The sequence below is a fragment of the Ovis canadensis genome, chromosome 13 (assembly GCF_042477335.2).
Source record: "Ovis canadensis isolate MfBH-ARS-UI-01 breed Bighorn chromosome 13, ARS-UI_OviCan_v2, whole genome shotgun sequence".
NCBI classification, from domain to species: Eukaryota; Metazoa; Chordata; class Mammalia; order Artiodactyla; family Bovidae; genus Ovis; species Ovis canadensis.
The window spans coordinates 77,781,581-77,853,085 of record NC_091257.1 but is presented as its reverse complement, the minus strand read 5'-3'; the positions used below and the strand labels follow the sequence as shown (position 1 = coordinate 77,853,085).

The following is a 71,505-nucleotide window of genomic DNA, read 5'->3' as shown; positions in this document are numbered from 1 at the left end:
GATGGCCCAATGAACTGCGTCTGTGGCTATTTTCTAGAACTGCCTCCAGGACCCTGACACTGTTACTCACCCCATTTCTGTTGCCCCCCAGCAATCCCAGCCTTGCCAGAGACCCAGGTCAAGACGAGCTTCTGGGGTGTGGAGGTAAAGCCACACTCCTAATAAAAAGTGAAAGGTAAGGGGTGGTTTTGATGAACAATGCCTACTGGATATTAAGCTCTTTCTGCTTTTCTTTAAATCCACTCATTAGCTTGGCAGCGTTTATGATCTCCTTTCACTTGGGAGAAACCTGAAGCTCAGAGAGGTGGACCATTTGACCCTCACCCAACAGTTGCTAAGAGAACATCCAGGATTCGAACCCAGATCTGACCCATCCTGTTTGTCACATTATTCTGGGCAGCAGGTCCTGCCAGTGTGACAAAGGAGGGCAGTAGAAGCTCTCAGAGGCCCACAGAGGCCATCAGTCTGCAGGGACCCCCTGGCTACACTTACCTGACTTGTTCACAAGGAAGGGTCTGCAGCTTCTCCAGGGTCCCATGACCAGACCTGCCGGTGCGTCAGGCATAGAGCTGTGTGCCTTCCCCTGTGAGGATGCATAGGATGCCCCTCACCATTTCCCCAAGCTGTAGCTTACTGATGCCGTGTTTAACATAAGCCACGTCCAAGGTTTCAAGGAAACTGCGGAGTAGTGGGCACAGCTGAAGGTCACAATGAGCCAGGGAAAGAGAGAGAGAGAGAGAGAGAGAAAAATGCAGGGAGGGACAGAAAGAAAGAGGCTCAGAGGTGAGGAGGGAGAGGAGAGATGGGAGAAGGGAGAGGACTTGTTATTATCTGCTGTGAGCACCCTTCCCACCGCCCAGAGATGCTCAGTATGGGGGCCCTCAGAACCTTTACCCTTAAGGTTCTGGAACAGTGGAAACCATGAAAGCCCAAATCTGAGAACCAGAGGACACTAGCATCCTAAAACTTTGAACATTAGAATCCTAGAACCTTGAAGAACCTAGACTTTTAACATTCAAAACACTCTACCCTTAGAAATTTGGTGTGCTGTTCTGCCCAGCAATGATGGCAGTCGAACATTTTCTATGTGGGTTCTTTACTGCTGGATTGAATGCTCCCCTGTCTGGAACGTTCCCTCCAGAGACTAAGCTCCATGAGAACAAGCACCTTGCCGGGAGTCACCAGTACTTTCTCTTGAGCTCAGGATGGTGCCTGCCTGTGTGGAGCAGCTGCTACACACATTTTTGGCTGAAGGAATAAATGAAGTAAACATACGATTGAATATTTAATGACAACTTGTGAGAAGTATTGAGAAGGGCAAGAGTAGAGTCTTATGAGAGAGAAGAAGAGGAAGCTTGTTTTAGACCCTAAATGAAGAGACAAACATGGAAATGCGATGCAGGAAAGGTGTCCTAGGGGCCTGAGCAGCCCGTATACAGGTCTTGAGTGGAAGGAGCTTGTCTGAGGGTCAGAGCAAAATCTAGCGGGTCTTGGGCAAGTGGGCAGGGTGTGGATCCACATCAGGTAGAGCCTAGATGACCCTGGGAGGGCCTGAGATTGCACCCAAGTGGAGAGAAAAGTCCCCAGAGGGTTTGGAGCAGCAGAGTGGAATGCCATTTCATAGATACGGACACTGAGACCTGGAAGGCAGGATGGTTTCCCTGGCGCTACAGTCTAGGCAGTGTCCAGTAGGGCTCAGGCATTTGGACTTACATCTCAGCCTTTCCGTGTGCTGGTAGGCTGCAGACCTATCCTATCTTTCATTTTGGGGGTCTTTAGGCAAAGCTGTGATCACATACCGTGTTGGGGAGGATGAACTGACCTCTGCACGACTCAACCTTGTTCCTTTCCAAGGCCACCCTGCCCCAGCCTTCAGCTTCCAGACTAATTCTCTCCCAGCCAGCACCAGGATCAGCCCGTCTCCTTCCACCCTCTTCGTGGGACTAATCATCCTTTTTTAAGCACACAGTTTATGATGTAGATTTGTTGGGCTACTGGAGATCAGTGATTTAAATGGAGAGGACACGGTTTTCAAGATGTCATTTTTGGGAATTTTCCAGGGGGAGGAGGATGATTTAGGGACAATCTGAAACTAGAGCCCATAGTAGGCATTTACTATTCCTCTTGCCCGCTGCTAACAAGAGGCAGGAAGATAAACACAGTGGATTATTATTATTATTATTGAGGGACACTATGTAATATGAGACTGGCCAGTTCCTCAAGTAGACATAACAATGCTAAATGTGCATGCCTCTAACAACAGAACTTCAAAAACCATGAAGCTAAAGCAGATAAAGCTGAAAGGTGAAATACAGCAATTCACAGTCATGGTTGGAGAGATCAACACTCCTATCTCAGTAAGGGGAAGAACAAAGAGACGAAATTCAGCATGGATATCATTATTACTGAGAGCTTAGTAAGTGCCAGGTGTATGGTAAACACTTCCATTTTCTCATTTGGCTAACACAGCAGCCTATGAGGTAGGTGTTCTTACCATCTTTTTTTTTTTTACAGATGTGGAAACTGAAGCATCTAGAGGCTAAATTGATTACAAAATCACAAGTTTTCTAAAATCTAACCTCTTTTTTTCATTCTCTGCTCCCTCCCAGGTAAGGAATAGGGCTGAAATTATGAGTCCCAACCCCTCTGTCATCCCCGCTCTGTGGAGATGTGTGTGCCTGACCTGCCCAGCACTCTGAGAGGGATGCTGTGTTGATTGTTCCATGACCACCTTGCAGTCACTGGTGCCATCAGTTTCAACACTGACACTAAACTGGAGGACCAAGTTGAGGGCCAATTCGACAATCTCCCGCAACACAGGCCTGCAGGGAAATAGGTTCACAGTGAACAGAGGTGGAGAAGTGTCTTCACATTGCCCATGTTAGTCTCTCTCTTGTGTGGACATTATATGGGGTGTCTATTGACAAGGACAGGCCTGGTGTGCTGCGGTCCATGGGAGTCACAAAGAGTTGGATAGGACTTAGTGGCTGAACAACAAATGGACAATATCAATACTGTCTGTTTTCTTTATGGAATTTACATTCTTACATTAGGAATTTCTTCTCCTGGCCTCAAGGATTTGGCATTTGTGACATTTCTATAGAGTGTCACTCCATTGATTAAAACAAAAATAAGAGTTAATATTTCCCAAGAGAATACTATGTTATGTATTTCCAAAATGGTATTTTACCTGGATTAATCCATTTACTCTCTATAGCAATACCATTTGAAAACAGTACTACCATTATCTCTGTTTTCAGAATGAGGAAACGCGGTGTAGAGAAGGTAAGTAACTATCTCAGGATCGCATAGCTAATAAATGATGAAGCCATAGTGCACTTTAATCTATAAAGACTCCTACACGTCTTCATTTCCTATCTCTCTGTATCTTTAAAGTGATTAAAAGACCTAAAAATTATATTTTCCATATAATTTTTACACGCTCTTCATTACATGCTGTTCACTGCTATATGGCCCATACTGGTCACTGCCGTTAAAAGAGAATCTTGAGAGACAAAATGATGCTGGGGTAAACTTTGCCAAAGAGCTATAAGTGATCATGTCTTCTCAATTCTCAAGTTTTAGAATTAGAAAAGTTTTAAGATTTTGGAAATATATTTCATGAAGGGATTTTTTAAAAAAGACATTTGATTGTAGGGAAAGTTTCTTAGAACATTTTAAAGGTCAGGATTCTAGACTTGCAAGGACCTCCTTCTTTTACTGGTTGAGAGACTAAAGTAGCAGGGTGAAAAAGTGTCTGATTTCAGTTGGAGATCTATCGGCCATACTGCGCTGCATCTCCCAAACATCAAATTCCAAGACATACTCACAGGTTCACGTTGACTTCAGCAGTGATGGGGATTTTTACTATAGCACCTTTGCCATCAGAAGTCTCTTCAAATGTGGTATCCAGGTTGTGCAGGTTACTGAGATTCACCTTGTGCAAAAACCACAATTCACCCTTGTCATTCCTCTTGACAGCTTTTGTCTTTGCCAGCATCGTGCTGAGCATTTGAGCCTCATAGACCTTGCCTTTGGTCCCACGCGAGTCCTGCTCAGGGATTGGATAATCTCCCCTGGATGGCATGGCAGACTGACGATCAGACAGGTGTGATTTCCCTCAAGATGCCAAGGGTGAATATGTGTCAGAGTCAGAATTTGTTCTCTTTTATTAAACTGATATATAGTTGCTTTACAATGTTATGCTATGTTCAGGTGTGGGGCTTCCACGGTGGCTCAGAATCTGCCTGCCATGCAGGAGACCTGGATTTGATCCGTGGTTTGGGAAGATCCCTGGAAAAGGAAATGGCAATCCACTCCAGCATTCTTGCCTAGAGAGTTCATGGACAGAGGAGCCTGGTGGTCTACAGTCTGTGGGGTCACAAAGAGTCCGACATGACTGAGTGACTAACATTTTCACTTTTCATTAGGTTCAGGTGTACAGCAAAGTGATTCAGATATAGATATATATAGATATAGATGTATTTTTTTTCAGATTCTTTTCCCTTGTAAGGTATTACAAATATTGAGTATAGCTCCCTGTGTTATACAGTAGGTCCTTGCTGGTTGTCTATTGTATATACAGTACTGTGTATATATTAACGCAAACTCCTAATTTAGCCTCCGCAGGGTTTCCCTTTTGGTAACTGTGAGTTTTTTAAAAATCATTTTTATGTACATGAGTCTTTTTGTGTAAGTTCTTCCATATCATATTTTAGATTCTATGTATTAGTGGTATCTATGATATTTGTCTTTCTCTCTCTGACCTGGCTTCATTTGGTATGATTATTTCTATATCCATTTGGTTATTTCTGCCAACAGCATTATTTCATTCCTTTTTATGCAGGCCTAGAATTAGAACCCGGGACTGCTTGATTCCCAGACTTCACGTGTGGGCCACCTACATGGTGTGAATTCTAGTTTCCTCTCTCCTGAGACCATTCAGACTTTTATACTCAGTTATATTCAGAGAAGAAAAGTCTTATTCTTGGGGAAGGGGAATTTAGGCACCAGCAAACAGGTAGAGGTAAGGGTGAAGAGAATCTTCATCCTGACCCTGATATCACAGAAGAGAAAGCCTAAACCCATGAGATACCTGGACAACCCCCACAGCCCTCTAATTTTTTAAGCTCTAGTGGAATGGGCCTCAGATCACTACTGCTCTGTAAGAACACACAAAGTTTATTCATCTTCCCAAATGGCTCACTTGGTAGAGAATCTGCCTGGAATGTGGGAGACCTGGGTCCAACCCCTGGGTTGGGAAGAATCCCTGGAGGAGGGCATGGCAACCCCTCCAGTACTCTTGCCTGGAGAATCCTCATAGACAGAGAAGGCTGGCAGGCTATAGGCCATGGGGTTGCAAAAAGTTGACAGGATGAGCAACTAAGCACAGAACAGCACAGCACTCTAAAAGAGCAACCCTTTGTCTACATGAGTGACTCAACCAACTATGGGCTTCCCTGGTGGCTGAGCACATAAAGAATCCTCCTGCAATGCGGGAGATCTGGGTTCAATCCCTGTGTTAGGAAGATCCTCTGGAGAATAGAATGGCAATACACTCCAGTATTCTGGCCTAGAGAGTTCCATGATCTGCGTAGCCAGTCGGGTTACAAAGAGTTGGACATACCTGAGCAATTTCACTGTGTAGATCACAACAAACTGTGGAAAATTCTTGAACAGATGGGAATACTGGACCACCTTACCTGCCTCCTGAGAAATCTGTATGCAGGTCAAGAAGAAACAGTTAGAACCAGACATGGAACAACAGACTGGTTCCAAATTGGGAAAGGAGTACGTCAAGGGTGTATATTGTCACCCTGCGTGTTTAACTCATATGCAGAGTACATTATGAGAAACGCTGGGCTGGGAGAAGCACAAGCTGAAATCAAAATTTCTGGGAGAAATACCTATAACTACAGATATGCACATAAGAGTGCCCTTATGGCAGAAAGCGAAGAAGAACTAAAGAGCTTCTTGATGAAAATGAAAGAAGAAAGTGAAAAAGCTGGCTTAAAACTCAACATTCAAAAAACAAAGTTATGGTAACTGGTCCCATCACTTCATGATAAATAGAAAGGGAAACCATGGAAACAGTGACAGACTTCATTTTTTTTAGCTCCAAAATCACTGCAGATTGTGACGTGCAGCCATGAAATTAAAAGACACTTGCACCTTGGAAGAGAAACTATGACCAACCCAGACAGCATATTAAAAAGCAGAGACATTACTTTGCTGACAAAGGTCCATCTAGTCAAAGCTGTGGCTTTTCCAGTAGTCATGTATGGGTGTGAGAGTTTGACTATAAAGAAAGCTGAGGACTGAAGAACTGATGGTTTTGTACTGTGGTGTTGGAGAAGACTCTTAAGAGTTCCTTGGACTGCAAGAAGATTAAAACATTCCGTCCTAAAGATCAGTCCCGAATATTCATTGGAAGGACTGATGCTGAAGCTGAAACTCCAATACTTTGGCCACATGAGGCAAAGAACTGACTCCGTGGAAAAGACCCTAAGGCTGGTAGATTGAAGGCAGGAGGAAAAGGTGATGACAGGGAATGAAAACGTGGGATGGCATCACTGACTTGATGGACATGAGTTTGAGCAAGTTCCTGGAGTTGGTGAAGGACAGGGAAGCTCTGGTGTGCTGCAGTCCATGGGGTTGCAAAGAGTTGGATATGACTGAGCGACTAAACTGAACTGAGCGACTTCCACTTTCGCTTTTTGTCTTTGATATTAAACTTATGTCCCCAAAGAGACGTATTCTCTTTTCTGGGAACAAAAATCTCCAAATGAAGCATCAACTCACACTGTAAGCCTGTACACTACTTCAAAAATTCCAGAAATGCGTTGTTCCAACAAGTTCTTAGCTTACTCAGCCTTCTCCGGGTCCTCCTCAGCAGTCTTCAATTGCTCCAAGATAGCTGCAAAAACAGTCTCCACTTAACGTGGTACACAACTTATGGAGCGGCTCCTGTGCACCAGCTACTAAATGAGAATATTTGCCTATGTTATTTCATTTAATCTTTGTAACAACTGCATAAAGTAGGTATTACTAATATCTGCACTTTCAGATAGGGAAATAAAATAGCAAAAGTTTTAGAGATTGATCGAAGTCCCACAGCTAGGAGACCTTGCTCTTTTTATGCCACCTTCATGCTAATACATACTCATTATTCATCAACAAAGCAATCAACCCACTGAGCAGGCAATAGGTATTGATTACACATCAGCTTCTAGTAGTGAAGCACTATTGAGCTGCTCACACAAACAAAACAAATGTAGGATAAAATAAGAAATGGAAAATCTAGAATCAAAGAAATTATATGGATTGCCAAATAAGAGTCTAGGAATGACAGCTTTGCATAATGCCTAGAAAAGGGTTGACTAATAAAAGGAATCCAAATTGGAAAAGAAGAAGTAAAACTCTCACTGTTTGCAGATGACATGATCCTCTACATGGAAAACCCTAAAGACTCCACCAGAAAATTACTAGAGCTAATCAATGAATATAGTAAAGTTGCAGGATATAAAATCAACACAAAGAAATCCCTTGCATTCCTATACACTAATAATGAGAAAGTAGAAAAAGAAATGAAGGAAACAATTCCATTCACCATTGCAACGAAAAGAATAAAATACTTAGGAATATATCTACCTAAAGAAACTAAAGACCTATATATAGAAAACTATAAAACACTGATGAAAGAAATCAAAGAGGACACTAATAGATGGAGAAATATACCATGTTCATGGATCGGAAGAATCAATATAGTGAAAATGAGTATACTACCCAAAGCAATTTACAAATTCAATGCAATCCCTATCAAGCTACCAGCCATATTCTTCACAGAACTAGAACAAATAATTTCAAGATTTGTATGGAAATACAAAAAACCTCGAATAGCCAAAGCAATCTTGAGAAAGAAGAATGGAACTGGAGGAATCAACTTGCCTGACTTCAGGCTCTACTACAAAGCCACAGTCATCAAGACACTATGGTACTGGCACAAAGACAGAAATATAGATCAATGGAACAAAATAGAAAGCCCAGAGATAAATCCACACACATATGGACACCTTATCTTTGACAAAGGAGGCAAGAATATACAATGGAGTAAAGACAATCTCTTTAACAAGTGGTGCTGGGAAAACTGGTCAACCACTTGTAAAAGAATGAAACGAGAACACTTTCTAACACCGCACACAAAAATAAACTCAAAATGGATTAAAGATCTAAATGTAAGACCAGAAACTATAAAACTCCTAGAGGAGAACATAGGCAAAACACTCTCAGACATAAATCACAGCAGGATCCTCTATGATCCACATCACAGAACTCTGGAAATAAAAGCAAAAATAAACAAATGGGATCTAATTAAAATTAAAAGCTTCTGCACAACAAAGGAAAATATAAGCAAGGTGAAAAGACAGCCTTCAGAATGGGAGAAAATAATAGCAAATGAAGCAACTGACAAACAACTAATCTCAAAAATATACAAGCAACTCCTGCAGCTCAATTCCAGAAAAATAAACGGCCCAATCAAAAAATGGGCCAAAGAACTAAATAGACATTTCTCCAAAGAAGACATACGGATGGCTAACAAACACATGAAAAGATGCTCAACGTCACTCATATTAGACAAATGCAAATCAAAACCACAATGAGGTACCACTTCACACCAGTCAGAATGGCTGCGATCCAAAAATCTGCAAGCAATAAATGCTGGAGAGGGTGTGGAGAAAAGGGAACCCTCCTACACTGTTGGTGGGAATGCAAACTAGTACAGCCACATGGAGAACAGTGTGGAGATTCCTTAAAAAATTGCAAATAGAACTGCCTTATGACCCAGCAATCCCACTTCTGGGCATACACACTGAGGAAACCAGAATTGAAAGAGACACATGTACCCCAATGTTCATTGCAGCACTGTTTATAATAGCCAGGACATGGAAACAACCTAGATGTCCATCAGCAGATGAATGGATAAGGAAGCTGTGGTCCATATACACAATGGAGTATTACTCAGCCATTAAAAAGAATTCATTTGAATCAGTTCTGATGAGATGGATGAAACTGGAGCCGATTATACAGAGTGAAGTAAGCCAGAAAGAAAAACACCAATACACTATACTAACACATATATATGGAATTGAGAAAGATGGAAATGACGACCCTGTATGCAAGACAGCAAAAAAGACACAGATGTGTATAACGGACTTTTGGACTCAGAGGGAGAGGGAGAGGGTGGGATGATTTGGGAGAATGCCATTCTAACATGTATACTATCATGTAGGAATTGAATCGCCAGTCTATGTCTGACGCAGGATACAGCATGCTTGGCGCTGGTGGATGGGGATGACCCAGAGAGATGTTATGGGGAGGGAGGTAGGAGGGGGGTTCATGTTTGGGAACGCATGTAAGAATTAAAGATTTTAAAATTAAAAAAAAAAACTAAAAAAATAAAAAGAAGAGAACAAGAACAGAGAATCCTAGTGGACAGAGGAAAGAGGGATTTGATAGAGGAAGTGACATGGCAGATGTGGAATGGCACATTTGAAAAGTATTAAGCAACTATGTGTAGAAAATAATTCAAATGAGAAACAACAAGGCAAGCACTAGCTCAAAGAATAAGAAAAGCCTGCAAGAAAAAGTATGTAATCAAAGGAGTGCAACGTGGCTTTGCAGTGGACAGTACCTAGTTATAATGATGCAGCGATGGAAACTACACCTGGTCTTTTAACTCACTAGGTGATTTTAATGCAGACACCTCTGCTTCTGTGTTCAGAAGCATTGCTGTTTTATCAGCAATGAAGGTTGCCTAAGTGCTGGCAAGGTTTGAAGGGCAGTCCTTTACAGAAGTTAGCTTCTCCTACCAAGAATATTTAGCAATGTCCCAGTAATGTTTCCAAAAAGTGAAAAGAAGACCAAGGTGTTTCTAGAAATTAGTATGACAAGGAAACATGATTCACTCGTTCAGTTCAGTTCAGTCGCTCAGTCACGTCCGACTCTTTGCGACCCTATGCACTGCAGCATGCCAGGCCTCCCTGTCCATCACCAGCTCTGGAGTTCACCCAAACTCATGTCCATCTGCCGGGTTCTAGCCCCCGCAGGATCCAGGGGAACCTGAAGGAAAAACGGCATCGGCAGATGATTTAGAGAGAGATAAGGAAAGAATATTGTAGATAAGAAAATAGAGGAGAGAAAGAGGCTGATATTTTTTGCTTCACATAGAAAGCCAATAAAACTTTGAGACAAGAAGTTTGCCCTGTTTACGGAGGCCACAGGTGTCTTTTCGGTCTCCCGAGGGAGTGAAGATGCAGAACGTCTTTTCGTTTAGGTCTTAGAAACCCGGGCAGATAAGTGAACGCAGGGAGCCTCTATGCTCTAAGGGATCAGCCTGAAAAAGAAAGTAAGAGAGAAAAAAAGAGAGAAAAGGAAAACACGGGGTGACCAAGCTTTTTTAAGCAAGGCCCCATAGCTTTATTTTCAAAAGGTACCTTTATACCTTGTCCTATTCATAGAGGGAAATAAAAGATGCAAAGTCATACAGAGTCAGCCCAAACATTATATCTGTTTTGTCTTTATCGAAACCAGGATTGTTTTGCAAACCTTTTTTATAAACAATATTGTGTACATTGTCTTTTGGCCTTGGAGGCCTGTGAACATTTTATGACCCTCCTTTGATAAAAGCTTGTTAACCAGAAAACTTATTTTTCCTTGAAATGTTTTTTCTTATATTTTTAATCTATGTCAACCTCAAAAAGTATTAAACAGAGTTACATTTTCATGAAGCAAAGGTGCAGTGAGTTACAAGAAAGAACCAATTAGCTCAAAAGTCTGATGTGGTTAATTTTAAGGCTACACTTGTTTTTTCTTTTACTTTTCAACTATGTTAACTAATGCACTCTCAGGTGCACAGTGGATAAGAGATATGGGAACTTAGCAACAAGCGTTGGCCCAATATTAAAATCTTGCATTAGCACTACTCTAATAACTTTTAACTCTTTGAAAGGCTCTATGTTTTAGGCTTTTTGTGTTTTTCACAGTTGGGAGGCTGTAAATAATCACATGCGTGGCTGTAAGAGTCTGGATATATCTGCCAAGCAAGCTAAAATGCTAACAGAGGGGTTTTGATTGGAAATATTTTTTCATGTCCAGGACACTTATTAGCTATAGCCCTAAGTTAATTTTTTTCCAGAGAAAGGTGGTCAGGGTTAGCCCCCTGTTAATGTCAGAGGAGTTGGTGAAAGTCATGAAATAGTAAAACAGAGAGATTTTGGTTTTGGTGTAGATGCTCGAGAAAGCCTAGGGAGCCCTTGAGTTCCAAAGCCTTGCTTAACAGTTCTCTTCCACATGACCTTGTCATGGGTGGGATCTCCCGTGGTGGCTCCCGGCATCCATTGAGTTGGTGATGCTATCCAGCCATCTCATCCTCTGTCGTTCCCTTCTCCTCCTGCCCCTAATCCCTCCCAGCATCTGAGTGTTTTCCAGTGAGTCAGCTCTTTGCATGAGGTGGCCAAATTATTGGAATTTCAGCTTTAGCATCATTCTTTCCAAAGAAATCCCAGGGCTGATCTTTAGAATGGATTGGTTGGGTCTCCTTGCAGTCCGAGGGACTCTCAAGAGTCTTCTCCAACACCACAGTTCAAAAGCATCAATTCTTCGGTGCTCAGCTTTCTTCACAGTCCATCTCTCACATCCATGCATGACCACTGGAAAAACCATAGCCTTGGCCAGATGGACCTTTGTTGGCAAAGTAATGTCTCTGCTTTTCATTACACTATCTAGGTTGGTCATAATTTTCCTTCCAAGGAGTAAGCGTCTTTTAATTTCATGGCTGCAGTCACCATCTGCAATGACTTTGGAGTCCAAAAAAATAAAGTGTGACACTGTTTCCCCTGTTTCCCCATCTATTTCCCATGAAGTGATGGGACCAAATGCCATGATCTTTTTTTTTCTGAATGTTGAGCTTTAAACCAACTTTTTCACTCTCCTCTTTCACTTTCTTCCAGAGGCTTTTTATCTATTTTTTATCTTTTAATATAAATTCATTTATTTTACTTGGAGGTTAATTACTTTACAGTGTTGTACTGGTTTTGCCATACATCAACATGAATACACAATGGAGTATCACTTAGCCATTAAAAAGAATATATTTGAATCAGTTCTAATGAGGTGGATGAAACTGGAGCCTATTATACAGAGTGAAGTAAGCCAGAAAGAAAAACACTAATACAGTATACTAACGCATATATATGGAATTTAGAACGGTGGTAATGATAACCCTGTATGTGAGACAGCAAAAGAGGCTTTTTAGTTCCTCTTCACTTTCTGCCATAAGGGTGGTGTCAGCTGCATATCTGAGGTTATTGATATTTCTCCCAGCAATCTTGAATCCAACCTGTGCTTCCTCCAGCCCTGCGTTTCTCATGATGTACTCTGCATAGAATTTAAATAAGCAGGGTGACAATATACAGCCTTGACGTACTCCTGTTCCTACTTGGAACCAGTCTGTTGTTCCATGTCCAGTTCTAAATGTTGCTTCCTGACCTGCATATAGATTTCTCAGGAGGCAGGTCAGGTGGTCTGGTATTCCCATCTCTTTCAGAATTTTCCACAGTTTATTGTGATCAAGGTAGGTAACTTTAAAGCTACCTAGGCTAGGTAGAAATTCTTTTCCAGTTGGTTAATACAAGTTGCTAAGGAAATTGGATGAGCCAACAGAAGAATATGCCTCCAATATAAATTAAATATTGAATTTGCATATATAAATGCCTAATAAATATGAAAAAAATGAGTGAATGCTTTCATAATTATAGAAATGCTGTGATGAATTATAACCTTTCATCTGTGAGACTGGAAAAAATTTCAGTTGTCCAAACCAGTGCTGTCAAGAGAGTAGCAAAAAGATACTCTCACAAATGATTGGAGAAACTATTAATATACAGGATTATTTGTCCATACGTGCCGTAAATTAAAATATGCAAGCCTTTTGACCTTTTGAAATGTCACTTTGAGGATATTACCCTGTGAATATATTAGCAAAGTTTACCGTGATAGAAGATGTAAAGTGATATTCAGCTAAGTATTCCCTGTTTCTAGAAAAAGAATAAACAAATGAATCAGGAACCGGTTGGTCACATCTCTCAGTAAGCCACCCATAAGGAGCTGCCCCTGCTGGCAGCCTTTGGTAATACAGGCTTGGTATTTAGGAAGTAAGCTCCTAGGTGCCACTGATCATCCCTGTTGTGGACTCACTTACAAGTGTACTGTCAAGGTTGTCAAGTCCTTTCTCAAGACCAGATTTCAGCTTCCTCAGAACATCCTTGCCAAGACTGTCAAGAAGAGACGCTGAGGTCCCAGCGAGCAGGCCTCACAAGAGAACAAGAATCCAAAGCTGAAACATCTTGTCCTGACACCTGGACAGTCATGGGAAGAATAGGAGTGAGAATTACCCACAGGGAAATGGCATCGTGGAAGAGCACCTAGGACTCTGACACTCAGCAGTCCTTGAAGATAATGCAGTCATCTCCTGTCTTACAGATGGGCAACCCAGGTCAGAAAGCTAGAGAAACGTGCCCAGAGATAAACAACCAGTGAATGAAGGAGCTACTATTTGAAAAGTCACTGTTGACTCCAGGTCAGCTCTCTTTACTGGAGGTCCTTTGCACATGCTGGCTTCTCTGCATGGAACATTACCCTCTTCTTTTCATTTTTAGCTGTATCACTTCTTGCTGACTTTCCAGCTTCAGTAGGACATCGTGTCCTCTGGAACTCTCCCCAGAGACTAGGTTAGGTGTCATTACTCCACCATCTTGCTGCCTTTATTCACTGTTAAAAGTCCCGGGTCCCAATTAGTGACAGCTCGGCTGCTTTTCCCACCAGGCTGTGAGTTCCTTAGAGGAGGGACTGTGACTTATTTCACAATGAGTTGAATTCCCAACTCATAGTAAAAAACTGCCGCTAGTAAGTACAACAAAAGAAAGTTTGCCAAACAAAAGTATGAACAAGTAAGTGGGCACCACGTCATGATGCTGCATTCACCATCCATTTGACATTTCTCCTAATTGAATCTATTTCTTAGTTTGCTCCATTCAAAGTATTAGCTAACTCAAGTGGACCCACCCCTCTGCCTCTTGTCCTTAGAGACTTAGGAAGGGCTTCCCTGGTGCTTCCTGGTAAAGATTACAATGGATGAGACCCAGATTCGACCTGTGGGTCAGGAAGATCCCATGGAAAAGGAAACGGCAAACCACGGCAGTATTCTTGCTTGGAGAAATCCATGGACAGAGGAGCCTGATAGGTTACAGTCCATGGGGTCGCAAAGAGTCAAACACGACTGAGGGGCTAATTTAATCTCTATGCCTCTTTTCCCCAACGCCTTCTGTAGGCCTCCATGTGGAGTGACATTAAGGGGGAAGCCCACCATTCATGGTTGGAAGAAAAATACAAAGTCCTTGCTCCCCTGTGCAGTCTCCTGGAATTCTGCTGGGTGCTGAGGACCCTTTTACATTGATGGCAATGGGCAGGGAAGCTGTCCCCGGAAACAAGCTCTGCGTCCAGAGCCATCCAAGGAGACTCCAATGAAAATAAGCCCTGTCCAGAGTGAACAGAGACACTTCCAAAGCAAAGGTCAGTCAGGATGCTTGAATTGGATGGCTATGGAGAGGACTTTGTTCCAAGACTAAGAGCAGGTTCTCATAGAGCCTCCAACTACCAACATGGTGGTCATGTGGGTGGGGGGCTGGAGCGAAATCTGTGAATGGATGAATTGGAGAACATTCTGGTAGAAGGATCCATAGTGATCATCTAGCTTAATTTTATCAGCATTTGCAAACTCAGGCTCAGAGAGGGAAAGCAGTCAGCCTGTACGAGAGGGACAGGGATGGGGCTAGGCTTGTGGCCCATAGTAGCATCAGGGTCAGTGAGCAGTGAAGTCGTTCTTCCCAAACCTTCTCTTGTGTCCAAGCGCTCTCCATAACATCCTTCACAGTAGAACCAGCCTCAGGAAAAATATTTGCAACGACAGTTTTCTCAGGACCCACCCTCCCCCATCTGCCCACTCCATTGAGTCAGTAGAGTTTCTCCTGAGAGTGAATATGGTCTGCCTCCGTGTATATCCCCATATATGCAGTATCCCTCTGCACACTTACTCCCAACCCCTCTACTCTCAATGTAGCTGCCAGCAGATGAAGCTCTCACCTTAAACCAAAGTCCCCATCATGGCCCCTGTAACATCTACTCATCACCACCCCAAACGCACCTACCTCTCTCTTCATGGCTCTATTCTCTTCCTTCTCTTCCAGAAACATATCAGCATCATTGCTGCCTTGGCCCTCTGCACAGATTATTCCCTCTTTACGGAACTCTCCTCTTGAAGCCAGTGTGAGTTGGGTCCTGCTGTTCAAACTCACAGTAAGTCCTGACTTAACACATTTATAGATTCACATCAACTCCTCCCTTCAGGTGACAACTCCAGGGTCAACTTACCTTGTTAGAAACATGACAGACATCACAGCCACAGGAGAGCTTAGCACTCAACTGAACCTCCTTGCTGGGAAGCCTGGGGAGCCTATGGTCCAGAGAAGGAGAAGGACTCAGCCAAGGCTAGACGTGAATTGAACCTAACTTATTTTCCTCTTCCATTTCACATGTTTTAGTTCTGTTGAAGTTTTCCGCCTGGGCAATATATTTTTAAAAGAAAAGATTAAATAAAATTATCAAATATGTTTGCTTAAGCAATGGATGCCTGAGCCCCTCTCTAGATACTTAGAGTGAGGGGCTGCAGGGTGGATGACCAGAAGTGGAGGTAACTGGACTAGGGTGGTCAAAAGGTACTTTTGATCTTGAGTTCTAAGAGCTGTGATCCCAACACCATCCTCCGGACCCCACCTCTGCCTAGACATGACTGTGCAAAGCTAGGTGCTTATCTTGCTTCATCTTCTTTTTCATCTCATGAGCAACCAGGCAGGGGTATTACTGCCATTATTTCTTGACCGAGGAAAGTGAGGCTCAGAAGGGAAGGATAACTTGCTCAGGGTGGAACAGATGGGAAGGGGCAGATCCAGAGAGGGCACCCAGTTCTGCACCCGCTCCACTGAGATTGGCTGTTCCCACTCTCAGCCTCTGGGAGCAACAGCAAGTCTCACTCTTTGGCCCCAGTAAGTCCAGGGCAGTACCTGGCCATTCGCTTGGCACTGCAGGACTACTTTCACCACTGGTGCTCAGGACAACTCACTAAATAGGTTTGGAAAGCTCCATTTTCTAGTTGAGGAAACTGAGGTTCAGGGAAGGAAGGTGACTGGCTGAAGTCTCACAAGGACAGGAATCAGCATTTGCGATCTCAGGGAAGGCCCTTTCTCTCAGATCTCATTGAGGCCACCTGGTGGGGCAGGAAAGTCCTTGCACTTGAATACCCTGTTTATTCCTTGACCTCTGCTGTTTGAGTTGGTGGTAATGCCTGGTGCATTGAGCACATGGCAACCTGAAACATTCGATCCAAGGAGCACAGATGAGTGCCCATATGGCATTAGGCTGGCAGATGAGTGCCCATATGGCATTAGGCTGGGAGCACCAGTAGAGCTCCAGATCACTCAGGGTCAGTCTCCTCCGATCATCTACTTGCACCTCAGCAGGAACCTGTAACACTTTGATGTGAACGCAGCCAGATCAAGGTAGGGGTAAGGACCAGAGGCGTGGGTAGCTAGTGTTCCTCTTGCTGAATATGGTCCCGTCATCCAAGCACAGGGCAGGTGCCTAAGCCTGGGGCTGGGACACGGAGGACCCCATCCATCTGAACCTTGGACTGGTCAGCAGACTCACCTCCCAGGCTGTTTGTGCCTAGTTCTGCAAACGTCTAGGCCCTTACTCCCCTGGTTGTAGGCACAGAGCTGAGGGCTGTGCAGGAATCTTGTGAAGAGAGTTTTTCCACCTCAGGAACACAGCCCAAGGGGCCGGTGTGATGTAGTGAGTCCAGACCTGGTGTTGGCCCCAGGCTTCAGCTGCCTCTTGTAAAATGTGAGACAACTCCATGTCTAGTGGCAAGATGGAAACTACAATACTCCAACTCTGGGGTTGGGCAGACTGGATTCGAATCTTCCTTTTGCCTGTTGCTGGCTGTGTGGCCTGGATAAGGAGCTTCATCTCCCCGAGCCTCAGGTCCCCTAAGTGTGAAATGGGACTAACTATGGGCCTCTCCTCCCAGCGGTGCTCCGAGAAGTGGTGAGATAATGTGTGTAGGCCCCTGACAGACAGTTGCTACAGTGATGGTGATGATAAAAATTGTTGCTGGTGTCTGGTCACCACACTCCCCTCCGCCTTCAGTTTCTCATCCGATTATGGAAAATTTTGAAAGAGATGGGAATACCAGACCACCTGACCTGCCTCTTGAGAAAACTATGCAGGTCAGGAAGCAACAGTTAGAACTGGACATGGAACCACAGACTGGTTCCAAATAGGAAAAGGAGTACATCAAGGCTGGATATTGTCAGTATTGACTCTGTTAATAACTTTCTTTGTGACTCTTACCAAGACATTCATTTTCTCCCAGGGTCTCCATTTCCTCTAACTTCAAAATGAACAGTGGTTCTCTGCTAGAACGTTGACACTTCAGGGTTCTGAGAGGTGATCAGGAATATCTGGGGCTACTTGCCACATTCCACCAGATGGCGCACCTGGTGCTCTTGCTTTGCAGGCATCCCTCCTGCTCCTTGGGCACTGTGATAACTGCCTACTCTCTGAGGCCGTGAGGGCCAGGACCACAGGGCATCATCCCCAGGACCTGACACACAGATGCTTAATAATTATTCATTACAGCCTGCAGAGGCATTTTTCATTAACACTGATTAATTAAAGTGTACACATTGAGAAATCCATGCATTTTATTTATAACAGCACAATAAGCTTGCTGAAGAGTCAGCCTTGGGTTATCGCAGACTTTTCCCTTGTTGATTGTGTGACAGCAGGCAAATGCCCTAGCTTATCAGAGCTTTTTTTTTTTTTTTTCTCTTTTAAACATGAAGCCAGAAATGGAATGTCCTAGGATATTGGGTTACCTTAGAAGAGCTGCTCAGGGAACTAATGGAAGGAAATGTCATTAGAGAGCCCTAACCTTGGCTAGATAAGGTGCTCCATGAATAACAGCGACCATTATCATTACTATTACTGCAATAAACACTAGTGAGTGGTGAGCAAAGATACCATTTAGGAGCCCAGGAAAATAGAGAGTGTGACAGGAGGCAGTGTGTGCAGTTTTTGAAAGTGTGATGAGACTGGGTTCAAATCCTAGCACTGCCTTGTGAGCTTTCCCTCTCGTAACTCAGCTAACTCACCTGGAAGGTGGGCAGAGTGGGTGTACCTATTTCACTGAATCAGTCTGAAGGGTACACAAGTTAACATGTATAAACCTGGACACACAGTCCCTAGAAATGTGCTGTCCTTGCTCTTCCACTAGACTGGGAGCTCCATGAGTCAGGGATCGTGTCTGTTTTGTTCCCTGACGTGTCCCCTGTGTCATAACAATGCCTTGTGATCGCAGCTGATGAACACATGCTCTCTGATGTGTTGTTGGTGTTCCTATAGCACCGAGGTCGGGTGCCCACTGATGACTTCCCTGTGGGAGAGCCACGATGCTCTGTTTTCAAGTACTTTCCATGCATGTCTGCCTCTCCCCACTGGGCACTTCTGCTGCATTAGGACCCACCCCTCCCTTCTCTCTGGTCCCTCTCTGTTCAGTTGACCACATGTATGCATAATGCTTTAGAGGGTGGGCCTCGCTGGCCCAAATTTTCTCCGCTATAGGTATTGCTCCAGCTGATGGGAATGTAGCAAGTAGCTCCTTTTTGTTCCTGTTCAGTTCAGTTCAGTCACCCAGTTATGTCCAACTCTTTGTGACCCCATGGACTGCAGAAACCAGGCTTCCCTGTCTATCACCAACTCTTGGAACTTACTCAGATTCAAGTCCATCGAGTTGGTGATGCCATCCAACCATCTCATCCCATGTCATCCCCTTCTCCTCCCGCTTTCAATCTTTCCCAGCATCAGGGTCTTTTCGAATGAGTCAGTTCTTCACATCAGGTGGCCAAAGTATTGGAGTTTCAGCTTCAGCATCAGTCCTTCCAATGAATATTCAGGACTGATTTCCTTTAGGATTCACAGGTTGCATCTCCTTGAAGCCCAAGGGACTCTCAAGAGTCTTCTCCAACACCACAGTTCAAAAGCATCAATGTTCGGTGCTCAGCTTTCTTTATAGTCCAACTCTCACATGCATACAGGACTACTCTGAAAACCATAGCTTTGACTAAATGTACCCTTATTGGCAATCTAATGTCCCTGCTTTTTAATATGCTGTCTAGGTTGGTCATAGCTTTCCTTCCAAGGAGCAAGTGTCTTTTAATTTCATGGCTACAGACACCATCTGCAGTAACTTTGGAGCCCTAGAAAATAAAGTCTCTCACTGTTTCCATAGTTTTCCCATCTATTTGCCATGAAGTGCTGGGGCCAGATGCCTTGATCTTAGTTTTCTAAATGCTTAATTTTAACCCAGCTTTTCCAATCTCCTTTTTCACTTTCATCAAGTGGCTCTCTAGCTCTTCTTCACTTTCTGCTGTACGGTGGTGTCATCTGCATATCTGAGGTTATTGATATTTCTCCCGGCAATCTTCATTCCATCCTGTGCTTGATCCAGCCCAGCATTTCACATAATGTACTCTGCATATAAGTTAAGTAAGCAGGATGACAATATATAGTCTTGACGTACTCCTTTCCCAATTTGGAAAGAATCTGTTTTTCTATGCCCCATTCTAACTGTTGCTTTTTGACATGCATACAGATTTCTCAGGAGGCAGGTCTGCTGGTCTGGTATTCCCATCTGTCTGAGAATTTTCTACCATTTGTTGTGATCCACACAGTGAAAGGCTTTGGTGTAGTCAATAAAGCAGAAGTAGATGTTTTCCTGGAACTCTCTCACTTTTTCAGTGATCCAATGGATGTTGGGGATTTGATCTCTGCTTCCTCTGCTTTTTCTAAATCCATCTTGAACATCTGGAAGTTCTTGGTTCATGTACTGTTGAAACTTCACGTGGAGAATTTTGAGCATTATATTGTTAGTGTGTGAGATGAGTGCAATTGTGCAGTAGTTCGAACATTCTTTGGCATTGCCTTTTCTTGGGATTGGAATGAAAAGTAACCTTTTCCAGTCCTGTGGCCACTGCCGTGTTTTCCAAATTTGACGGCATAATGAGTACAGCACTTCCACAGCATCCTCTTTGAGGATTTGAAATAGCTCAGCTGGAATTCTTGTGTGTGGTGTTAGAAAGTGATCTAGTTTCATTCTTTTACAAGTGGTTGACCAGTTTTCCCAGCACCACTTGTTAACAAGATTGTCTTAATCCATTGTACTTTCTTGGCTCCTTTGTGAAAGATAAGGACTCCATATGTGTTTGGATTTATCTATGGGCTTTCTATTTTATTCCATTGATCTATATTTCTGTCTTTGTGCCAGTACCATACTGTCTTGATGACTGTGGCTTTGTAGTAGAGCCTGAAGTCAGGCAAGTTGATTCCTCCAGTTCCATTCTTCTTTCTCAAAGATTGCTTTGGATATTCGAGGTTTTTTGTATTTCCATACAAATCTTGAAATTACTTGTTCTAGTTCTGTGAAGAATATGGCTGGTAGCTTGATAGGGATTGAATCTGTAGATTGCTTTGGGTAGCATACTCATTTTCACTATATTGATTCTTCCAGTCCATGAACATGGTATATTTCTCCATCTATTGGTGTCCTCTTTGATTTCTTTCATCAGTGTTTTATAGTTTTCTACATATAGGTCTTTAGTTTCTTTAGGTAGATATATTCCTAAGTATTTTATTCTTTTCGTTGCAATGGTGAATGGAATTGTTTCCTTCATTTCTTTTTCTACTTTCTCATTATCAGTGTATAGGAATGCAAGGGATTTCTGTGTGTTGATTTTATATCCTGCAACTTTACTATATTCATTGATTAGCTCTAGTAATTTTCTGGTGGAGTCTTTAGGGTTTTCTATGTAGAGGATCATGTCATCTGCAAACAGTGAGAGTTTTACATCTTCTTTCCAATTTCGATTCCTTTTATCTTTTTTTCTGCTCTGATTGCTGTGACCAAAACTTCCAGAACTATGTTGAATAGTAGTGGTGAAAGTGGGCACCCTTGTCTTGTTCCTGACTTTAGGGGAAATGCTTTCAATTTTTCACCATTGAGGATAATGTTTGTTGTGGGTTTGTCATATATAGCTTTTATTGAGGTATTTTGAGGTATGTTCCTTCTATGCCTGCTTTCTGGAGAGTTTTTATCATAAATGGATGTTGAATTTTGTCAAAGGCCTTCTCTGCATCTATTGAGATAATCATATGGCTTTTATTTTTCAATTTGTTACTGTGGTGTATTACATTCACTGATGTGTGGATATTGAGGAATCCTTGCATCCCTGGGATAAAGCCCACTTGGTCACGGTGTTTGATCTTTTTAATGTGTTGTTGGATTCTGATTGCTAGAATTTTGCTGAGAATTTTTGCATCTATGTTCATCAGAGATATTGGCCTGTAGTTTTCTTTTTTTTGTAGCATCTTTGTCAGGTTTTGGTATTAGGGTGATGGTGGCCTCATAGAATGAGTTTGGAAGTTTACCTTCCTCTGCAATTTTCTGGGAGAGTTTGAGTAGGATAGGTGTTAGCTCTTCTCTAAACCTTTGGTAGAATGCAGCTGTGAAGCCTTCTGGACCTGGGCTTTTGTTTGCTGGGAGATTTCTGATTACAGTTTCAATTTCCATGCTTGTGATGGGTCTGTTATGATTTTCTATTTCTTCCTGGTTTAGTTTTGGAAAGTTGTGCTTTTCTAAGAAGTTGTCCATTTCTTTCACGTTGTCCATTTTTTTGGCATATAATTGCTGATAGTAGTCTCTTATGATCCTTTGTATTTCTGTGTTGTCTGTTGTGATCTCTCCACTTTCATTTCTAATTTTATTGATTTGATTTTTCTCTCTTTGTTCTTAGTGATGCTTCCTAAGGCCCACTTGACTTCGCATTCCAGGATGTCTGGCTCTAGGTGAGTGATCACACCATTGTAGTTATCTGGCTCATGAAGATCTTTTTTGTATCAGTTTAGTTCAGTCACTCAGTTGTGTCTGACTCTTTGTGACCCCATGAATCACAGCATGCCAGGCCTTCCTGTCCATCACCAACTCCCAGAGTTTACTCAGATTCACGTCCATCGAGTCAGTGATGCCATCCAGCCATCTGACCCTTTGTCGTCCCCTTCTCCTCCTGCTCCCAATCCCTCCCAGCATCAGAGTCTTTTCCAATAAGTCAACTCTTCGCATGATGTGGCCAAAGCAGTGGAGTTTCAGCTTCAGCATCATTCCCTCCAAAGAAATCCCAGGGCTGATCTCCTTCAGAATGGACTGGTTGGATCTCCTTGCAGTCCAAGGGACTCTCAAGAGTCTTCTCCAACACCACAGTTCAAAAGCATCAGTTCTTCAGCACTCAGCTTTCTTCACAGTCCAATTCTCATATCCATACACGACCACAGGAAAAACCATACCCTTGACTAGATGGACCTTTGTTGGCAAAGTAATGTCTCTGCTTTTGAATATGCTATCTAGGTTGGTCATAACTTTTCTTCCAAGGAGTAAGTGTCTTTTAATTTCATGGCTACAATCACCATCTGCAGTGATTTTGGAGCCCCCCAAAATAAAGTCTGACACTGTTTCCACTGTTTCCCACCTCTTTCCCATGAAGTGATGGGACCAGATGCCATGATCTTTGTTTTCTGAATGTTGAGCTTTAAGCCAACTTTTTCACTCTCCTCTTTCACTTTCATCAAGAGGTTTTTTAGTTCCTCTTCACTTTCTGCCATAAGGGTGGTGTCATTTGCATATCTGAGGTTATTGATATTTCTCCTGGCAATCTTGATTCCAGCTTGTGCTTCTTCCAGCCCAGCATTTCTTATGATGTACTCTGCATATAAGTTAAATAAGAAGGGTGACAATATACAGCCTTGATGTACTCCTTTCCCTATGTATAGGTCTTCTGTGTTTTCTTGCCACCCATTAAAAATGGGGGAAAAGATTACTTTTAAAAAATGCAACCATAATCATGAGAGCTGACCCTTCTTGCACCCTCTGTCTGTATGGGACAATGATGACAAGGTAGCTTGGGTAGACCTACCAGCTGGAAAAACAGGCTCTTTGTTAGGGCAACACTGAGGAGTGGCCCCCACTTACCAGGAGAGGGCTCCTGTGCAGAGTTGTAGGGCTGAGGAGAATTGAGAAGTTGCAAGGAGGCAAACAATTATTTTCCATGTGGACAGAATTACCTGGACAAATGCTCAGCACTGACCGAAGGGGGCTACTGCTCAAGAGAAGTCCTGAATTGTGAGACCTTGTGTACAGTTGTGGGAGTTGAGATTGTCACAAAAATTAGACAGAGAGGAAAACTCTCATCCTTTTGCTATGGCCAGGAGGGAAGGAAAAATCTCTGGACGAGGCCCACTTCACATGAAACCTAGCTTTGCCTCTGACCAGGTATGTGACCCTGGAGAAGTCATTTCACCTCTCCTCTTGGAGATTCACTTGCCACACATTCCCCAAGAACCATTGACTGCATCACTCAGTAAAAATGAGAATCTCATGAGATACAGTGTCTAAAGATTTAATACGTGGTTTCTCAACACTGTTTGACAGTAATTCCAGAGCCTGACTCGTGTGGAGCCTGACTCGTGCTCACCAGTGTCAGACCCTGGTTAAGCACTTTCCAGTCACTGACTCATTTAAACCTCACACCAGTGTCCTGAGGAAGTTTTGCTGTTCATTCTATTTGGCAGGTGAGAGAACTGTGGTTCTAAGAGTAACTTGCTTGAGATTAAACAGCTAGCAAGAGGTAGAGGCCAAGTAAGTCAAGTTCACCTTTGTCCAACTTTCACCCTATGCCTTGTCGTTAGCCCCAGCATAGCCTGACCTAAGGTCCACTCAGCAGAGCTGATGAGATCTGGCTGAAGGCCCTGGATATAGCCCCAGGGGCTCAAGGGCTCCTTGAAGTGACTTGACCTTGTGAGTCAGCCTTCATCAAGTAGAAAGCCCTTGGGTGAAGTAGCTGCTGGTGCAGGCTTCTGTGTGACCCTGACCTCTCCTCACCTGAGTCTCCAAGGAGGATGACAGTGGTCCTTCCCTTACAGAATGGCACAAAGACTGAGATGGTTCTATGGCACAAAGGACAAAGTTTCTCTGGGTCTATTGTCAGGAAAACCAGATGGTCTTTTGGAAAGAAGAAGCCCGGGGACCCTGACGTGACAGCTCGGGTCAATCCTCTGCACACGTGATGCAGCTGTGAGTAACATGTGCCTTGCTCCCCACTCCAGGGCAAAGGGGAAATGGAAGGCTTCCATGTTAGGGAGGAAGAGTGGACTCGAGACGACCTCATCAGTCCTGCTCAGAAGAGAGCAGGGCCAGGATGATGGGACCTGCTGGGGGCAGGGGAGAGGTGGCTCAGTGCTGAGTACTCAGGGTGTCACCTACCTGAGCAAGTGTTCCCAGGGACATGGGTTAAAATTCTAGCCCTGCCACTTGCCACCCTGTAACCCTGATGAATCACTTGTCTTCTGTGAGCCTCAGTTTCCTCATCCGTACAATCGGGGCAAGAGCCAAGTCTCCTGGCGAGAACGGTGATGTGAGGAGTTCATGAGGTCAGGTGTGCTGGGGAAGGCAGCCCTCCATCATGGCGGTGTTGTAGTGGAATCAGAGTGAGGCTGTCTCTACAATGCCTCAGGTCACTTTCTTGCCCATCCTGGGCCTCAGGTTTTCCCTTTGTAAGACAAGACGTTGCGGCTGGAAAATCCCAAATGTCCCTTCCAGCTTCAGATCCGGGTCTCTGATGCCCTGATTGCCCGTACCTCAACTCCCCCAAAATCCCAATGGAAGGAATGCCACAGGCCACACAGAAGGTGCAGAAATGCCATTTTATTGCTGGGGGTGGAGGGCAAGGAGCATAGGGTGTCCTGACTGTGAGGCGGCGTATCTGAGAGTGTCCTTGACTGGGCTCAGTTGTCACTCTTGGGGGATGATGGCTGCACCAACCGTGCCAGAGGGAGATGGTATAGAGATTCAGTCATGTCCCTGGGAACCAATCTGGAAGGAGACCCCAGAGTGAGGCGTGGACACCCCGGGGCCCTTTCCGGCTCCTGCGTTCAGCAGGAACAGCTGCCAGAGTGCTTCAGCACAAATCCTGTGAGCTCTGAGGCTTATGGGTGGGGGACTGGTAGTTTGGGGTCTTTCTCTGGCACCTGGCCCTGACCCCTCCTCATCCCCTCACCCTCCCAGCGCCCCCCCCCCCCACCTTAGCAGCAATGACCGATGTGAAAAGACTGAACAAGGCTCAGAGGAGCCAGGGCTCAGAGCTCAGCATACGATCAGAATCAGGGATCAGACTGAGATAGACTGTGTGTCTATCTGTGGCCAGTGTCAGGCCTCAGTCAGCAACTTGAGCTAAACTTCAACGTGACTGCACTCCAGGCTCAGTCAAGGACCAGAATCAAGCACAATCTGGGTGTGGCTGAGGGTCAGGAATCAGGCTTTGACCAAGATCAGAGCTCACTCTGCTACTAGAGAAAGAAGAGAGGCCAAGACTTGCTTCTTCTCCACAGGCCCCTGTGGGGAGGCCTCATCCTCCCTTAGCCCAGGGCCCCGAGTTGGGTCCTCACCAGCAGGCGGGCATCATAGTGGTTTTTCTCATCTGTCCTCTTCAGTTCACAATTTGTTGTGTGGTTTCCTGAAGTATATCTGAGGGACAAAATCAGTAGCATTTCTCCAGATCTGGATATAGCTGAATAGAAACTAGATCCCAGTGGCTGCCACCCTCCAGCAGGTCAGACTTGGCAACCAAGGGATCTCTTGCATGTCACTCTGTCTCTCTGAGCCTACGTTTGTTCATCTGTAAAATGGGTATGATAACAGTACCCACTCCACAGTGTTGTTGAAAGAATACAATGAGATGCTGTATACGAAGCACAGAGACATGGCCCAGGTAACTGGGCCTGTGGCTGTTTTCTAGAAGGACCACCTCCAGGACCCTGACACTGTTACTCATCCCATTTCTGTTGCCCCACAGCCTCAGCAACCCCAGTCATGCCAGAGACCCAGATCAAGGAAAGCCCCCAGGGGTTGGGGGTGAAGCCACAACTCCTCATAAGAAGGGAAAGGGAAGGGGCAGTGTTCAGTAGCAATGAGTATGGGATATTAGGCTCTTTCTGTTTCTTCTTTAAATCTGCTCATCAGCTTGGCAGTGTTTACAATCTTTCATTTGTGAGGAACCCAAGGATCAGAGAGGTGGAAACAGTTGACCAAGACCCCACAGCTGCTAAGAGCAAATGCAGAATTTGAACCCAGATCTGGCCTGTCCTTTTTCTTGCATCATTCTGTGCAGCTGGTTCCACAGGTGTAAGAAAGGAGGGCAATAGAAGCCCTCAGTCTGCAGGGACACCATTCCCCCAGCCACACTCTCCTGACTTGCTCAGGACAAAGGATCCTGAACTTCTCCTGGGTCCCCTGACAGTCCTGCCTGTCAAGCAGACGTAAAGCAGTGCGCCTGCCCCTTGGAAGGCTGCAGAGGGAGCACCCACCTCTTCCCCAGGCTGTGACTTACCATTGACGTTCTGAACCAAATTCCCACTCAAGGAGCTGATGACGGTGCGGATTCGTGGGCACAGCTGAGGGTCACAGGACACCAGGGACGATACAGCAAGAGATGGAGAGAGGAGGGCAGGAATGATGTTGGGATGGGGAGGGAGGAGAGGAGAGACAGGAGAGAAAGAGGACCGATCATTATCCACTGGGAGCACCCTGCAAACCACCTGCAGAGGTGCTCCCTACTCGGGACCTCAGAACCTCTGACCCTTAGGAGTCTATAATGATGGAAACCCAGAAGACCTAAATCTGAGAGCCAGAGAATGCTAGAATCCTAAAACTTCAGGTTAAAACCTCGAAATCTAGACTTTTACCACTCCAGAATGCTATGCTCTTAGAAACCTTGACCTTTGGAACACTGGAATTTTAAGTAGTCAAACGAGGCCCTGGGAACCATAGAGAAGTGTTTCCAATGATTTTGTGTGTGTGCAATACACATGGATCTCGTGAAAATGCAAATTATTGAGTCAGCAGATCTGAGGTAGGACCTGAGAGTCTGCATTTCAAACAAGTGTCCAGATGAGGTCAGTGTTGCTATTCTGAGAACCACAGCTTGAGCAGTGGCCCTCCAGTTTAGTAAATCACAGAGCCCTCTGGAGGAATTTTTCCCCCATAAACCGTGATCCCCATCCAAATTCCAGAGTGACTAATTTAGAATCATTTCTGGCACATGGTACATGTGGTTTGCATATGAGGCACAGAATCTTACTTATGGTATATGTACTTTTATATTTAAATAAATTAAATAAAATTGTATTCAATAAAGTATATTGCTAAAAGGCCTACTGGCAGTACATGGGTATGGTATATGATTCAAGTTGGAATCCAGTGATTTCTGCTAATATCAGATCCCTCCTCCCCTTCTCCCCACACAAGAATGAATGAAGGAGGGGAGCAGCAGCTGACAGCCCAAAGGAAGTGGGCACCGCAGAAGGGAAGGTGCCCAAAGAGTACAGCCCACCCAGGGAATGTCACATCTGCCCCCCACCTGGCCTGGCTCTGAGCTGCCAGAAGTGGGGTACTCACCACGTACTGCACTAGGTACGTCTCCACTAGATTCACGAGTGTGGTCACAGTATTTTTGATATCGCTGATCAGTCCAGTGAGGCTGGAGACGGAACTGATAAAGACCAGGAAGTTGGCAGAGCAATGGGAAGAGGGCGGGACATGGTGGAGCACCTTGAAGTCAGGTGACTTGAGCTTCTACTCAGGGGGATCATCACCTAGAGCCACATGACTGACCAGCAGCTCATGAGAGTCCCATCACAAACATGAGCCCTCATCCATCCATCCATCCATCTATCCTTCCATTCATTCATTCAGCACAGATTTATACAGCAACAACCGTATATGCCAGGAACAAAGCCACTCTGGGGACATAGGGATAAACAAAGCACAAGCAGCTCCCAGTCTGGTAACTAAATACAAAGTACATGTAGCTAAGGCTGGCTCCTTCCCAGCATAACTGTCACCTCTTCAGGGCAGCCCTGCATGACTGCTGCCTAAGAGAGGGCTTTGTATCACTGCACCCTGTTCAGTGTGCTACTCTGCCCAGGGATGGTTGCCATCTGACATTTACCTCGTGGGATGTTTATTGTTGGACTGAATGCTTATCTGTTTGTCATTCCCTAAGAGAATACGCTCCAGGAGAGCAACTTCTTTGCCTGAAGTCACCGATACATTTTCCAGAGCTCAGAGTGGTGACTGCCTGGCATGGAGGATGTGCTCAGCACATTTTTGGCTGAGGGAATAAATGAAGTAAACCTAAAATTAAATATATAATGACAACTTGCAGAAAGTATTCAGAAGGGCAAGAGAAGACTCTTACAAGAGCCAAGAGGAGGAACCTTGTTTTAGACCCTGAGTGATGAGATGTACATTGAAATGGGATGGGGGATAAGTGTACTTGGCATCCAGAACAGCCTCTGCACAGGTCTCGAGGTGGAAGGAGTTTGTTTGAGGCTGAGAGCAAAAGCTAGTGTGTCTAGGGCAGAGAGGCAAGGGGGAGAGCACAGTGATATGAGGGTGGGTCCAGATCAGGTAGTCTAGATGGCCCTGAGGAGGGCTTGGGGTTTTACCCAAGGTGGAGAGGAAAGCCCCCAGAGGGTTTGGAGCAGCAGAGTGGAATGCCATTTTCCAGATATGGTCACTGAGACCCAGAAGGCAGGATGATTTCTCTGGCGCTATAGGCTAGGCATTGTCCAGCAGGGCTCAGGCATTTGGACTTACATCTCAGTTTTTCCAAGTGATGGTAGGCTTCAGGGCCTGTTTTCTGTTCTGGGGGTCTTTAGGCAACCTGTGATCAGATCCCTTGTTGAGGCAGTATGGACTGACCGCTGCTCATGGCTCAGCCTGGTTCCTTGCCAAAGCCAGCCTGCCCCAGCTGTTGGCATCCAGACTATTTCTCCTTTCCCAAACATGACCAGGGTCAGCCTTTCTCCCTCCACCTTCTTCCCTGGGTTAAACGTGCTCTTTCAAGCACACAGTATAAGATGCAGATTTGGTGTGTTACCAGAAATCAGTGATTTAAGCAGAGTGTCCAGTTTTCAAGATCATGTTTTGGGAATTTCCCAGTGTGTGGAGGATGATTTGGGGACAATTTGAAATTAGAGCCCATGGTAGGCACTTACTACTCCTCTTGCCCCTCCTAACTAGAGGCAAGAAGGGAAACACAGTGAATTATTATCATCATTATTATTATTGAGGGACATTATATAATATGAGAAGGTCAGTTCTTCAAATAGACATAGCAATTTAAATGTGCAAGCATCTAACAAGAGAGCTTCAAAAAGCATGAGGCAAAAACAGATGAAGCTGAAAGGTGCAATATGCCAATTCACAGTTATGGCTGGAGAGGTCAACACTCCTGTCTCAGTTAGGGGAAGAACTGAGAGACAGAAAGTTAACATGGATATTACTATTACTGAGAGCATAGTGCCAGGTTGCATGCTAAACTCTTGCATTTTCTCATTTGGTCAACACAGTAGCCTATTAATTAGGGATCACTACCATCGCCAGTTTAAAAATGAACACTGGAGATCCTAGAGCTAAAATGAGGATAAAACCATAAGTCAGTGGCAAAGCTAGCTTGTCTCCAGAGTTTCACCTCTTTTCACCATATTCTGCTCCCTCCCAGATATAGGAATAGGGCTGAAATTAGGGATTCCAACTCCTCAGGGAGTCCCGCTCTGCTGAGATATCTGAGCCTGACCTGTTCACGAAGGGGAGTGATATCGTGGCTGGTGTGTAGGTGCATTCTCCTATGACCACAATTAAGGCACCATTTTCACCAATTTTAAAGCTGATGCTTGTGTGTAGGACAAAGCTGACGGTCAGGTCAACAACCGCACCCAACAGAGGCCTGTAGGGAATAAGATTCACAGTTAACAGAGGTGGAGAAATCCTCTCTTGTTGCTCACTTGAGTCCCCTTCTCTGTAGACATTGGATGGGGTGTCTATGGACAATGTCAATATTGTCTGTATTCTTGACAGAATCTACATTCTTATATGAGGTTTTTCTTCTCCTGGCCACAAGGGTTTCTGTCATGTGAAATTTCTAAGCAGTATGACACTGATGATTAAAATACACAGAACAGTCAACATTTCTTTAGCACCAATTCTGTGTTAGGTATTTCAAACAAAAATATTTTAACTGAATTAATTCATTTAATCATGATCGCACTACCAAGACAGAAAATTACTATCTCTATTTTCCAAATGTGGAAACACTTGGTATAGAGAGGTTAAGTAACTATCCTCCAAGATCTCATAGCTAATAAATGATTAAATCCTAGTGCATTTTATTGATAAAGACTCTTCTACACATCTTCATTTTATCTCTTTGTATCTTTCAAGTAATTAAAGCACTTAAAAATTGTAGTTTCCATATAATTGCATATGCTCTTCATGACATACTGACAATACTATGTGGCCTGTACTGGCCACTGTCATTTAAAGAGAATCTTGAGGGACAAAGTGATGCTGCAGGCAACTTTATCAAAGGGTATAAATGTTCGATCTTCTCAGCTTTCAAGTTTTATAATTAGATAATCACGATGATTTTGGACATATATTTCATGGAGGATTTTTTAACAAAAAGATTGATTATGGCCAATGTTTCTTAGAACATTTTAAATGTTAAGATTTCAGGTGTGTTTGACTCTTTTCAAGCCCATGGACCATAATCCACCAGACTCCTCTGTCCATGGAATTCTCCAGGAAAGAATACTGGACTTGGTGGCCACTCCCTTTCCAAGGGGATCCATCCTCTGAGCCACCAGGGAAGCCCAAGAATGCTGGAGTGGATAGCTGTTTCCTTCTCAAGGGGATCCTTCCAACCCAGGGATTGAACCCAGGTCTTCCACCTTGCAGGCAGATTCTTTACCATATGGAGCCACCAAGGAAGCCCTTAGACCTGGAAATGTCTCCTTCTTTTACAGATTGGGAGACCAAGTCAGAAGCACGGAAGGTACCTGATGCCAGATTGGAGATCTATTGGCATACCCCACTGCATCTCTCAAACCTCCGATTCTAACCAATACTCACAGGGTCAGGGTGACCTTAGCAGTGATGGGGATACTCAGGTTAATGCTTTGGCCTCCAGGAGTCCCTTGGAGTGTGATATTCCCGATGCTGATGCTCTTGATTGTCAACCTGTGCAAAAACCACAATTCACCCTTGTCATTCGTCACGCAGCCATTGCTGGGCTCTTCTCTATGCCAGTCTCATGCTGAGCATTAGAGCCTGACTGACTTTGCCTGCTTTGGTCTTCATGACAGCCCAGTTCAGAGGTTGGATTCTCTCCACTGGATGGCATGGCAGAAGACAACTGTAATTCCCCCTAGACTCCAAGATGAACATGTGCCAGAGTCAGAATTTGGTTTCTTAAAAAATTAAAGTATAGTTGCTTTTCAGTGCTGTGTTAGTTGCAGGTGTTCAGCGAAGTGACTCAGATATATATGGACAGAGAGATATGCATGTGTGCTAGTCAGTCCAGTCGTGTCTAACTCTTTGCGACCCTACGGACTGTAGCCCACCAGGCTCCTCTGTCCACCATGCTCCTCTTGATTCTCCAGGCAAGACTACTTGAGTGGGTTGCCTTTTCCTTCTCCAAGAGATGGATGTAGATATAGGTATATATAGGTGGATATAGAGATACTTTTCATTTCATATTTTTCCCCTTATAGGTGGTTACAAAATATTGAGCATACTTCCCTGTGTTATATAGTAGGTCCTTGTTGGTTGTCTGCTTCATATACAGCAGTGTATGTATGTTAATGCCAGACTCCTGATTTATCTCCCGCACTGCTTTCCCTTTTGGTGGCCATAAGTTGTTTTTTTTTGTTTGTTTGTTTGTTTTTTTGCTCACCAGTCTGTTTCCGTTTTGTGTAAGTTCATAGCACCATCTTTTAGATTCCACATATAAGTGACATCATGTGATATTTGTCTTTCTCTGAATTAACCTAGTATGATTATCTCTACATCCTTCCATTTGTTGCAGCAAATGGCATTATTTCATTCTTTTTTAGCAGAACCAGATTTTGAACCCAGAACTGCTTGGCTCTCCAAACAGAGATGGAAACTACACCTGGTCCTGTAACTTACTAAGTGACCTTGATTCAGACCCTGTGTTTCCAAGCTCAGTTTTATCAGCAATGAAACTGGAAAGTATATTTTTGAAGGTTGCCGAATTCCTGGAAAGGTTTAAGGGCAATCATTTTCAGAAGTTAGTTTCTCCTATAAAGAATGTTTGACAGTGTGCTGGTAATGTTCCCAGGAAATGAGAAGGCCAAGTTCTCTTAAATTCGAATTAAAAAGCGATATGACTAACTGGAAAGGTGGGTAGTTTTAAGCCTACCTAGGTTTGGTAGGGATTAATTTCCAATTAGATGATACAAATTCCCAAGAAGATTGAATGACCCAAAAGAAGAATATGCTTCAAATGTAAATAAAATATTTAACTTAAATAATGTAAATGACAAATAAAAGATGAAAAATTGAGTGAATTTTTTCAAAATTAGAGAAATAGGTGCCATCGATCATCCCGCTTTCTGACTCACATTCAGCTGCACTGTCATCAATCTCAAGTTCTTTTCTAAGAGTAGATTGCAGCTCTGTTACAACATTGTTGTCAAGAAGAAATGCTGAAGTCCCAGTGAGCAGGCCACACAAGAGAACAAGTCTCCAAAGCTGAAACATCTTGTCCTGACACCTGGACAGTCATGGGAGGAACAGGAGTGAGAATTACCCACAGGGAAATGGGATCTTTGATGCGCACCTGTCACTCTGACACTCAACAGTCCTTGAAGATGGACGTGGTTATCTCCTCTCTTACAGACGTGCAGCTCAGGTAGGAACCTGGAGCAACTTGCACAAAGATACACAGCCACTGAGTAGAGGAGAGTGTATTTGGAAAGTCATGCTTGACTCCAGGTCGGTGCTCTTTACACAGAGGTCATTTGCATTTTCTGGCTTCTCTGCCTAGAACATTTCCCTCTTCTTTGCATTTTTACGAGTCACTTCTTGCTGAGTCTCCAGTTTCAGTAAGACATCATATCCTCTATAAAGCCCACTCTAAGGCCTCTTCCCAGAGTCTAGGTCAGGGGTCCCACTCTACCATCTTGTTGCCTTCATTCTCTGATCAGAATCCTTGGTACAATTAGTGATGACTTGCCTCCTTTCTCAACAGGCTGTGAATTCCTTAGATAGGGACTGTAACTTTGTGAATTCCCAACAGAGAGGAAAAAAACCTGCACCTAATCCAGTACAACCAAATAAAGGTTTGCAGAATAAAGGTATGAACAAATAAATAGGCACCACATCATGACCCCACATTGCTCACCAGTTTGAGACTTCTCCTAATATAATTGATTTCTTAATTTGCTATATTGACAATATTAGCTAATTCATGTGGCCCTATCCCTCTGCCTCTTGGCCCCAGAGCTTTCTGAAGATCTCCATGTGGGGTGACATTAAAGGGGAAGCCCAGCATTCACAGGGTTTGGAGGAAAATACTTACAAAATCCTTGCTCCACTGCGCAGTCTCCTGGGATTCTGCTGGGTGGTGATGGCCCTTATATTGTGGTGATGGGTGGGAGGCTGCCCCTGGCAACAGGTCCTGGGTCCAGGGCCATCCAAGGAGACTCCAAAGAAAATAATCCATGTCTAGAGTGAACAGAGGGAGACTTCCAATGCAAAGGTCACCCAGGACGCTTGAATTGAAATGGGTGGATATGGAGAGGACTCTGTGCCAAGACTAAGAGTAGGTTCTCACGGAAACTCCAGCTGCCAAGATAGTGGCCACTGTAGGTGGGGTTTGGGATAAAGACTGAGAATGGATGAGTTGGAGAATGTTGTGATAGGAGGACCCATAGTGATCATCCAGCCTAATTTTGTCATCATTTGGAAACTCAGTTCAAGAGAAGGAGAGCAACCAGCTTGAGGTCATCCAGTAAGACATGGACAGGGATGTGCTAGAATTATGCCCCATGGAGTCAGGGTCAAGGACTAGTGAGGTCAGTTTTTCCAACTCTTCTCTGATTTTTGAGTGCTCTCCACCACATCCCTCACAGTGGAGCCAGCCTCAGGGCAGATGTTTGTAATGATGCATTGCTCAATACCACCCTCTGAAGTCTGCCAGTCATTTGATTGGCAGAGTCCCCCCAGAGACAACAATATCTGCCTGCAAAATACCTTCTTACATGCGGTCTCCCTCTGCACACTTGCCCCCAATCCCTCGACTCTCAATGCACCAGCCAGAGGAGTCTCATTCAGTGTAAAACCGAAGTCCCCATCAGGGTCCCTGTGTCATCTGCTCACTGCCGCTCCAAACCATCTCCCTCTCCCTCCATGGCCCCTACTGTCTTCCTTCTGCTCTAGAAAGATTCAAGCCTCTTTGCTGCCTCGGGACTCTGCACAGACCACTCCGTCTTCCCAGAACTCTTCTCCCTAGCTGTCACTGGCTCTCGACATCACCTCACGAATTCTGTGACTGTCCACCTGGTGGTCCCTCCCTTTCCCCCGACTCATCTTTGGGTTGGCTCCGTTTCACAGCAAATTATCATCATTTGACTTTTTCCTCTTGTTCTCTGCCCTCAGCAACTTGTTACCATCCTTTGTTCTGTGGCTTTCCTCTCACATGGGTCCCCCAAACCTTGACCTGGCTATAGAATTCTCCAAGCCTCTCTGGAGCATCCTCTAAAGCCATCCACTCCCTAGGAAGATGGTAAGGGTCCCATCACCAGAAATGCTCAGGAACTTGACCAGATGGCTGCTAAGAATCTGTGTGACTTGATGTAACTGTGAGCCATGGTTCTAAACTTCCTGAGTCTCTACTAAACCATTGTTACACATTTGTATGACTCTTCTTCCCAGATTTTTTTTCTCCCTGAGCTATGGTTCTGAGCTATGGAACAAGGAGCTGTGGTTCCCCCAGGCTTCCTGCCTCTTTCCTTTTCTCACCCTCCCTGCCTCCCAAGACCTCACCTCCATCTGGCCATGGCCTCCTGGAGTCACAGTGGCTGGTGCTATTTCTCATCATGGACCACACCCAGGACAAAGCCAGCTTCTTGCACTGATATCAGCCTCCTCTCATGGCTGAGCTTTGAGGTGAAATGATCTTCATGCTTGATCCCTGTTGGTGAGTCTGGGGCTGGCACACAAGTGCCTACTTTCTAAGGAGCCATGTTCTCAGGGTGACTCAGTGCTTTAGAGGTTGCTGGCTCTAATTCACATTAAGACAGAACTTCACCACATGATCAATGTTCCCCATCTGCTAAAGCATTTGGGGGACTCCCTAGTCTAGTATACACTAAACTAAATCTACCAAAGTGGAGAGAAACCATGTCTTCCTTCTTTCTGAGGTCCTCTGTCCTCTGATCCCTACAGTGTGTCTGGAACTCTTGAAGAAGCATATTCATACTTATATGAAGACATGAACATTCAATGTGCATGCATACATACCTGTGAGAACAGGACAGCATCACTAGATTCAAGAAGAAAGCACCTCCAATTATCCCCCTGTTCCAAGGGTACTTTTGCAGAATCGTGGGGACCATGTTACCAGAGTTCTGGAGAAAAAGGTCACTATCACAAAAGGGGCTATGGGTCTCCACAGATTGCCTGGGTTTGTTTTTGTCCTTAGAGATACAGTTAAGATACAATTCTCTGACAGAGTTCACTAGAAAATGAAGCCATACAAAGGGAATGAGAGAATATATCCTTGCAGTGCCTGGATCCAGCTGTGCCTGATGTCCTCTGTGCCCTAGACTTTCCAGTGCAAATGCATTTCTCCCTCCCTGTCTGTTTTGTTGAAGTCAGTGTGAACTGGGTTCTGCTGTTCAAACCCACAGGAAGTCCTGACTCAGCACGCTTGTACACTCACATGTGCTTCCTCCCTCTGATGACTACTAGAGGGCCACATGACCACACTGGAAGCATAACAGACTCCAAAGCCTCAGGAGATCTTAGAATTCATCAGTTTAACCTCTTTGATGAAAAGTCTTGGGAGCTGTGGCCCAGAGAAGGAGAAAGACTCATCCAAGACTACATCCAAGGGTTCAAAGTGATTTGAACCCCACTTCCTTTCCTCTTTCATTTCATCTCTTTTGGTTTTGATGACATTTTCTACTTTGGGCAATAGTCTTAGGGGAAAAAATAAAAAGACTAACTAGAATCACTTAGTAAGCTTATTTAAATTATAGATGCCTGAGCCCCTTCCTAGGTACTTAGGCTCAGGGGCTCCAGGGTGGCTGACCAGAAATGGAAGTAACTGGACTAGATGGCTCAAAGGTACTTTCTACCTTGAGTTCTATGAGCTGTGACCCCCATGCCATTCTCTGGAACCTCACCTCTGCCTAGACATGATCCTCACAACCCAATATGCTTATGCGGCTTCATCTTCTTTCCTCTTCTCAGCCACCACCAGAGGGTGTTACTGCCCCCATTTCCCAGCTGAGGAACATGAGTTTCAGGAGGGCAGGATGACTTGTTCAAGGTGACACAGATGGGAAGGGACAGAGCTGGATAGTGACCCAGTTCTACTTCCTCTCCCATCGAGGTCGGCTGTTCCAGCTTCCATCCTCTGGGGGCAGCAGCGAGTTGCCTTCTTTGGCCTCAGTGTCCAGACCCAGGAAGGCCACAGGTGAGTGGCTGACCCTGGGCTCTGCCCCACAGGTCCGCTTTTGTCATTGGTGCTCACGACAACCCCATGAGGAGACTTGAAGCCCCTTTTTCCAGCTGAGGAAACTGAGGCTCAGGGAAAAGAGGTGACTCACACAGACCTCACATGGACAGGGCCCAGCATTTGAGTCACCAATGAAAGAGCTTTCACCCAGATCTCATTGAGGCCAACTGGTTTGGCAGGAGCGTCTTTGGGCTTGAATACTCTGTTCATTGCTCGCACTCTGCTATTTGATTTGGTTGTAACGCCTGGTGCATTGGGCCTGTGTCAAGCCGGAACACCCGGTCCAGGAAGCACAGATGGGTGCCCGCTGACATCAGACTGGGGGCACCGGCAGAGATCTCTGGGTCATCCAGGGTTTTTCCTCCCTTCTTCCACCTGCTTCTCAGTAGGAACCTGTAAGCCTGTCCTGGATATGGATGTGGCCAGGGCAGAGTAGGGGTAGGGCTGGAGGCTTGGGGAGCGAGTGTTCCTCACGCTTACTGTGATCCCACCATCAGAGCAGAGAGCAGGTGCCTAAGCTTGAGGTTCGGATGTTGAGGAACCCATCCAGCAGAACCTTGGGCCCATCAGCAGACCACCCTCCCAGACTGTATCCAGTTCGGCAAACACTGGGGTCCCTCTTCCTCTGGTTGTGGGCACAGAGCAGAGGGCTGTGCTAAAATCTTGTGAGGAGAGTTTTCCCAACTCAGGACACAAGCCAAGGGCCTGAGTGTGATGTAGTGAATTCAACCCGGTTTTGGCCCCAGGCTTCACCTGGTAAAATGGGTAAACAACCCTGTGCTTGGATCCTGGTGGCAAAAGGAAATTAAAAGCATACTGAGGGGGTGGTGCTCATACTCCGGCTTCATTGCTGGGCCAGCTGTGTTCGAATCCTCTCTCTTCACTTGTTACAGGCTGTGCAGTCTGGACAAGGAGCTTCATCTCCCTGAGCCTCAGGTCCCTGGTGTGTGAAATGGGACTAAAGATGGGATTCTCCTCCAGGTGTGTGGTGAGGATGCGGTGAGATAATATGTATGAAGGGTGGAGCATGAGGTAGGTCCCTGATATGCAGTGACACCAGTGGCTAAAGCACCTCCAAGGGATTGGGGGCAGGAGGAGAAGGGGACAGAGGATGAGGTGGCTGGATGGCATCACTGACTCGATGGACCTGAGTCTGAGTGAACTCCGGGAGTTGGTGATGGACAGGGAGGCCTGGCGTGCTGTGACTCATGGGGTCGCAAAGAGTCAGACACGACTGAGCGACTGAACTGAACTGAACTGAATGCACCTCTTATTTTTGAGTGCTGGATGAGATAGAATGGTCTCAGGTCCCCAGTATACCAGGGTCCACAGATTCTGGCTCCCTTGGGTGATGGTGTATCACCTCCCTTGGCAGGTGCGCCTCCTCATAAGCCTCAGTTTCCCTTCTGGGGCTGAGTAGCAATGACAGCACAAGGGACCCAAATACAATCTGGTTGATTATAGGCACTCGATGAAGCTTTCTGGTAAGAAGCCCTCGCAGGCAGTTCCTGGACTTGGAAGGAAAGATTGATTAGTGATGTCTGCCACAGGTTTAGGAGGGGAGAGTGGAGGCACTGTGTGTTTGCCACTGTTGGTCCAGGTCATATCCAAGAGGCCCTTTATCCAGCGATGGGCACACCAACACCACACGTTCATGGAGGGTGGGACTCTGGGACCTGCCTGAACTGGGCAGATGAGGAGACCCCTATCTAGGTTGCAGTCTTGGCTCTGTTAGTAACCTGCTTTGTGACTCTGAGTAAGATGTTTGTTTTCTCTCAAGGCCTCTGTTTCCTCTAACTGCAAAATGACCAGAGGTTTTCTGCTAGACGACTGACCCCTCAGGGCTTTGAGAGGTGTTCAGGAACACCTGGTGGCTACTTGCTACATTCCCACCAGCTGGGGCACCCCACGCTCTTGCTTTGAGCATGAATCCCACCGGCTCCTTGGGCACAGTGATTACAACCCATTCTCTGAAACCATAAGAGTCAAGAACACTGTCTTCATGCCCAGGGCCTGACATAGTGTAGACACTCAAATATTTATTATAGCGCACAGAAGCATTTTTCTTTAATGCTGATTAATTAAAATGTACACTTTTAGAAACCATGCATTTCATTATAATAATACAGAAGCTGTGGCTAGAGTCAGCCTTGGGTGTGAATCCCAGATTTCTCTCTTGTTAGCTGTGTGACAGCAGGCAAGTGACCTAACGTCTCAGCTTTTTTTTAACCATGAAATTAGAACGAGAGTGTCCTCTACCTTAGAAGAGCTGCTGGGGGGACTAAATAAGGAAATGTCAGTAGAGAGCCCATGGCAGCCCCGGCTGGAGAAGGTGCTCCATGAATAGCAGTGATCATCATCATAGCTAATATTGCAAAACAGTGGTGAGTGGTGACCTAAGCAGCACTAGGAGCCCAGGAAAATGGGGAGGGTGACAGGGGCAATGTGTGCAGTTCTTGAAGGTATGATAGGCCTGGGCTCAAGTCATGGCATTGCCACTTACTAGCCTGGTGAGCTTTCCCTCTCAAAGACTCAGCTTACTCACCTGTGAAGTGGGCACAATGGGTGTACCTACATCATTGAACTCGTCGGAAGGGTACACAGTTAGCATGTGTAAACCTGGACTCGCATCCCTAAAGATATGCTTTTTCCCTCTTCCATTGGAGTGGGAGCCTCACGAGGCAGGGATCTTATCTGTTTTGTGCCCAGACATGTCGCCTGTGTCATAACGATGCCTTGTAATGTCACTGATGAACATGTTTCCTGACGTGTTGTTTTTGCTGTTATTATAGCGCATAGACCAGGAACGCTGCCCATGGGTGACTTCCCTGAGGGAAAGCATGTTATTCTGTTTTCAGGTACTTTCCATGCACGTCTGCCTTTCCACAGACACTGGGACTTCTGTTGCATTGAGACCCGCCCCTACCTTCTTCTGGGTCATCCCTGTTCAGGGGACCATAGGTATTTGTAGTGACCAAAGGTGTGGGCCTGACTGGCCCGAGGTTTCTCCCCTACACATATTACTCCAGCTAGTAGGGATGTAGCCAGTAGTCCGCAGATACTCCTGACCACCTCTCAGAGCCCTGAGGGTTCAGCTGTGTAAGAGGAAATCTCTGTTCATTTTGTCATTAGAGCAAATGGAGACCCTGAAGAAAATGAACATCTTACTTAGAGTCACAAAGCAGGTTATAAACTGAGCCAAGACTGGAACCCAGATCAGGGTCCCTCCTCCATCCCATATCATTAGGCAGGTCCCAGAGTCCCACCCTCCATGAACGTGTGGTATCCAGATGCCCATCACTGGTCGGAGGGGCCGTTAAGGATGACCTGGTCCTGCCCTGGCAAGCATGTAGTCATTCCACTCTTCCCTCTGAACTTGCGGCAGACATCACTAATCAATCCTGCCTTCCAAGCCCAGGAGTGCCTGGGAGGGCTTCTCTGCAGAAAGCTCCATCCAGTGTTTACAATCGATGAGGTGTACTTGACACCATAGTTCTTAGAGTCTCTAACATGGTCCTGAATGGGAAGCTGGGGCTTAATGAAGCCTGCACTTTCTAACAAAGGGAGTCAGAATTTCTAGACACAGGTCTATAAGCCAGTCAGCAAGGGAGTCAGAATTTGTAGATGCAAGTCTACTGGAAGTCTGAGCCCATCTAGCTCATGTGGTCTTTATAGCACACAAATATAAGAAATGTGGTGGCTTAGAGGGTAAAGCGTCTGCCTGGGATGCAGGAGACCCGGGTTCAATCCCTGAGTCAAGAAGAGCCCCTGGAGAAGGGATAGGCTACCCATTCCAGTACTCTTGCCTGGAAAATCCTATGCACGGAGGAGCCTGGGAGGCTGTAGTCCATGGGGTCGCAAAGAGTCGGGCACGACTAAGCAACTTCACTTTCACTTTTGATTAAGCATAAAGCGTATTGGATGCTTGATCTCCTTGCCTCATCCTCTCCATAAATCTGTTGAGTGGCATCATTGCAGATAGGGGATGTGTGGTGGAGGGGAGTGAAGTAACCAGACACCAGCAATAATTGTAGTCATCATCATCACTGTTGTAACCATGTATCAGGGGCCTACACACATGATCCCTCCACATCCTCAAGCACACCTGGGAGGACAGTCTCATAGTTAGTTCCATTTCATACTAGGACCTGAGGTTAAGGGAGATGAAGTCCCTTGTCCAGGTACCACAGCCGGCAACAGACAAAGAGACGATTCAAACCCAATGTGCCTGACCCCAAAGCTGGGTCTGACAACCATGCCCTTGGTTTGCATTTTATTTACATTTTGCCACCAGGATCCAGGCACCAGGTTTTACTCATTTACTTACTCATTTTTGCTCATTTTACAATGGGGCAGCTGAAGCCTGGGCCAACAGTGTCTGAGTTCACCTCCTCTCTCTGGAACCCCTGGGCCATGGCTCTCAGGTAAGAAAGAGTCTCTTCACAAGATTTTGGCACAGCCCTCAGCTCTGTGCCCACAACCAGGGAAAGGGGGACCTCTTACATTTGCAGAACTGGGTACAGACAGTGAAGCGGGTGGTCTGCCGACAGGTTCAAAGCTCTGCTGGATGGGGCCCACCATGTCCCAGGCCCAGACTTGTGCACCTGGCCTGCCACCTTGTCCCTGCTCTGTGCTCTGATGGTGGGACCACAGTCAGAGTGAGGAAGGCCAGCCTCTCAAGCCTCCAGCCCAACTCCTCATTTGTCCTGGTGGCGTTCATCCAGACCCTGTGAGATGCAGCTGGGGGACCGGAGGTGATGGACCATGGATGACCTGGAACTCTCCACTGGTGCTCCCAGCCTGTGCCAAGTGGGCACCCCTCTGGGCTTCCTGGATTGAATGTTCCAGTTGACAGGGCCCCAATACATCAAGCATAACAACCAACTCAAACAGAATCAGTCAAGGAATAAACAAGATATTCAAGTCCATGGACGATCCTGCCCCACCAGCTGGCCTCAATGTGATCTGGGTGAAAGGTCCTTCCCCTTGAGTGCCAATTCTGGATTCCTGTCCTTGTAAGACCTGAGCGAGTCACCTCCCTTCCCTGAAACTCAGTTTCCTCAATTGGAAAATGAGGTCTTCCAAACCTTATAAGGTTGTGGTGAGCATCAGTGGCAAAAATGGACGTGCAGTGTCAAGCCTAGAGCCACGCATTCACCTGCACCTCCTGAATGCTGGACACTGGGGCCAACAAGTGGGACTTCTGCTGCCCCCAGAGATGGAAGAGCCGATTCTGATGGCAGAGGGTGCAGAAGTCGGTGTGCTTTACAGCTCCACCCCTTCCCATCATGTGGCTTTCAGCAAGTCATCCTGCCCTTCTGAGCCCCATGTTCCTCAGCTGGGAAATGGGGCAGGAGCACCCCCCGCATGGTTGCTGAGAAGATGAGATGGGATAAGCTTGTAGGTTGTGGGCATCATGTCTAGGCAGAGGTGGGGATCTAGAGGAAGGAGTGGTGTCTCAAGCTCTTAGAACTTAAGGTAGAAAGTACCGTTGGTCCATCCAGTCCAGTTGTTGCCATTTCTGGCCAGACACTCTGGGGCAGCCTGTCTAGGAGCTGGTAACCCTAAGTATCTGGGACTTGGCTCAGGCATCTATCATTTAAACAGGCTTATTAGGTAACTCTGTTGATCTTTTTTCTTTTTTTAAAAACAAAGCTTAACATATGTGAACAGAAGAAAATAAGTTGGGTTAAAGTCACGTGTACTTTGAACTATTCTCTGGGCCATAGTCTCCCTAGATTTACCAACAAAGAGGTTAAAATGATGACCTCTAAGCTTTCCTGTGGCTTTGATGTCTGTTATGTTTCCAGTGTGGTCATGCGACCCTTGAGTAGGTTTCAGAATGGAGGAGACAGATGTGAGTCTACGAATGTGCCAAGTCAGCGTCTACCTACTTGGATCCTGAACGGCAGGATCCAACTCAAACTGACTTCAATAAAAATTAAAAATAGAAAGGGAGAAATGTATTTTAACTGGAAAGTTTGGGGCTTGGGGACTTTAGGCACACTTGGATCAAGGCACTGAAGGAATACATTCTCTCATGCCCTCTAGTATAGGTTCTTTTCTAGTGAGTTTTGCCAGGTAATTGTGTCTAAATTCTATCTTTGAGGATAAAAGCAGACACAAGCAATATGTGAAGACCTAAAGCTCCTTTTATGTGTCATGGGATCTAGTTAAGGGCCTTTCAATTTCTTTACATTTTCAAAGGACCAGCTATATGTTTGTTAAAGATTTTCTGTTATTTTTCTCCTCTTTATCTCACTTAGGGGCCTCCCTGGTGGCTCAGATGGCAAAGCATCTGCATTTCATTTATTCCTGCTGCAATCTTTATCATATTCCTTCATTAATAACTTTGGGCTTAACTTATTCTTCTTTTTCTAGTTCCTTAAGGTATAGAGTTAGGTTGTTTATTTGGGATTTTTCTTGCTTCTTAATGTGGCATCTATTGCTATGAACTTCCCTCTTAGAATTGCTTTCCCTGCATCCTGTATGTTTAGATATATAGTGTTTCCATTTTTATTTAAAAAACTTTATTTCCTTCTTTCTTCTTTTTATTGGTTGTTCAGGAGAATGTTCAGGGCTTCCCGGATAGCTCAGTTGGTAAAGATTCCACCTGCAATGCAGGAGACCCCGGTTCTTTTCCGGGGTCGGGACGATACCCTGGGGCAGGGAAAGGCCACCCGCTCCAGTATTCTGGCCTGGGGAATTCCATGGACTGTATAGTCAATGGGGTCGCAAAGAGTTGGACACGACTGAGCGACATTCACTTCACAGGAGAATGTTGTTTAACTTCCATGTGTTTGTGAATTTTCCAGTTTTCCTCTTACCGGTTTCTAGTTTCATGCCATTGTTTTCAGAAATTATACTTGATACAATTTCAGTCTTTTTGAATTTGCTCCAAGTTGTTTTGCAGTTTTCCTAGAAAGTGTTCCATGCATGCCTGAGAAGAAGGTGTATTCTGCTGATGTTGAATAGAATGTTCTTTACTAGGTCCATTTGGCCTATGCGCTTAATCCCTCAGTCTTATCCGACTCTTTTGTGACTTCATGGACTGTAGCCTGCCAGGCTTCTCTGTCTATGGGGATTCTCCAGGCAAGAATACTAGAGTGGGTTGCCATGCTCTTCTCCAGGGGATCTTCCTGACCCAGGGATCAAACTGGGTCTCCTGCATTGCAGGAAGATTCTTTACCAACTGAGTTACCAGGCAAGTCCCCATTTGGCCTATAATGTTGTTCAAATCCTCTGTTTCCTTATAGATTCTCTATCTGAAGTATCTACCCCATTTTGAGACTAGGATAGTAAAGGCCCTAACTATCACCACATTGCTGTTTATTTCTCCTTGTAGCTCTATTTACTTTTGCTTCATATAGTTAGGTGTTCTAATGTTAAGCACACTAACATTTGCTATTGTTAAATCTTCCTGGTGTATCGACCCCTTTATCACTCTATAATGAGTCTCTTTGTTTCTTTTTATTATTTTTAATTTAAAGTCTATGTTGTCTGTTTTAAGTATGGCTAACCCTGCTGTTGATTTGTTTATTTGTTAACATCTTCTTGAAATGTCATTTTCTATCCCTTTACACTCAGTCTATGTGGGTACTTAGTGTTAAAGTGAATCTCTTGTGGGCAGTATATATTTAGACATTGATTTTTATTTATTTAGCCATGTGATGTATTTTAATTTGATAATTTAATCCATTCCCATTAGTTTTGATTGGTAAGGACTTACTATTACCATTTTGTTAATTGTGCTTTTTTTGTGGATCCATTGTTTCTTATTTCTTGTCCTGCTGTCTCTTTTTTTGTGTGTTTTAGTATCCTTTTGTTTCAGTATGATTTGAATTCTTTGTGTGTTCTTTTATGTAATAACTACAGGGCTTTCTCCTGTGATTGTTGTTGTTCAGTGGCTCAGTTGTGTCTGACTCTTTGCGACCCCAGGGACTGCAGCCTGCCAGGTGATGGTGAAGGACAGGGAAGCCTGGTGTGCTGCAGAATTCTATAACTGGTGAAGCACAAGCTGTCCTTCAGAACCAAAGAAGGGATAAAAACTATTCTGAACAAGCAGAAGCTGAGAGAGTTCATTCTTTGTCTGGCCGTTCATAGATCTCCATTTCTTGAGGGTCAGTTATTAGAGCTTCCTTAGTTTCCTTTGGTGGTATCATAGTTCACTTATGTTGTGTGATCCTTGATTCCTTATCCTGGAATCGCACATTTGAGTAAATCAGGCTCCTCTTCCAGATTTACAGGTTTGCTTGGGCAGAGACAGTTTTTCACCAGTCAGCTCAACTTTGAATTCTGGGTGTGTCTGAGGGTGATGTCCTTGTCCAGATGGAACCTGCTGTTTTGGTCTATTTGGAGGTGAGGCAATGGTTTGAGTTCTGAGAATGAGGATAGGGGTGTTTGGATCCAACTGCTGGCTTGAGTTCCTACTTAGGTGAGGCTGTCGAATGAGCTCTGCAGTGGCCTGGATTCTCTGGCCAGACTTACTAGACGTTCAGCGACGTGATATTATATGCAGTACAATATGCTGCAGGACTGGACCCACAACCTCTAGATTTATTCTTCGAAAGCTTGAGTATGCTGAATTCCGTGCCATGAAGCCATCAGTTTTGCTCTACAAACAAGCAAAGTTGCTGACTGTGCTGTCTTCAAGGGCTACAGTACTTAGGACTGTTGAATGGGCTACACAGCTTCCCATGTGCTCTGGTTAAGTTCTGTAGTTGAACAGGCTACAGGCTGCACTCAGCAATTAGCTTTCCTGTCCCAGCACAGTGGAGGAAGTTGCTCTAATGCTGATAAGGCTTTCTCTTTATTGTTTTAATTGAAACCAACTCACACCCACGTTTCCTGGGTGAGCAGTCACTAGCTTGGCTTTGCAAACTATGGGCTCTGCCTGCCTTTTTCTTGTTTTGTGCTTGGTAAACATAGATTCCAATAGCTGCCCCCAGCCCTTCTGGTTAGGTGGGGCCACAAGATATTCTTCTTGTGGGAGGGAGCTGGGACTCTCCTCCCTGACTATTCATGGACAAACTGAGCTCTAGGGCCAGTAAACTCCTTTGAGAATGTGGATCAGACAGACTTGCTTCCCACCAAGTTCTTTGCTCAGAGTGCACCCCCAGTTCAGTTCTGCAAATGGGCAAAGGCACTGGTTGTGATTACTACTTGATCACTGTAGGTATGAACTTGGTCTGCCAAGTTCTATGTGTTGCTTGTTGCAAGCCCCTCTTTCTTTCTCTGTCATTGAAGTCAGTATCCCAGTGATGAGCCCTCACAGGTTTCCTGGCAGTCCCTATGCTGTGAGATCATAAATGGGTCATCCCACAAATTGATCACAATGCTGAAGGTGCTCTGATTGTCCCCTGGGGGTTCCCTTTTCTCCCTGGAGGCTCAGAGGAAGCTATCCACATAGAGCTCTACTGGCCTAGAAGAGGGACATGTGGAGCTTCTTTCTTACCCTTCTAAGGTGGTCTGTCCTGGTTCTCTGTGTTGTGGGGGATGATTCAGTTTCACCCTTGTATTCTAGGATCCTCTCTGTGGTGTTTTTTTCTAATAATCACTAGCTGTTCTTACCAGGGGAGCAAAGTCAGGAATCATCTTAGTCTTCATCTTGGTCACAGCACTCCCTTACTTTCCTTACCATCTCTGCCCCACCAGTTTGTGAGGTCCTTGAGGGCTGGCACCTCCCTCTTCTAAGAAGCCCCATTACCAAGCAAAGGACCAGATGCAATACAGGTGCTAACTGGTGTTGAATGGATGAATGCACTTCTTTTTGACTGTACACAGTGAGACTGTATTCTCAGGATAGCTGAATGGGTGGGGAACAGCAAAATGCTAGCAAGGAGATTCCTTGAACCCTGGAGGTGAAGGAAGAGGCGGGATGCCCAAGGAGCGGGGAGAGGGAGTGGGAGTCTTGATTGCTTCTCTTTCTGGGCTTATATGGACAAACCAGCCTGGAACTCAGATAGCCACAGAGTGTACTAGCAGCCCCACACAATGCCAGCACCATCTGTGTGCCCCTTGTACCCAGGCCCTGCAGGGTTTGAGGAGTTGAATCACTCAGCATTGTGCCAGGCCCAGGCCAGCTTCTTCTTGCCCAATGTTACAGCATAACAGAGGAGCCTGAGACTGGCATCAGCACCCAGAGTGGCTGTGTAGGGGCTGTGAGTGTGGCCTTGGCAGGCTGAGGGCTTTTCTCCTCAGCTGTGGGCCACTCTGAGCCAGTTGCTTCTCTGCTCTGGATGCTAATGCCTTGCTCAGTGCACAGGGGGTACATCAACACCCCTGCTTGCCCGAACCCTCTCCAAATCCGGCAGAGTCTGGGTTTGAGGGACATGCAAGGGTAGGGAGCTTGGTACCTTTGGACAAGAACCAGTTAGGTTTGTCAAGGTCACCCATAGATTAGTGAATTACAAGAAAACACGGACAAGTAAAATAAAATTAGGAAAATAACACATGAATAAAATGAGAATTTCAACCAAGAAATTGCATTCATAAAAAAAGCAAACAGATCCTACATTGAAAGTACAATGACTGAACTGAAGACCTCAATGGAAACTTTCAAAAGTTTTAAGTGACTTGACCACACAGAAGAAAGAATTATCTACCTGGAGGATAGGACATTAGAAATTGCCCAGTCAGACAAGCAAAAACAAAAAGCACAAAGAAAGCCTATGGGAATTTTATGGGACAGGATGAAAAAAATATAGTATTCATTATGGAAATTCCAGAAAGAGAAAAGGACAGAACATATAATGATGGCTAAAATCATTCTGAACCTGGGGAGAGAAATGCACATCCAGATCCATGAGGTCCAAAAAACTCCAGAAATATTGAATCTGAATAGATCTGCACCAAGACACATTATTATCATCTTCTCAAGAGTCAAAGAGGTGGCAAGAACACACAGAAGAACTATACAAAAAAGATCTTCACGACCGAGATAATTGCAATGGTATGATCATTCACCTCGAGCCAGACATCCTGGAATGTGAAGCCAAGTGGGCCTTAGGAAGCATCACTACGAACAAAGCTAGTGGAGGTGGTGGAATTCCAGTTGAGCTGTTTCAAATCCTCAAAGATGATTCTGTGAAAGAGCTGCCCTCAGTATCTCAGCAAATTTGGAAAACTCTGCAGTGGCCACAGGACTGGAAAAGTCAGTTTTCATTCCAATCCCAAAGAAAGACAATGCCAAAGAATGCTCAAACTGCCCCATAATTGCACTCATCTCACATGCTAGTAAAGTAATGTTCAAAATTCTCCAAGCCAGGTTTCAGCAATAAGTGAACCGTGAACTTCCAGATATTCAAGCTGGTTTTCGAAAAGGCAAAGGAACCAGAGATCAAATTGCCAACATCTGATGGATCATTGAGAAAGCAAGAGAGTTCAGGAAAAACATCTATTTCTGCTTTATTAACTATGCCAAAGCCTCTGACTGTGTGGGTCACAATAAACTGTGGACAATTCTGAAAGAGATGGGAAATCCAGACCACCTAACCTGCCTCTTGAGAAATCTGTATGCATGTCAGGAAGCAACAGTTAGAACTGGATATGGAACAACAGACTGGTTCCAAATAGGAAAAGGAGTACGTCAAGGCTGTATATTGTTACCCTGCTTATTTAACTTATATGCAGAGTACATCATGAGAAATGCTGGACTGGAAGAGGCACAAGCTGGAATCAAGATTGCCCGGAGAAATATCAATAACCTCAGCTATGCAGATGACACCACCCTTATGGCAGAAAGTGAAGAGGAACTAAAGAGCCTCTTGATGAAAGTGAAAGAGGAGAGTGAAAAAGTTGGCTTAAAGCTCAACATTCAGAAAAGTAAGATCATGGCATCCAGTCCCATCACTGCATGGCAAATAGATTGGGAAACAGTGGGAACAGTGGCCCACTTTATTTTTTTGGTCTCCAAAATCACAGCAGATGGTGACTGCGGCCATGAAATGAAAAGATGTTTACTCCTTGGAAGGAAAGTTATGACCAACCTAGACAGCACATTCAAAAACAGAGACATTACTTTTTCAACAAAGGTCAGTCAAGTCAAGGCTATGGTTTTTCCAGTAGTCATGTATGGATGTGAGAGTTGGACTATAAAGAAAGCTGAACACCAAAGAATTAATGCTTTTGCACTGTGGTGTTGGAGAAGACTCTTGAGAGTCCCTTGGACTGCAAGGAGATCCAAGCAGTCCTTCCTATAGGAGATCAGTCCTGGGTGTTCATTGGAAGGACTGATGGTGAAGCTGAAACTCCAATACTTTGGCCACCTGATGCGAAGAGCTGACTCATTGGAAAAGGCCCTGATGATGGGAAAGATTGAGGTCGTCAGAAAGAGAAGGGGACCACAGTGGATGAGATGAGTGGATAGCATCACCGACTCAATGGACAGAGTTTGGGTAGACTCCAGGAGCTGGTGATGGACAGGGACACCTGGTGTGTTGCAGTTCATGGGGTCGCAAAGAGTTGTACATGACTGACCAACTGAACTGAACTGAACAAGAGTCAAATACAAAGAATTTTAAGAGAAGCAAAAGAAAAAGAGAAGTTGCATTCAAGGGGACCCTGTAAGGTTATTGGGTGAGTTCTCAACAGAAACTGTTCTGATCAGCAGAGAATGGAATGAGTTATTCAAAATATTGAAAGAAAATAACTATCAATCAAGATTTCTACAGGTGGTGAAGCACAAGCAATCCTTCAGAAACAAAGAAGGGATAAAGATTTTATGAACAAGTAGAATCTGAGAGAGTTCATTACCATCAGACCTGACTTCTTTGAGTGGAAGTATAAGTAGCCTAATTAACAGTGTAAGAACATTTAAAGCATAAATTTTGCTGGTAGTGGTAAGTATATAGTCATAGTTAGATTCCAACGTGGCAGTTTTGGTGCATAACTCACAGAAGTTTAATTAAAAGTTAAGAAAAAAAAAAAAAGAAAGATAACCATAACAATAATAATCTGTTCCTAGTTTTACAATATGGAAACATGTAAGTTACTGAAATAATAACCTAAAATGTGAGGAAAAGTTGAAGTAAAAGCCTAAAATTTATTAATTCTACAAGTTGAGTTGTGATCAGTTTAAAATAGGATGTTTCAAGCGTAAAATATTTTATGTTATCCTCATGGTAACTGGAAGAGAAAGCCCTGTAGTTATTACATAAAAGAACACAGAAAGAATTCAAAGCACACTGAAACCGAAAGACACTGAAACAGACACAGGAAAGATAGCAGGATAAGAAATAAGGAACATTGGATCTAGAGAGGAGCAGAAAACCATTCAAACAATGGGGATAGAAAGTTCTTTCCAATCAATAATTACTTTCAATGTAAATGGATAAAATTCTCCAATCAAAATACTTAGAATGGGTAAATTAAAAAAAACAAACAAACCAAGATCCAACAATACATTTCCAAGGGAGTGGATCAAGATGGTGAAGAATTAGGACATGGAGCTCACCCTTCACACAAATTCTTCAAAAATATATCTGCATATGGAACAGTTCTTGCAGAAAATCTACTGATCTCTGCAGGAAGACCTCAGAGTTCAAAAAGGACAAGAAAATCTTTATATCTGAGTAGGACAAAGCAAAAAAGAAAAAGAAAGAGAGAGAAAGGAGTGGGGATGGAACATGTGCTCCTGGAGGGAGCTGTGAAAGAGGAGAGGTTTCCGCACACTGGGAAGTCCCATCATTGGCAAGGGGATCAGCCAGGACAGAGCAGGAGCTTTGAAGCCTCAGAGGAGAACACAGCCATTGGTCTCTGGAGGGTCAGTTGGAGCGAGACCTGCACAGGTGGTTGTCGTTGCTGCCAGGTTCCCCAGCCTGAGATGCTCATATGTTGGGGTGGGCGAGGGCTAGTTGCTGAGATTTGGGCTTCAGAAGTCAGTTTGGAGAATGGACATAGATTAGCTGCCTGGAGACAGCCTGAGGGGACAAGGATGTGGTTCTCCACAACCAAGGGAGTATGGGAAGAAGGGAAGAAGCCTGGGCCTGAATGAGGCAAGGCATCATTGTTGGGAGGCCCATGAGGAGGGCAGTGGGATTGCCTTAGGAGCTTTTTTCTCCATGAGTGTGTGCTCTCAGGCAGCAGGGCACCAGGCACATGAATTCCAGGGGTAGGTGCAAGCCTCTGCTTCCATCTCAGTCTCCAGAGGTGGATGTGGACTGCTGATGCCATTGAGGGTCCCACGATTGGGCACCAGCTATGGCCCCCACCTCCCCAGGCACTCACCCTGTCAAGGGAATAATGGCCAACATACACTGAGGAAAGAGACAGCAAGCATCCAGCTCCTGAACAGGCCTTGGACCAAGGAAAATAAGGCTACACAAGCTACGGAGGGACACTCTCATATATAAACAGCATGGGAGAGTATAGAAACATATTCAAGGTCTTGCAACCTAGAATACTCTACTCAATAAGATTATCATTTAGAATAAGAGAGAAATAAATTTCTTAGAGAAGCAAAAACTAAAAGAACCCAGGAATACTAAACCTATCCTAAGAGATTTGAAAGACCTTCTCAAAGTAGAAAAGAAGCCGGAAGAAACAGGAGGTAGGAAATCAAAATTGGAAGTTAAATCACTTTAAAAAGCCAGTATAGACCAAAAATAAAAATGAAACTATCTGTGCAAGGGAAGATAAACTAAGCTCAAAGTCAACAGAAGAAAGAACCTAATAAAGATCAGAACTGGAGTAAATGAAACAGTGAAGAGAAAAATTATAGAAAATATTAACCAAACTGGTAGTTGGTTCTTTGAAAAGATAAATGAAATTGATAAACTCTTAGCTAGACTAACCAGGAAAAAAGAGAAATGACACAAATGAACAAAATTATAAGTGAAAAAAGAGACATTACAAGAGAGTCTATAGAAATTCAAAGAATCTTAAGAAGCTACTATGAACAACCATAATGTTAGCAAACCGGACAACCTAAAAGAAATAGAAAAGTTCTTAGAAACATACAATTTTCTGTGACTGAAACAGGGAGGAATAGAAAATGTGAGTAGACTGATTACTAGTAAGGAGATTGAATCAGCAGTGAAAACTCTCCCAACTAAGAGCTGAGAGCCATATGATTCAGCAATTCTGTCAATACTTCTGCAAATACTTCCAAAATAAATGAAATCACTAACTCAGAAAGATCTCTGCACCCCTATGTTTATAGCAGTATGCTTGGAAACATAAATATTTATTGATGGATGAATGGATAAAGAAATTATGGTATATATAATATATATGTATATATACACACACACACACAGAATATTATTTAGTCATTAAAAATGATGAAATCTTACTGTTTGTGACTACAAGGCTGGCTCTTAAAGGCATTATCTTAAATGAAATAAGTTAGAAAAAGACCTATACTGTGTGATCTCATTTATAACTAGAAACTAAAACAAAATACCAAACTCATAGAAAAAGAAATCAGACATGTGATTACCAGATGTGGAGAGTAGGAGGAGAGGACATTACTGAACATATGAATGCTGGGGATGTAATGAACAACATGATGACTAGAGTTGACAGTGATGAGTGATATACAGGAATGTTGCTGAGAGCAAATCCTAGGAGTTCTCATCACAATGAAAAAGTGCTTTTCTTTTTTTCTGAAATTTTTATTGTACCTATATGAGAAGATGAATGTTAGCTGAACCTATTGTCATAATCATTTCATAATACACAGAAATCAAACCATTGCCTTCAACTTATACAGTGATGAATGTCAATTATTTCTCACTAAAAATGGGAAAAAAGATTATTATTATGTGTAAACCATTATTATGAGAACTGACACTTCCTGCACCCTCCGTCTGTATGAGACAATGATGACAAGGTAGCTTGGGTAGCTGGAAAACATGGTCTCTTAGTTGGAGAAACATTGAGGAGTGGCCCCCACTTAGCAAAGAGCTCCTGAGCAGATGCGTAGGGCTGAGGATTGAAACAGATGGAGGGAGAGAAGGAGTGATGTTCCAGCTGGTGGAACATCCTGGACAAAGGCTCAGCACTGACCCAAGTGGGCTACTGCTCAAGAGAAGTCCTGAATTGTGAGACCTCCTTGTGCACGTTTGTGGGAGTTAGGATTGTCACAAAATATAGGCTGAGAGGAAAACTCTCGTCCCTTTGCTATGGCCAGCAGGGGGAGAACCAGCTCTGGAGAGGGCTGACTTCAAATGGAACCCAGCTTTGCCTCTGACCAGCTGTGTGGCCCTGGAGGAGTTACTTCAATTCTCTGAGACTCAGTTACCGCACCTACTCCAAGAGCCATTCACTGAATCACTCAGTAGAAATCAGAATTGAGTGAGATGTAGTGTATAAAGATTGAACATGGGACTTCTCAGCACTGACAGTAATTCCAGTGTGTCGAGGCTGATATTCATCTTGTGCTCACCAGGTCTCAGACTCTGATTAAGCATTTTCCACACATTGACTCATTCAATCGTCACAACAGTGCAACAGGGAGGTTTTACTGTTAAGTCCATTGGGGAGATGAGAGATGTGTGGTTCTAGTAAGTTGCCTGAGATCACACAGCTAGCAACAGGCAGAGGCCAGGTGAAGCTCAGCTCTGTCCTACCTCTCACCTTATGCTGTGTCAGGAGCCCCGGTACAGGCTGAACTGAGGTCCTCAGCTCAGGAGAGCTGGTCCAAGGCCCCCTAGCTGCCCCAGGGGCCAAAGGGCCCCCTGGGGTGACTCGACCTCGTGAGGCAGCCTTCAGACAGAAGGCCCTGGAGTGAAGCAGCCACTGTGTGACCCTGGCCTCCATTAACCCAAGTCTACGGTGAGGGCAACAGTGGTTTTTCCTCACAGAATTGTGCACAGCACTGAGATGGCTCCTTGGAAAAATGGGCTCCCTGGGCCTCTTGGCAGGAAGTTAGATGGCCTCCTGGAAAGGAGAGGCCCGATGACCCTGAGGTGATCGCCTGGGTCAGTTCTCTGCAGAGATGACACAGCTGTGAGTAAGGGGCTCTGTGTTCCCCACTCCAGGGCAAAGGGGAAACTGAGGGCATGCATGTTGGGGAGGAAGAAGGGCCACACAAGGACCTCAGCAGTCCTGGGTGGAAGAGACCAAGGCCAGGACAGCGGGACCTGCAGGGGCTGGGGAGAGGTGGCTCAGTACTGGGAGATGGGACATCACCGCTCTGAGCAAGTGATCCCATAGCCACGGCTTTAAATACGAGTCCTGCCACTTGCTACCCTGTAATGTCGGTATGTCGCTTGTCCTCTATGAGCCTCAGTTTCCTCATCTGTACAGTGGGGACAAGAGCAGAAGGGTGTTGTGAGGAGGTCATGAGGTCAGGTGTGCTGGGGAAGGCAGCCCTCCATCATGGTGGTGCTGTAGTGGAAGCCAAGTGAGGCTGTCTCTATGACACCTCAGGTCACTTTCTTGCCCATCCTGGGCCCCAGTGTTCCTGCTTGTAAGGCAAGGAGGAGAGGCTGGATAATCCCCAAACTCCCTTCCAGCTTTGGATCCAGGTCTCTGCTTACCTGGTTGCACATATCCCACATCCCCGAAAATCCCATTGGAAGAATGCAACAGACCATACAGGAGGTGCTGAAAGGGCTTTTTATTGCTGGGGGTGGAGGGTGACGAGCATAGGATGTCCTGACCGTGTGCACGAGTATCTGAGAGGTGTCCTTTGACTGGGCTCAGTTGTCACTCCTGGGGGATGGTGGCAGCACCAACCGTCCCAGAGGAAGACGGTACAGAGATTCAGTCAAGTCCCGGAACCAATCTGGAAGGAGACCCTGGTGTGAGGCATGGACATCCCGGGACCCTTACTTGCTCCTGGGTTCACCAGACATGGCTGCAGGAGTACTTTCCCCAAACCCTGGGAGCTCTGAGGCTTGGGGAGGGACTGGCACCTGTGGTTTGGGGTCTTCTCTGGCATCTGGCACTGACCCCTCTCATCCCCTCACCCTCCCAGCCCCCTCACCTAAGCAAAATGGCCAATGTAAAAAGACTGATCAGGGCCCAGAGGAGCCAGGGCCTAGGGCTCAGTTCAGGGATCAGGATCAGGGATCAGACTGAGATGTGATCTGGTCTTTATCTGTGACCAGTGTCAGGGCTGAGTCAACTACTGGAGTCAAAGCTCAGTCTGACTGTTCCGGGCTCAGTCAGGGAGCAGAATTGAGCACAATCCGCGTGTCTGATTTAGGGTCAGGAGGTGGTCTGTGACCGAGATCAGGGCTGAGTCTGCCACTAGAGAAAGAAGAGAAGCCAAGCTTGTTTCTGCTTCTCCACAGGCCCCTGGGGGCGGGAGTCTTATCCTCTCTCAGCCCGGGGCCCTGGACCCAGCCCTCACCAGCAGGCAGGCATCCCAGCGGTTTCCTCATCTGCCCTCTTCATTTTTCATGAGGTTCACCTGAAGGAACACAATGAATAGTAGTTCTCAGGCTCTAGCACTGGAAATCAGAATACAAATCAGACAGTGACTGCCAGCCTCCAGCAGGTCAGACTTGACAGCCACGGGACCGCGCTTGTGTGTCACTCCATCTATCTGAGCCTCAGCTAGTTCATCTGTAAAATGGGTATCCTGACACTACCCATCCCCACAGGGTCATTGCAAGGATCCAGTGGGATAGTATGTAAGAAGCACAGATCGATGGCCCAACGAGCGGTGTCTGTGGCTATTTTCTAGAAGAACCGCCTCCAGGACCCTGATGCTTCACTCATCCCATTTCTGTTGCTCACAATCCCAGCAACCCCAGCCATACAAGGAAAGCTCCTGCGGGCTGGGGGGGAAACCACACCTCCTCATAAGAAGGGAAAGGGAAGGGGCGGTTTTTATCATCAATGCCTTCTGGATATTAGGCTTTTCTGCTTTTTCTTTAAATCCATTCATCAGCTAAGCCATGTTTACAATCTCCTTTCACCTGGGAGGAACCTGAGGCTCAGAGAGGCGGAGCCAGTTGACCAGGACTGCACAGTTGCTAAGTAGCAGATCCAGGGTTTGAATCCAGATCTGGCCCGTCCTCTTTCTCACATCATTCTGGGCATCAGGTTCTGCCAGTGGGACAAAGGAGGGCAGTAGAAGCTCTCAAATGCTGACAGAGACCCTCAGTCTGCAGGGACCCCTCCAACCACACTCTCTTGACTTGCTGAGGATGAAGGGTCCTCAGCTTCTCCAGGATCCCCTGATCAGACCTGCTGGTGCTGTAGGCATAGGGCGGCATACCACCCCCGGTGAGGCTGCGGAGGGAGCCTCCTCTCCACTTCCCCAGGCTGTGACTTACCGATGAGCTTCTTAACACACTCTGCATCCAGGCTTTCAAGGAGCTTGAGGAATCGTGGGCACAGCTGAGGGTCATACAGAGCCAGGGAAAGAGAGAGAGACACACGCAGAGAGAATTGGAAAGAGGGAAGGAAAGAAAGAGGTGAAGAGGTGAAGAGGTGAGGAAGGAGAGGAGAGTTGGGAGAAGGAAGAGGACTGGTTATTACCTGCTACGAGCACCCTGCTGCCACCCACAGAGATGCTCACTACTTGGGGCCTCAGAACTTCTGACCCTTAGGATTCTAGCACAGTGGAAACCTAGAAGGCCCATATCTGAGATCCAGAGGACACTAGAACCCTAAAACCCTCAGAACATTATAATCCCAGTACCTTAAGTATCTAGACTGTAAGCATCCCATATCCCTGTGCTCTTAGAAACCTTGTCCTTTGGACTCTGAAACCTCAAGGGTCAAATGGGGCCCTGGGAATCATAGAGAAGTGTTTCTCACAATTTTGTGTGCATACAACTCCTCGAGGATCTCGTTAAAAGGCAACTTAATGAGCAGCAGGTCTGGAGTGGCACGTAAGGGTCTGCATTCTAAAAAATGCCCAGGGAAGGTCAGTGCTGCTGGTCTGGCAACCATAGTTTTAGCAGGGACCCTCCAGTTCAATAAACCTCAGGGCATCCTGGAGGATTAAAAAACAACAACAACAACCCCAGATTGCAAGCCCCCTTCCAGAGTAACTAATTTAGAATCTTTGGAATTTAGGGCACATGGTACATACAGTTTTGTATATGATACATAGGAATCTGACCTATGGTATGTACAGATTTTGTATTTAAATAAATTAATAAAGTATTGAAATAAGAAAAATATTAGCTAAAAGGTCTATTGGCAGTCCATGGGTATGGCAAATGGTTCAAGTGTGGGACCCAGTGATTTCAGCTCATGTTGGGCCCCTTTTCTCCTCCCCAGGCCAGGCTGAGTGAAGTGGGGCAAAGGGAGTAGCAACTGACAACTCAAAGGGAAGTTGTCCCCTCAGAAAGAAAGGTGCCCAGAGAGTACAGCCCACCCACGGAATGACACACCTGCCCCCACCAGGTGTGGTTTTACACCCCCAGGAGTGGGTGACTCACCTCATCCTGCACTACAGAGGACACCACCCTCCTCGCAAGGTTGACTCCAATGTCCACAACATTGTTGAGCAATCCAAAGCGGCTGGAGAAGAGAGGAAATTGATAAAGGTCAGTGAAGTTGGCAGAGCGCCCAAGGAGGAGCAGTGGGAAAGAGGGTAGAATATGGTGGAGCTCCCTGAAGTCAGGCGACTTGAGCCTCTACCCAGGGGGATCATCACTTAGAACCCTATGGTTGACCAGCAGCCCACACCAGTAGCTCATGAGCATCTCATCACAATCCTGAGACCTCATCCATCCATCCATCCATCCATCCATTCTTTATCCATCCATCCATCTAGCCATCCATTCATTTATTCGTCAGTACATATTTATAGAACACTAACTATATGCTGGGAACCAAGCCTGACTTAGGACACAGTGATGAACAAAGCACAAGCAGCTTCTAATATGGTACCTAAATATTAGATTGGTTAAAATGTTCATTCAGTCTATGTTCGATACAGGATACAGGATGCTTGGGGCTGGTGCATGGGGATGATCCAGAGAGATGATATGGGGTGGGAGGTGGGAGGGGGATTCAGGATTGGGAGCTCGTATACATCCATGGGCTGGATTCATGTCAATGTATGTGAAAATCAATACAGTAAAATAAAGCAAAAATAAAATTAAAAAAAATTAAAAAGCAAAATAAATAAATAACTAAATAATAAAAAATAAAACTGTGCCAAACTAAAAAAAAAAAAAAAAAGTTCATTCAGAGCTTTCTGTAACATCTTATGGAAAAACCCAAATAAATTTTTTGGCCAACCCCGCATTAAACAAGTTTTCCTAAGGCTTGCTCCTTCCCACTATCAGCTCTCAGCATAACTTTCACCACTTCAGGGCAGCCCTCCCTGACTGCTTGCCTAAGGTAGGACTTTGTATCAGTTTGTATCACAGCACTCTGTTAAGTGTGCTGCACTGCTCAGGGATCTTTGCCATCTGACATTTCCCGAGTAAGTTCTTTATTGCTGGACTGAATGCACTCCTGTCTGCCTTCCCCTCAAGAGCATAAGCTCCATGAGAGCACGGTCCTTGCTTGCAGTCACCATAAATTCTCCAGAGCTCAGAAAGGCAGCTGCTTGGCATAGAACAGATGCTCAACGTGTTTTTGGCTGAAGGAGGACAGGAAACAAACATACAACTAAATACATAATGACAACTTATGACAAGTATTGAGAAAGGTATGAGTAGATTTTCCAAGAGAGAAGAGGAGGAACCTTGTTTTAGACTCTGAAGGATGAGATGTACAATAAGACGGAATGTGGGAAAGGTGTTCGAGACTAGGTTCCAGAGCAGCCTGTGCACAGGCCTTGAGTGGAAGGAGTTTTTCTGAGACTCAGAGCAAACGCTGGTATGTCTAGAGCAGAGTGAGCAAGGGGGAGAGCACAGTGATATGAGGGTGGATCCAGATCAGGCAGAGCCTCAGTGGCCCTGGGGAGAGCTTGAGATTCCACCCATGGCGGAGAGAAAACCCCAAAAGGATTTGGAGCAGCAGAGTGGAATGGTATTTCACAGATATGGACACAGAGACCCAGAAGGCTGGATGATTTCCCTGGGGCTATAGGCCAGGCAGTGTCTAGCAGGGCTCAGGCATTTGGGCTTATATTAGTCTTTCCAAGTGATGATAGGCTGCAGGGCCTATCTTTGGTTTGGGGGGTCCCTATGCAACCTGTGATCAGATCCCTTGTTGGGGCAGGATGGACTGACCTGTACTCATGGCTCAGCCTTGATACCTGCCAAAGCCAACCTGGCCCGTCTTCAGCTTCCAGACCACTCCTCCTCTCCCAGCCAGGACCAGAGTCAGCCTTTTTCTCTCTACCATCTTCCCTGGGCAAAACCTGCTTTTTCAACCACACAGTTTAAGATCTAGATTTTGTGGGTTACTGGAGATCAGTGATTTAAATGGAGATAATTTCTCAAGGTCTCATTTTGAGAATCTCCATTGAGTGAAAGATGATTAGGGCACAATCTGAAATTAGAACCCGCAGCATGAAAAATTCTTAAAGATATGGGAATATTAGACCACATGACCTGCCTCTTGAGAAACCTATAGGCAGGTCAGGAAGCAACAGTTAGAACTGGACATGGAACAACAGACTGGTTTCGAATAGGAAAAGGAGTACGTCAAGGCTGTATATTGTCACCCTGCTTATTTAACTTATATGCAGAGCACATCATGAGAAACGCTGGACTGGAAGAAACACAAGCTGGAATCAAAATTGCCCGGAGAAATATCAATAACCTCAGCTATGCAGCTGACACCACCCTTATGGCAGAAAGTGAGGAGGAACTAAAGAGCCTCTTGATGAAAGTGAAAGAGGAGAGAGAAAAAGTTGGCTTAAAGCTCAACATTCAGAAAATGAAGATCATGGCATCTGGTCCCATCACTTCATGGGAAATAGATGGGGAAACAGTGGAAACAGTGTCAGACTTTATTTTTTGGGGCTCCAAAATCACTGTAGATGGTGATTGAGTCCATGAAGTTAAAAGACGCTTATTCCTTGGAAGGAAATTTATGACCAACCTATACAGAGTGTTGTAAGCCAGAAAGAAAAACACCAATACAGTATACTAACACATGTATATGGAATTTAGGAAGATGGCAATGACGACCCTGTATGCAAGACAGGAAAAAAGACACAGATGTGTATAGCGGACTTTTGGACTCAGAGGGAGAGGGAGAGGGTGGGATGATTTGGGAGAATGGGAATTCTAACATGTATACTATCATGTAAGAATTGAATCACCAGTCCATGTCTGATGTAGGGTGCAGCATGCTTGGGGCTGGTGCATGGGGATGACCCAGAGAGATGTTGTGGGGAGGGAGGTGGGAGGGGGGGTCATGTTTGGGAACGCATGTAAGAATTAAAGATTTTAACATTTAAAAAATAAAAATAAATAAATAAATAAATAAAAGAAAAGCAGAGACATTACTTTGCCAACAAATGTCCATCTAGTCAATGCTATGGTTTTTCCAGTGGTCATGTATGGATGTGAGAGTTGGACTGTGAAGAAAGCTGAGTGCCAAAGAATTGATGCTTTTGCACTGTGGTGTTGGAAAAGACTCTTGAGAGTCCCTTGGACTGCAGGGAGATCCAACCAGTCCATCCTAAAGGAGATCAGTCCTGGGTGTTCATTGGAAGGACTGATGCTGAAGCTGAACCTCCAGTACTTTGGCCACCTCATGAGAAGAGTTGACTCATTGGAAAAGACCCTGATGCTGGGAAAGACTGAGGCAGGAGGAGGAGGGGACGACAGAGGATGAGATGGCTGGATGGCATCACCAATTCTATGGACATGACTTTGGGTAAACTCTGGGAGTTGGTGATGGACAGGGAGGCCTGGTGTGCTGCGATTCATGGGGTTGCAAAGAGTCGGACACCACTGATCGACTGAACTGAACTGAACTGAGCAGGGTTTATTCTTGCCTGCTCCTAACTAGAGGCAAGATGGTAAACGCAATATATTATTATTGTTATTATCATTATTTGAGGGACAGTATATAATAAGAGAAGGGTCAGTTCTGCAAGTAGATGTAACAATGCTAAATGTGCATGTAACAGAGCTTCAAAAACCATGAAGCAAAAACAAATAAAGATTAAAGGTGAAATACACAACTTCACAGTTATGGTTTGAGAGGTCAACACTCCCGTCTTGGTAATGGGAAGACTCGAGAGACAGAAAATAAGGATAGATATTACTATTACTGAATGCTTAGTATGTGCTTGGCCAAATATTCTCTGAGTATGCTATGCATTTTCTCATTTGGTCAACATAGTAGCCTATGAGTTAGGTAATGTTACCAGCCTTAGTATACAGATATGATAGCTAAAGCTTCTATAGGCTAAATTGATTACAAAGACCCAAGTGAGTGGCAAAGCTAACTTGACTCCAGAGTCTGAACTTTTTTTTTTTTTTTAACCATACTCTGCTCCCTCCCAGGTAAGGAATAGGGCTGAAATTATGGGTCCCAGCTCCTCTGGAATTCCTTGCTCTGCTGAGATGTGTTGGCCTGACCTGTGCAGCACCGTGAGTGAGATGCTTTCTGGGTTGTTGGGGCATTCTCCCACGACCACCTTGGAGGCACCAGTCTCGGTATCAGGTTCAATGCTGACAGTAGTTTGGAGGCCCACATTGAGGGCCAGGTCGACAATCTCACCCAACAGAGGCCTACAGGGAATAAGATTCACAGTGAACAGAGGTGGAGAAGTCTCTTCATGTTGCTTACACGAGTCTCTCTCTCTAGATGGCCATTGCATGGGATATCTATGGATAAAGTCAATAGTGCATAAATTTTTTATGAAATCTACATTCTTAATTAGGTATTACTTTTCTGGCCCCATGGGTTTCGCTCGTATGAAATTTTTATACAGTATCACACCGATAAATAAAGTAAAAATAATGGTTAATATTTCTTGAGCACAAACTGTGTTAAGTATTTCACAAAAGTCTTTTACTTGAATTAAGTGATTTAATCTTAACAGCAGTACTGTGAGGGGAAAAATACTATCACTATCTCAATTTTCAGAGTGAGGAAATGTTTGGAATAGAGAGATTAAGTAACTATCCCAAGATCTCATATCCAATGAATGATGAAATCGCAGTACACTTAATTTATAAAGACTCTTCTACACATCTGCATTTTCCTTTTCCTTCGTAGTTAAAAAGTAATTAAAATACTTAGGAATTATTGTTTCTAATATAACTTCTATAATTAATGAATTAATAAAATTCCTAATATAATTATACTTTCCATATAATTTCACATGCCTTTCATTACATACTGTACACTACTATATGGCCATACTGGTGACTGCTATTTAAAGAGAATCTTGAGGGAAACAATGATGCTGGAGGAAACTTTGCCTAAGAGTTGTAAATGTTCATGTCTTCTCAATTTTCAGCCATTATGATTATATAAGTTTTATGATTTTGGAAATGTATTTCATGGAGGATTTAAAAAAAGAGAGATTTGGTTCTGGGCAGTGTTTCTTAGAACATGTTAAATGTTAGGATTTAGGAGTTGCAAAGGCCTCCTTGTTTTACTGATTGGGAGACCAAGGCAGCAGATTCCAGACTGGAGACCTATTGGCCATACCTCACTGCCTCTCCCAACCCTCAGATTCCAAGGCTACTCACAGGTTCACGGTGATGTCAGCAGTGATGGGGATCTTCACGTCAGCACCGTTGTCAGAAGCTTCGAATGTGATATCCGGGACTTGGACATTCTTGATTCTCACCCTGTGTAAAAACCACAATGTACCCTTGTCACTCCTGACAGCCATTGCTTGGCTCTTCTCTATGCCAGCTTTGTGCTGAGTTTTGAGCCTCATGGACTTTGCCTGCTTTGGTCTTCATGAGAGGCCTGCTCAGAGGCTGAATTCTCTCCGTTGAATGGCATGGCAGACTGAGGATCAGACAGCTGTGATTTCCTCAAGACGCCAAGGGTGAATATGTGCCAGAGCCAGTATTTGCTTTTTTGTTTTTGTTTTTAGCTGAAGTGTAGCTGCTTTACAATGTTGTGTTAGTTTCAGGTGGACAGCAGAGTGATTCAGGTAGAGATATGTATGTTTATAGAGGTATCTTTATTTCAGATTCTTCTACCTTACAGGCTATTACAGAATATTGAGTATAGTTCCCTGTGCTATATAGTAGGTCCTTGTTGGTTGTTTACTGTATATATAGTAGTGTGTATATTTCAATGCCTGGAGTAGGAAATGGCAGCCCATTTCAGTATTCTTGCCTGCACAATCCCATGGACAGAGGAGACTGTTGTGCTATGGTCCATAGGGTTGTAAGGAGTTGGACAAGACTGAAGCAACTTAGCATATGTTAATACAAAACTCCTAATTTCTCCCCCACACTGCTTTCCCTTCTGGTAACCATAAGCTTGTTTCTTTGTCCACAGGTCTGTTTTGTATAAGACCTTTTGTATCATATTTTAGATTCCATATATGAGTGGTATCATATGGTATATGTTTTTCTTCTGCCTGACTTACTTCATTTACTATGATAACCTCTATGCCCATCCTTTTGTTGCTGCAGCAGCATTATTTCATTCTTTTTATGCAGAGACAGAATTTGAACCCAGAACTGCTGACTCCCAGATGTTATGTGTGGAGCTACCTATGTGGCGTGAATTCTAGTTTTCTCTCTCCTGAGGCCATTCAGACTTTTATACTCAGCTATATTCAGAGAAGAAATGTCTTATTCCTTAGAAAAGGGACTTTAGGCATCAGCAAACAGATAGAGGTGAGGGAGAAGAGAATCATCATCGTGACCCTGAAATCAGAGTGGGAGGGTCCAGACCCATGAGATGCTCACAGGCCCTGCAGCCCTGACTCTAATTTCCCCAAGATCTGGCAGAGCTGGCCTCAGACCGCTTCTGCTCTGCAAAAACACACAAGGTTTATTCATCTTTCTTTCTCTTATATTAAACTTACCTCCCCAAAGATATATATTCTTTTCTGGGAGCAAAGATCTCCAACATGAAGCATCAACTCACCCTGTAAGGCTGTATACTACTTGAAAAATTCTAGAAATGAGTTGTTCCAACAAATTCTCTGTTTCCTGGGTCTCCTCCACCACCTCGTGTGAACACCTGAATTCCAATTCAGTCTTCAAATTCTGAAAGATAGCTGCAAAAACAATCTCTCTTTAGTGTAGTACACAACTTAAGAAGCAGTTCCTAGGCACCAGGTACTAATGAGACTATTTTCCTAGGTTATTTCATTTCATAACTCCTTCATAAAGTAGATATTACTATCATATGTGATTTCAGATGAGGAAATAAAGGATCAAAAGATTAAGAAATGGGCCAAAGTTGCACAGCTAGGAGACCTTGTTCCTAGTATGCTGCCTTCATGCTAATATATGCTCATCATTTCAACAAAGCGATCAATCTGTTATTGAGCAGGGAATAGATATTGATTGCACATCAGATTCTAGTAGTGAAGATTAAGGAGATGCTGATACAAACTGAGCATAAAATAAGAAATGGAAAATGTAGAATCAAAGAGAAAACATGGCTCCAAATTATTAAAGTGGCAAGTAGGAGTCCTGGATAGCAGGCCTAGAAAGCAGTGATTCATTCAGGAGCATGAGGACAGACAGTCCTAACAGAGGGTCTTTCAGAGAAAAGAGGGATTTGATAGAGGAAGTGGCATGGCAGATGTAGAATGGCACAGTTGAAAAGAGTTCAGAATATACGTGTAGAAAAGAATTCAAATGAGAAACAGGAAGACAACAATGAGCTCAGAAAAAACCACACAAAAGGCTACAGGAAAAGATATGCAATCAGAGTACTCCAATTTGGCTCTGTAATAGACAATATCTACCTAATTATAACAGAGGCGGAAACTCCATCTGGTCCTATAGATAATCCAGACACTTCTGCTTCTGAGCTCAGTTTTGTCAGCACTGAAACTGGAAAGTGGGTCCCTTTGAAGTTTGCCCAAGCCCTGGCAAGGTTTGAAAGGCCGTCATATACAGAAATTAGTTTCTCCTATAAAGAATGTTTCTCAGGGTGCTGGTAATGTTTCCAGAATTTGTAAAGAAGGCCAAGTTCTTTCAAGAAATCAGAATTACAAGGTGTATGATTAACTAGAAATGTAGATAATTTAAAGCTACCTAGGCTAGGTAGAAATTCTTTTCCAGTTAGTTAATACAAAGTACTAAGAAAATTGAATAGCCCAGCAAAAGAATATGCCACACATATAAATAAAACATTTAAGTTAAACCTGTAAATGACTAAAAAAATATGAACAATATGAGTGAATTTTTCATAATTAGAAAAAAGGAAAGTGACATGAATTATAACCTTTCTTCTGTGAGATTGGCAAAAAATTCAGCTGTCCAAAACAGTGCTGTCAGGGGAGTGGAATAAAAGGTAATCTCACAGACTCTTGGAGAAAATATTAGCATAGGGTATTATTTGTCAATATCTACTGTAATTTCAAATATACATGCTTTTGAACTTTTGAAATGTCACTTTGAGGAATTTATCCTGTGAATATATTAGCAAAGTTTACCATGATATAAGATGTAAAGTGATATTCAGTTAAGTGTTGCTTGTTTCTAGAAAAATAATAAACAATGACCCAGGAACCAATTGGTCACCTCTCTTAGTAAACAACCCATAAAGAGGGCCCCTGCTATATAGCCTCTGGTAATACAGGCACAGTATTTGGCAGGAAGCTCCCAGGTGCCACTGACCATCACGATTGTTGACTCACTTTCAAGTGTACTGTCGAAGGTGTCAAGTCCTCTCTCAAGGCCAGATTGCAGCTTCCTCAGAACATCATTGCCACGAATGTCAAGAAGAGACGCTGAGGTCCCAGCAAGCAGGCCGCACAAGAGAACAAGTTTCCAAAGCTGAAACATCTTGTCCTGACACCTGGACAGTCATGGGAGGATCAGGAGTGAGAATTAGCCACGGGGAAACGGTATCTTTGATGAGCACCTATCACACTGACACTCAGCAGTCCTTGACAATAGACGTGGTTATCTCCTCTGTTTCAGATGGGCAGCCCAGGTCAGGAAGTTAGAGCAACTTGCCCAGAGATAAACAACTAGTGAAAGAAGGAGATACTATTTGAAAAGTCATGCCTGACTCCAGGTGAGAGCTCTTTACCACATGCCGGCTTCTCTGCCTGGAACATTTGTCTCTTCTTTTCATTTTCACCTGAGTCACTTCCTACTGACTTCAAATTCAGTAAGATATCATGTCCTCTAGGAAGATCACTCTAGACTCTCCCCAGAGTCTAGGTTAGGGGGCCCCACTCCACCATCTTGCTGCGTTCATTGTATGACCAAAGTCCTGGGTACCAGTTAGGGAAGACTTGGCTGCCTTTCCCGTCAGGCTGTGCACCCCTTAGAGGAGGGATTGTGACGTATCTCACGATTGAATTCATTACACATAGTAAAAACCCTGCTCCTCGCTCACTACAACAAAATAAAGTTTGCTGAATAAAAGTATGAGCAAATAAATGGGCACCACATCATGAGCCTGCTTTGCTTGTCAGTTTGGCACTTGTCCTAATTGAATCTATTTCTTAATTTGCTCTAATCAAGATAGAAATGAACTGAATTAGACCAATCCCTCTGCCTCAAGCCCCACAGCCTTCTGAAGGCCTTAGGTGGGGTGACATTAGGTGGAAAGCCTGCCAGTCATGGGTTTGGAGGAAAATACTTACGAAGTCCTTGCTCACCTGCACAGCCTCCGGAATTCCGCTGGGTGCTGATGGCCCTTATATCTTCCAGATGGTGATGGGCAGGGAGGCTGCCCCCGGAAACAAGCCTTGTGTCCAGAGCCATCCAAGGAGACTCCAATGAAAATAACCCCTGTCCAGAGTGAATGCAGAGAGACTTCCGAAGCAAAGGTCACGCAGGATGATTGAAATGGAATGGGTGGATATGGAGAGGACTTTGTGCCAAGACTAAGAGCAGGTTCTTGTGCTGCCAAGACAGTGGCCATTGCAAGTGGGGGCTGGGATAAAGACCGAGAATGGATGAAGTGGAGAATGTTCTGGTAGAAGGACTCATGGTGATCATCCAGCTAAATTCCATCAGAATTTGGAAACGCAGGCTCAGAGGGAAATTATGATACTATTCGATCAGTACTTGGAACTCAGCTTGAGGTCTTCCAGAAAGACGGGGACAGATATGGGGCTAGAATTTGTGGCCCACAAAGGCAGGGTCAGTGACCAGTGAGGTCATTCTTTCCAAACCTTCTCTTATGTCTGAGTGCTCGCCATAAAATCCCTCACAGTAGAGCTGGCCCTAGGGCAAATGTTTTCAATTTTTCAGGACCACCCTCTTCCCTGTCTACCTACATCATTTAGCCAGTAGAGTTACTTCTGTGAGTGAACAAAATCTGCCTCTATAGGTACCCTCATGTATGCAAATTCCTATGCACACATGCCACTAACCCCTCTACTATCAATGCAGCGGCCAGAGGTTGAAGCATTCAGCTTCAAAACAGCAGCCCCATCAAGGCCTTGTGGTACTGTTCACTGCCACCCCAAACTCATCTACCTCTCCTTCCATAGCCCTGCTAAATTCCTTCTGTTCCAGAAAGATGTCAGCCCTTTTGCTGCCTTTGACCTCCACACAGACTGTTCCCTTTACCCAGAACTTGCCTGCCAAGTTGTCCCTGGCTCTCGACATCACCTTGCAACCTCTGTGCCGGCTCTCCTGAGGTGGTCCCTCCCCATCTTCCCCGAGCTCAGCTTCTTGCTGGCCTCTGTCACAGCAGATCATTTTCATTTGACTTTTCCCCTTCTTCTCTGTCCTCAGGAAGCTGCTACCACCCTTTCCTCTAGGGCTTTCCTCTCATGTGGGTCCCAAGACCCTGACCTGGCTCTAGAATGCTCCAAGCATCTCTGTGGCATCTGACAAGGCCATCCACTCCCTGATAAGGTGGTGAGGGTCCCATCCTTAGAGATGCTTGGGAATTTGACCAGATGACTGCTAACATCCTGTGTGACTTGATGTGACTGTGAGCCATAATTCAAAATTTCCTTGGTCTCTCATTTGAAGATCATTGTGGCACATTTGTATGACTCTTGCTCCCAGGTTTCTTTCCTCCCTGAGTCTGGCTGCCCCATAGGGATATGGTTCCCTCAGGCTTCCGGCCTCTTTCCTTTCTCACCGGCCTGTCCTCCCAAGACCCACATCCACCTGGCCATGGCCTCCTGGGGTCACAAAGCCAGCTTTTTTTTGTCCTCTGGGGGCAGCAGTGAGTGGCATTCATCAGCCATGATGATCAGCTCCCAGTAGGGGCAGGTGAGTGCCAGGGCCTGGGCTTGGCACTGCAGGTCCACTTTCCCAACTGGTGCTCAGGACAGCTCTGTGAGGAGGTTCAGAAAGCCCCACTTTCTGGTTGAGGAAACAGAGGTTTAGGGAAAAGAGGTGACTGGCCCAGTTCTCACAAGGCCAGGGCCCAATGTTTGGGTCCCCAGGGAAGGACATTTCACTCAGATCACCTTGAGGCCAGCTGGTGGGGCAAGAGAGTCGTTGGGCTTGAATACCCTGTTTATTCTTTGACCTCTGCTGTTTGAGTTGGTTGTAATGCCTGGTGCATTAGGCCCCTGTCTACCCGTAACAAGTGGTCCGGGAAGTGCAAATGCATGCCCACTTGGCATTAGGTTGGGAGCACCCACTAGTCACCCAGGGTTGTCTCCTCCATTTGCCCACCTGCATTTCAGTAGAAACTTGGAACACTGTCCTGGACATGATATCAGCCAGGAGAATGTAGGGGTATGTCCAGCGGTTTCAGGAGTTAGCCTTCCTCACCCTGACTCTGTTCCCACCATCAAAGCATAGGGCAGGTGCCCAAGACTTAGCCTGGATCATGGAGAACCTTGTCCACCAGAGCCTTGGGCCTGTCAGCAGATCACCCTCCCAGACTGTCTGTGCCCAGTTCTGCAAATATCTGTGGCCCCTCTTCCCCTGGTTGTGGGCACAGAGCTGAGGGCTGTGCAGAAACCCTGTGCAGAGAATTGTCCCTACTCAGGACACAGCCCAGGGGACTGAGTGCGATATAGTGAGCTTAGACCTGGTGTTGGCCCCAGGCTTCAGCTGGTAAAATAGGTATTCAAGCTGTGTTTGGATCCTAGTGGCAAATGGAAATTAAAATGGTATTGAGGTGCTGGTGATCATACCCCGGCTCTAGAGCTGGGCCATGTGTGTTTGAATCCCCTCCTCCTGTTACTGGCTGTGCAGCCTGGACAAGGAGCTTCATCTCCCTGAGCCTCAGGTCCCCTGTGTGTGAAATGGGACTAAAGATGGGATTCTGCTCCAGGTGTGTAGTGAGGATGTGGTGGGATAATGTGTATGAAGGGCTGAGCATGAAGTAGGTCCCTGATATGCAGTGACACCAATGATGAAATGATGATGTCAGTTGTTTCTATTGTCAGGCCATTTCACTCCCCTCTACCTCAGGTCTCCCATCTATATGTGGTCCCACCCCAGAGGGCTATGGAGAAGACTGAGAAGATAAAGGACTCAACATGCTGAATGCTTAAGCAATGGCTACTGCATTTCTTACTTTTGTATGTAGTAAAGACTGAATGAGATAAAATGGTCTCAGGCACCCAGTATACCAGTGTCCACAAATTCTGGCTCCCTTGGGTGATGGTGTATAGACGGCCCGTGACAGGTGTGCTCCTTGTGTGCTTCCTCATAAGCCTGTTTCCCTTCTAGGGCTGAGTTAGCGAAGACAGTACCATGCTCTCAAATATGATCTGATTGAATGTAGGGATTTGATAGAGCTTTCTGGTAAGAAGCTGTCTCAGGCAGCTCCTGATCTTGGAGGGTTCAGGAGCTGATTAGTGATGTCTGCCACAAGTTCAGGAGGGAGGAGCGGAGGCACTCTGTGTGTGCCACTGTGGGACCTGGTCATATCCAAGAGCCCTGTAGCCAGTGATGGGCACACCAACACCACACATTCATGGACAGTGGGACTCTGGGACCTGCCTGGTGCTGGGAGAAGGTAATGGAGACCCTTATTTAGATTCCAGTCTTGGCCAGTAAATAACCTGCTTTGTGACTCTGAGTAACATGTTCATTTTCTCCCAAGGTCTCTATTGCCTCTAACTACAAAATGAACAGAGGTCCCCTGCAGATGGCTGACTCCTCAGGGCTCTGAGAGGTGGTCAGCAACATCTAAGGGATACTTGCTACATTCCCATCTGCTGGGCCACCCCACACTCTTGCTTTGAGCATGAATTCCATCAGCTCCTTAGGCACAGTGATAACCACCCCCTCTCTGAAGCCATAAGGGCCAAAACCACAGGCTTCATGCCCAGGCCCTGACAAAGAGCAGATTTTCAATAAATATGTTTTAGAGCTTGCATAAGCAATTTTAATGCTGATTAATTAAAATGTACTCATCCAGTAATCCATGTGTTTTATTTGTAACAGTACAATAAGCTTGCTCTTAGGTCATCCTTGGGTGTACATCCCAGAAGTTTTCCTTGTTGGTGGTGTGACAGCAGGTAAATGTCATAACCTCTCTGAGCCCTGTTTTGTTTACTTTCAACCATGAAAATGAGCACTAGAATATCCTCTACCTTAGAAGAGCTGCTGGGGGCACTAAATGAGGAAATGTCAGTAGAGAGCCCAACCCAGCCCTGGCTGAGGAAGGTGCTCCGTGAATAATAGAGGTCATCATAATTACTATTACTGCAATACATAGTAGTGAGTGGTGACCTAAGGCAGCATTCAGGAGCACTGGAAAATAGGGAGGGAGACAAGGGGCCGTGTGTGCAGTTTTTGAAAGTATGAGGAGGCTGTAAGCAAATCAGAGTGCTGCCACTTACTAGCCTCATGATCTTTCCCTCTTCCAGACTCAGTTTACTCACCTGTAAATAGGGCAAATGGGTGTACCTACATCACTGAACTGGTCTGAAGGGTACACAGTTAGCATGTTTATATCTGGACACGAGGTCCCTAAAGATTAGCTTTCTTCCTCGTCCACTGGACAGGGAGCCCCGCTAGGCAGGGATCTCATCTGTTTTGTTCCCTGACGTGTCCCCTGTGTCATAACAATGCCTTGTGATCGTAGCCGATGAACACATGCTCCCTGACGTGTTGTTGTCACTGTTACTGTAACACACAGATCGGGGACCCTGCCCCTGGGTGACCCTGAGGGAGAGCATGTTGCTGTGTTTCCAAGTACTTTCTGTGCACGTCTGCCTCTCCCCAGACACGGGGCGCTTCTGCTGCATTAGAACCCCCCTCCCTTCTCTCTGGCCACAGGTATGTGTAGTGGCTAAGGGTGTGGGCGGGGCTGGCCCGAGGTTTCTCCCCTACGTACGTTGCTCCAGCTGGTGGGAATGTAGCAAGTAGCCCCCAGACATTCCTGACCATCTCTCAGAACACCAAGGAGTCAACTGTGTAGCAGGAAGCCTCTATTCATTTTGTAGTTAGAGGAAATGGAGACCCTGGAGAAAATGAACATCTTCCTCAGAGTCACAAAACAGGTTATAAACTGAGCCAAGCCTGGAACCCAGATCAGGGTCTCTCCTCCACCCCACAGCACCAGGCAGGTCCCAGAGTCCCAACCTCTGTGAATATGTGGTGTTCATGCCCCCATCACCGCCTGGAGGGGCCACTAGAGATGACCTGGTCCTGATCTGGCAAACATGCAATTGTTCCACTCTCCCCTCCTGAACTTGGGGGCAGACATCACTAATCAATCCAGCCCTCCAAGCCCAGGAGTGCCT

At 45.0% G+C, this 71,505-nt stretch overlaps 2 protein-coding genes across 2 annotated transcripts; both read right to left on the bottom strand.

Moving 5' to 3' along the window:
* Nucleotides 1-25,763: 25,763 nt before the first annotated feature.
* On the bottom strand, nucleotides 25,764-33,907 carry LOC138416876 (short palate, lung and nasal epithelium carcinoma-associated protein 2B-like). Its single transcript, XM_069546364.1, has 7 exons — nucleotides 33,723-33,907; nucleotides 32,760-32,915; nucleotides 31,250-31,357; nucleotides 29,916-30,065; nucleotides 27,731-27,824; nucleotides 26,664-26,727; nucleotides 25,764-25,801 (listed from the first exon to the last, which is right to left on the bottom strand). Exons 2-7 carry the CDS (start codon nucleotides 32,900-32,902, stop codon nucleotides 25,764-25,766), a joined length of 597 nt encoding a protein of 198 aa, XP_069402465.1. The 5' UTR covers nucleotides 32,903-32,915; nucleotides 33,723-33,907.
* A 22,117-nt stretch (nucleotides 33,908-56,024) lies between these two features.
* LOC138416875 (short palate, lung and nasal epithelium carcinoma-associated protein 2B-like) lies at nucleotides 56,025-65,659 on the bottom strand. The gene is made up of 6 exons (XM_069546363.1): nucleotides 65,512-65,659; nucleotides 63,783-63,915; nucleotides 62,417-62,518; nucleotides 61,295-61,447; nucleotides 57,236-57,317; nucleotides 56,025-56,183 (listed from the first exon to the last, which is right to left on the bottom strand). The coding sequence occupies exons 1-6, from the start codon at nucleotides 65,657-65,659 to the stop codon at nucleotides 56,025-56,027; spliced, it is 777 nt and encodes a 258-aa protein (XP_069402464.1).
* Nucleotides 65,660-71,505: the final 5,846 nt, after the last annotated feature.

Excerpts from the sequence above, each read along its gene's own strand:
- LOC138416876 (XM_069546364.1), bottom strand. The coding sequence starts at position 32,902 with ATGTTTCAGCTTTGGAGACTTGTTCTCTTGTGTGGCCTGCTCACTGGG. Across the intron at positions 30,066-31,249 it reads GCTAAGGTCACCCTGACCCT|GCCTCTGTTGGGTGCGGTTG; the intron begins GTGAGTATTGGT and ends TATTCCCTACAG. Across the intron at positions 25,802-26,663 it reads TTTGGTTCAGAACGTCAATG|ATATACTTCAGGAAACCACA; the intron begins GTAAGTCACAGC and ends TTTGTCCCTCAG.
- LOC138416875 (XM_069546363.1), bottom strand. The coding sequence starts at position 65,659 with ATGTTTCAGCTTTGGAAACTTGTTCTCTTGTGCGGCCTGCTTGCTGGG. Across the intron at positions 61,448-62,416 it reads GCTGACATCACCGTGAACCT|GCCTCTGTTGGGTGAGATTG; the intron begins GTGAGTAGCCTT and ends TATTCCCTGTAG. Across the intron at positions 57,318-61,294 it reads TCACTCACGGTGCTGCACAG|CCGCTTTGGATTGCTCAACA; the intron begins GTCAGGCCAACA and ends TCTCTTCTCCAG.